Source organism: Sesamum indicum, linkage group LG4 (genome assembly GCF_000512975.1).
Source record: "Sesamum indicum cultivar Zhongzhi No. 13 linkage group LG4, S_indicum_v1.0, whole genome shotgun sequence".
Taxonomy (NCBI): Eukaryota; Viridiplantae; Streptophyta; class Magnoliopsida; order Lamiales; family Pedaliaceae; genus Sesamum; species Sesamum indicum.
In genome coordinates, this window is record NC_026148.1 from 12,021,877 (window position 1) to 12,093,965 (window position 72,089).

The 72,089-nt window shown below is 31.7% G+C and overlaps 7 protein-coding genes across 10 annotated transcripts in view; 2 read left to right on the forward strand and 5 right to left on the reverse strand.

Annotated features, from left to right (window-relative positions):
* LOC105160803 (alpha-galactosidase 3-like) overlaps positions 1-6,047 on the reverse strand; it is a 6,475-nt gene extending 428 nt beyond the window's left edge. The window contains exons 1-15 of the mRNA XM_011078293.2: positions 5,407-6,047; positions 4,884-4,942; positions 3,827-3,883; positions 3,717-3,751; positions 3,302-3,405; positions 3,107-3,179; positions 2,686-2,744; positions 2,550-2,615; positions 2,344-2,427; positions 1,742-1,806; positions 1,570-1,652; positions 1,276-1,366; positions 1,038-1,096; positions 556-696; positions 1-94 (exon numbers count right to left, since the gene is read on the reverse strand). The exon at positions 1-94 is cut by the window's left edge and continues 428 nt beyond it. Coding sequence (XP_011076595.1) covers positions 1-94; positions 556-696; positions 1,038-1,096; positions 1,276-1,366; positions 1,570-1,652; positions 1,742-1,806; positions 2,344-2,427; positions 2,550-2,615; positions 2,686-2,744; positions 3,107-3,179; positions 3,302-3,405; positions 3,717-3,751; positions 3,827-3,883; positions 4,884-4,942; positions 5,407-5,597 — 1,261 coding nt within the window. The 5' untranslated portion in view covers positions 5,598-6,047. The remainder of the gene's footprint in view (positions 95-555; positions 697-1,037; positions 1,097-1,275; positions 1,367-1,569; positions 1,653-1,741; positions 1,807-2,343; positions 2,428-2,549; positions 2,616-2,685; positions 2,745-3,106; positions 3,180-3,301; positions 3,406-3,716; positions 3,752-3,826; positions 3,884-4,883; positions 4,943-5,406) is intronic.
* Positions 11,943-17,878, reverse strand: LOC105160805 (alpha-galactosidase 3-like). The gene is made up of 15 exons (XM_011078294.2): positions 17,522-17,878; positions 16,712-16,770; positions 15,908-15,964; positions 15,790-15,824; positions 15,238-15,341; positions 15,027-15,099; positions 14,735-14,793; positions 14,596-14,661; positions 14,394-14,477; positions 13,993-14,057; positions 13,831-13,913; positions 13,520-13,610; positions 13,294-13,352; positions 12,994-13,134; positions 11,943-12,476 (listed from the first exon to the last, which is right to left on the reverse strand). The coding sequence occupies exons 1-15, from the start codon at positions 17,719-17,721 to the stop codon at positions 12,366-12,368; spliced, it is 1,287 nt and encodes a 428-aa protein (XP_011076596.1). The 5' UTR covers positions 17,722-17,878; the 3' UTR covers positions 11,943-12,365.
* Positions 29,623-31,000, forward strand: LOC105160806. The gene is made up of 3 exons (XM_011078295.2): positions 29,623-30,007; positions 30,129-30,192; positions 30,630-31,000. The coding sequence occupies exons 1-3, from the start codon at positions 29,708-29,710 to the stop codon at positions 30,806-30,808; spliced, it is 543 nt and encodes a 180-aa protein (XP_011076597.1). The 5' UTR covers positions 29,623-29,707; the 3' UTR covers positions 30,809-31,000.
* On the forward strand, positions 32,397-40,153 carry LOC105160807. Its single transcript, XM_020693367.1, has 13 exons — positions 32,397-32,652; positions 32,740-32,904; positions 34,785-34,883; positions 34,968-35,102; positions 35,219-35,287; positions 35,498-35,594; positions 35,671-35,780; positions 36,904-37,086; positions 38,305-38,418; positions 38,797-38,928; positions 39,107-39,187; positions 39,511-39,627; positions 39,755-40,153. Exons 1-13 carry the CDS (start codon positions 32,548-32,550, stop codon positions 39,854-39,856), a joined length of 1,509 nt encoding a protein of 502 aa, XP_020549026.1. The 5' UTR covers positions 32,397-32,547; the 3' UTR covers positions 39,857-40,153.
* Positions 40,267-43,351, reverse strand: LOC105160808 (phosphoglucan phosphatase LSF2, chloroplastic). Of its 4 annotated transcripts, none has more exons than XM_011078300.2 (5): positions 42,965-43,351; positions 42,026-42,231; positions 41,286-41,456; positions 40,942-41,153; positions 40,267-40,447 (listed from the first exon to the last, which is right to left on the reverse strand). In XM_011078300.2, the coding sequence occupies exons 1-4, from the start codon at positions 43,251-43,253 to the stop codon at positions 40,956-40,958; spliced, it is 864 nt and encodes a 287-aa protein (XP_011076602.1). In that variant the 5' UTR covers positions 43,254-43,351; the 3' UTR covers positions 40,267-40,447; positions 40,942-40,955. The 4 variants fall into 4 exon arrangements, with proteins under 4 accessions (XP_011076602.1, XP_011076600.1, XP_011076601.1 ...); XM_011078298.2 differs by having other exon boundaries at positions 40,267-40,452; XM_011078299.2 differs by lacking the exon at positions 40,267-40,447 and adding an exon at positions 40,507-40,788.
* LOC105160809 (adenine/guanine permease AZG1) lies at positions 52,195-54,198 on the reverse strand. The gene has a single exon (XM_011078301.2). The coding sequence runs from the start codon at positions 54,060-54,062 to the stop codon at positions 52,335-52,337; it is 1,728 nt and encodes a 575-aa protein (XP_011076603.1). The 5' UTR covers positions 54,063-54,198; the 3' UTR covers positions 52,195-52,334.
* Positions 69,529-72,089, reverse strand: part of LOC105160810 (CBL-interacting protein kinase 2) — a 2,682-nt gene continuing 121 nt past the window's right edge. The window contains exons 1-2 of the mRNA XM_020693224.1: positions 72,064-72,089; positions 69,529-71,383 (exon numbers count right to left, since the gene is read on the reverse strand). The exon at positions 72,064-72,089 is cut by the window's right edge and continues 121 nt beyond it. Of these exons, the coding sequence (XP_020548883.1) occupies positions 69,724-71,058 (1,335 nt within the window). The 5' untranslated portion in view covers positions 71,059-71,383; positions 72,064-72,089 and the 3' untranslated portion in view covers positions 69,529-69,723. The remainder of the gene's footprint in view (positions 71,384-72,063) is intronic.

The following is a 72,089-nucleotide window of genomic DNA, read 5'->3' on the forward strand; positions in this document are numbered from 1 at the left end:
CAACGGCTAATGGAGAGAATATGTACATCTCACAGGCATGAGGATCAACTCGAGCACTGAATGAGGCCACTTTGTTCTCTGTCACACATTTGTGCTGCAATAAACATGATAAGAAGTACTATCAGCATGAGGTTTATGAGGTCACAAATTCAGTATGATTATTTAGAGAAGCGATATCAAATGAGAAGCCATTGCAACCCAGCTGCAAAAGTACTCAAAATCAGATGAATTCTCATTAATGCGGTGTTTTTACATTGTAAAATCCAGAGTTTCACAAACTTATGGAAAAGCATAAGATACTCAAAAGGGGTCATAAAAAGCCGCAGACAGTAGCAAGAAAGAATTTCGATCAAGGGCCCCAACAAATTTGAAATCATTCACGTTCAAGGATAGAGAACTCTAATTGATGAGAATTGAAACCATGTACAATGTTTAAACCCTTTTTCTCTAGAGATAATGACATTCCTACATACCAGAAAAAATTTGAAACATTGAAATGAGCAAATGTCAACACGAAATGCTCTACTTACGCCCTATTAGAGAGTATCTACTTACCTTCCACAAATCCTTAATGGAGACACTGGTGGAAGACTCGATTCCAAGTGAAGCCCATTTAGCCGTTATGGTGGCAGGTTTAGAGCCTCTGTTCCAAAGAACAACAGCCAAACGTTGGCCAGAAAGTGGGCCTGCCCAAACCTGAAACAAATTTGAAAGTCAGAATATGTACCAGTCCAAGAAAGCCAAATTATCCGGTGAAAAGCAACTCAAAACATTACAATGTTAAGTAGATAGAATTAAGATTTGAAGCCTTCTTCATTCATTAAATTTCAGTAACTAAGAAAAATATTGAAGAAATCAAAAGTAACAAGTCCTTGTAAAAGACAATTAATTGTGCTGTCTGTTTCGATGAGCATATGACGTTGGAGGCTGTAGTGAAAGATTAAAATGTAAGAAGGAATACATAGCCTACTCTTCCAGCTTAAAAGCTAAAGTGGATAACAAAAAAGAAGTCTAACAGAGGATCCAGAATCACATACTTGATAACAACCATCAGGGCCATAGGAATAGACTTTCCTTCCTTGAACTCCAAGTGGATCTGCAAGCAGAGTAGTGTGTCACTTGCTATGCCAAAGAAAGGGGACGAAATTATATTTCAATGATGTAAATGGAGATAAAAATGCAAAGCATAGATAAGAACAACTAAAAATCCAGATCCACATGCATTCATATCATGTCCGCCAGAGAGAGCTGCGGAGGAATAATAAAGTAGCTTACCTTGGTTTACAGCAATAACCTCCTCATTGCTAAGAATTTCAAATGTTTCTTGAGTCATATTTCTAACATCACAACCAATTAAAAGTGGAGCCTGAAACACAAAGAAAAATATAAGTTCATAATGACCAGAAAAAGCTTATATTCTTTTGTGCATATGGTCACAGGATTGCGTCTAACGGATAATATTTTCAGGAAAAAGAAACAAAAAAGGAAAATTAAAATTGGGAGGAAATGTTAGAGCCTAGGAACTAAATGTGAAATCAAAATTCATTGACAGAGTATAAAAAAGAGCACCTTCATCAGAGCCCAAATGCTGAAATGTGCTCGATACTCATGGTAGCTCATGCCACCATTTCCAACTTCTAACATATCGGGGTCTGCCAAAAAGCATCAAAGTTCATCAGGAAAATTTTTTACCAAGAGAATCTTTAGACTGAGTTCTACATCACAAAGATTGTATTCCTACCATTCCATCCACCAGGGCCTGCAAAGGCTGCCCACTTATCGTTGAGATCAGCAATTGTCGTCATGCTAAACCAAAAGGTTAACAGCAGCACATTAGTACAACATTTTGTATTCAATATGCCAATGTGGTATTTGGTAATATAACTTAACCTTAAACAATAAATGAGGAAGCATCAAACCCCCAGTGTCTCCATGTATCTTTCACATTTTTTTTTCCCCTCATCTTGTTAATTTTTCCTCAATGTTCTATCTTAAATTGTTTGCAAGATATAGGTGAACAGTAACCATTGAGAAAAGCTGCAGAAAGATGAAGGCTACATGTTATTGCAGTGATACCAGGAATCTGTTCACATGATCTTTTATCCGCGGATTATAACCTTCATGGCTTACAGGAGTTTAAGTTCAGTACTAGAGTTATAGACGCATCATTCAGGTGATCCTGGGTTGAACATGAGACATGCACATTCGGGCAATGGTGGTTATTAGTTTGTTTAGGGGAGAAGAATATGTTTTTCAGTGAGTAAAAACAGAATAGTTAGTTTTAGACACACTGGTGGACAACTTTTATTCCATGTAAGCCCAACGTAAGAGCTCAGGTCAAACCTTGCCCATGAATCATTAATGTCATCTGTCGTTCGCCAGCTGTTTCCAACTTTGCCTGCCCATAAGGCCGGGTCATGCACACCCCTGCCAATTTTATTAACACAGCCAAGGTGCACATTTAGTATGGCAATTAAGACTTCAAGATAGGAAATCTGGAGGGGGATCGTTGAAAGAAAATAGGGGGTTTCAAAGTATGTAGAGTATACCATTCACAAAGTGAATAGAATATGGTACGCCCAGTTGCATTCAGGGCATCGCGCATTGGAGGATACCTAAAATCATGCATCCACAGTTAGACCAAGATATTGATACCAAGACACTAAATTAAATTTAGATACTCACCTTGTCTCTGGGTCAATGCCCAAATTGAAACAATTGTCATACTTCAAGTAATCAACTCCCTAGATGAACAAAAATATTTATGAAACATGGTATAAAGAGGACTTGAGCAACAAATACGAATTGACAAAAAAGACAACAACATGAAATTTATGAAGCACAAAACGATTTTATTTGTTAATAAGCCAAATCTAGACAAAATTCCACTAAAAAAATTCACAAAGAAAGTCTATTTGAAATGAAGTGCACCAGTAACTTGCTCTTTTGTAGAGACCCCAAGTTAAACATAAATTGAGCTAAAGGTAACAATGCAATAGCACCCCCCTCAACTACAGCATAACAAATTAACAAATGAAATGATAAAACACGAGTTGACACCGACAAGTAGACAACAAAATTTATTAAAGACAAAACACCAACTCACCCAAGATGCGAAGAGTTCTGCATCATCAGATTCATGAAAAAGTGATCCAGGTCGAACTTGGCAAGTGAAAGCCCTGTGAAAATTTTTTTAATTTATGAATCAGATAGGAGAAGAAAGAATAGAAACATCACCACCTAATGGAATAAAGTGTAGCCAATGCTTAATTGGATCCAGATGTTAATGAGTTTCTCCTACCCTGCGTCTGAGTATATTCCTAGCTTTAGGCCCTTTGAATGCACATAATCAGCAAGAGCCTTAATTCCCGATGGAAAAGTTTGTGGATCAGGAACAAGTTGACCCTGCATATTGCCAGATTTTAAGTATGAATAAGCATAATGGAAAACTCAAAACTTGCATCACATATGATATACAGATGGCAAGCCAATTTTTTTCAGGGGATGCTGTACAATTGTTTTCATAAATTGTTGAGAGACATATACTCCTTCAACAATTCCTCATTAATAGAATGGTAATAAGAGTAATAAATTCTAAAATCAGAACTTTTACATTCAAGATAAAGCTTTCTCATTGTAGACAGGTCATGGTAATTAACATGACCAAGTATAGAAAGCACTACAAGAACCAGAGAGTTTTCGCGATGTTTATTTACCTTCGGATCCCGTTGCGGTTCAGACCAGCAGTCATCTGCATTTCACGACATTGAGTTAATAAGAGCGGGACAAACAACTAACACAAACCAGTAACATAATAGTTGATTACCGATATTCACGTAAATATAGCCTAACTTGGCCAAGCCAGTAGAAACAAGTGCATCAGCTGTTAAGAAGTGCAAAGAAAGGTCAGAATATTCATTGGAAACCTCAGAAGCGTTAGCTTTTAAGTAGGAAACAAAAACATCAAACAGAATAGGCTACAGTTTCAAGGGCAGGAAATATGCAGCAAAACTAAATAACACTAAATGATACAACAGGGTATTAACTAATATGTGAGACAACTATAATTCAGCAACTAGCTGTCGCTTCTAAGCAGGTTAGATGGAAGGTGAATCACACATGAACTTTTCGAGAAGGTATTGCTGGCACATGGATGTATTACCATCAATTTCCATATTCTAATACGAATAAGTTAACTGGTTACCCTTGTGGAATTCTTACCATTTCTTAATATAATCTTGAATTGTAAAATTAAAAATAAGACTTATAGGCTATCTCCCATATGGTTGATCTGTTCTTACAGTATCTTCACTTTTTCGTTATCCGGATTATTTACTAAGTCTGGTTCACTTTAGCTTCATCAAGATCTGCATCCTATTCAGTATTCATCAGTGAAGATCTTAGGAGTAAAGTGTTCCAAGTAGGCAATAAAGGGCATCCGGGGATTACCCCAGGCATGAGAATCATCATGTTATGGCGCTCGCTGATGCATGCCTACCCCACTTGTGTAAAAGCAATCTCTAGTAAGGATACAGCATTTTGTAAAAGCATTGTTTTTACAGTTATTAGAAGCAGAAGGTAAAAGTATCTCCGACGACATGTTATTTTTGGTAACTAGCCCAAAGTACACCTAGATCAGGTCCAAAGTTTCAAGAGAGTTGAGACATAGAACCTATGCTCAAGAGAGATAAATTTCACCTTGTCCATTAGAACCCGTTTTAAACAAAAGTCCTTGTAAAATTCATTCCTCAGACAGAAAATTAAACATACTCTAATCTTTTTCAAGAATTTCGACTTCGGATAAAGATTGCTTATATAACAGAAACATAGTACAGCAAATTCCGCAACTTAGAAGATGAACTGAAACAAAGGGGAAGCGCTACCTGTTTCCTTGATAACATCTTCACTGATATCACAGGCAAAAAAGTTCCAGCTATTCCATCTGCTCCACAAGACAATCAAATAAGCCATTCATAAGTGAAACATGAACTATCGAAGCAAGAATGATCTGAACTCCAACTAATCAACATAATGAAAAATCAAATATGCATGTCGAGAATCTGAAAGCCAACTGAAAACGAATATGCTTCAAAACAGTCCCCCAATTTTCAGTTAACTAAAGATACCATTCTTGACTACAATCTGATTTCTTTTCCCAGTCCAGAAGACAAAATTGCCTTAAAAGATAAAATAAAAACAAAAATAGTGCCAGAATCAGAACCCGGAAACGAGAACAGGAAAACTCAAGCCCCTTTTCCTACTCCACAAGCAATCAGATAGAAGTCAAGAACTTTGTTGGACTCAACATCACCAAGCAGGAGAAAACCCACAACAAAGAATTCAAAAAACAGAAGAACTCAAAAACAGCAGAAAGCGAAGGGCAAGAAAAAGGTAAAATCTTGTTACCCCATCTGAGGAGTTTTTGCCAACCCATTGCCCAGCTGCAAAATTCCATATTTTGAAGTATCAAAGATATTGGTAATGGGTGTTTCTTGGCTGTTCAAGTAAGGATGCAACGGCAGCACCCTAGCAGTGACCACCACTGAAATAACGTGTACATAAAGAATTCCTATAAGCATATTGCTAATCTTCGCCATTACTGAAGTAAACCAAACTTTCTCTCTCCTCAGTTTTCTCTAATTAGAGATAGAAGCCCAAGAATTTGAGTAAATATTGTTGCTCAAGGGAGAAGAAGAGGGATGGGTCAAGAAAAGTGCAGGGTAATACTTCTTTATAGCAATTAACAAAGCATTCTTTTCCCTGTGCAGAATTGTTGGACCCCATTTCTTACTCAGACGCACAATATTCAATTGGTTGTTGTTGCTGCCCTTGATCAAATGCCTTTTGGTGGGGTGAATTGGGGATTTTCTTGGCCGAATAATCCAGTTTTGGAGTGATTGTTGGACCCCAGTTCTTACTCAGTAGCGGAATATTTGATTGGATCTTGCCACCTTCATTTGCATCGAACTGCACAGGATTCTGCCAACGCATGCATGTTCTTGGCTCTCTTTACCAACGACGAGCCAATGCTTGGTATAAGGTATCTCAAATTGAATTCTCTATTCTAATTTCTGTTATATTTATTTGTTTCCATTTCCAAATTATTTTCGAAACAAGTCAATACATACCCAATATTTATCATCGTTCAAACTGTTTTAGCATAAATACATACATATATATACACACATATACATAAATATATATAAAAAGACATGATTTGATAATAAATAGTATTTTTTTGTCTCTCAAAACACAACATTAAACATATAATACTTATTTCTTAAATTATCTCCGAAAATAAATCCAAACATACATACTATTTCTAACACATACTTATTTATCTTTGTTTTTTTCTCTCTATCTTCACAAAACACAACAAAATACTTAGAAAACGAATCCAAACATTATAATTGTGTTTATAGAAATTATATTGTCAATTTTATTTTAAATAAATTTTGTTTATATATACATAATTGTTAAATATTTTTTAATTCAAAACAATCATTTCATTATTTTTTTGTATTATATTAGTGCTTCTACTCAATTTACGGATAAAATTATCGTTAATCTTCTTGTGATATGAATTTTCTTTTGTATTATTTGTGACATAAAATTTTCATAAAATTTAATTTTTTTTGAATTTTTAGTTTTTAGTTATTTTTGTTTAGTTCATTCAATTGAACAATTAAAATTATCTTTACTAATATAATATTATTCTCTTACCTATTTATTAAAAAAAGATTTTGGCAAAAAGTTTTATTTTTTTGAATATTTTGGAAAACAAATTATTTAGTAGAAACAATTCTTTTTTTTCAGTTGAATGAACTAAACAAAGATGAATAATTTCAGAAATTAGATTTTTTACAACAAAATAAAAAATAAATATAATTTAAAGAAAACTAATTTTGAAATTGAATATCAATAAGTCAAAGAACTCATGATGGAAAAAAAATAGTATTGATAATTTCATCCAAAAGCATAGTAAAAATTAATTATTGGATCTTTTGGAATTAAATATTGATGTAATTGGTGTTTTAAAGTTTTGATAAACTTGAATTTGAAAAAATAATTAAAAAAAATCAAAATAAAAACCTATTAATATTTAACAAAACACAATGCAATTAAAATGAAATCATTTGAAAAAAAAATCTTTAAATTTGGAATCAACCAAACAAGTGGGCCTGTTTGTTTTTCTTGTTTTCATTTTCAATTTTTAGTAAAAAGTATAATTCTCAATTTTGTATAGGTTTTCGGGCAAAATAAAAATATATTTGAATTAATTAACGATATTATATTTTTATATTGAGGTGTAAAAAAATATATTTGTAATAAAAATACATATAAATAAGTATATTTTTATTTTAATTATTGTGTCAAAATTTGAAAATTAAAAATAAAAAAATACAAACAACCAAGATTTTGTCTGGAAGTTTGATTCAAGTGGTAAAATTTTATTTTTGTTCATTGGATCATGTCATCAAAAGTACGAGTATTTAACTAATTATAATAAAAACAATTTTATTATTTTATATAAAAAGTTAAGATATAAAATAATTTGCATATATGGAGACTGATTGCCGCAGTTGGTGTGCAGATATTTTTGGGAATCTGACGAGGATATTTTTGTCTGCTCCCCAAGATCGAGGTGGAGGTTGATAAACATGAATCTTGCTGATTCACTCCCCCGCCAATAATGCAATTAAATACAGACTAAATTATATTTTACTATTCAAATTATACGTATTTTTATATTTTATTATTAAATTTTTTTATGTCAATTTACCATCTTAATTTTGTGAAATTTATAATTTTTTATATATGACCCTTTTTTTATTTGATTTTTTGGCCCAAAAAAATTACATATTGTGCATATGTAAAAAATATCACATCATATAATTCTTAAATATTACATATACATTGCATTTGATGTGTTTTGACAAAAAAAACTTAGTTGAAAAATAATTATAAATGACAAAGTGTAAAATTTTATAAAGTTGAAATAGTAAATTAACAAAAAAAAAAATTAGATGTCAAAATATAAAAATTGTCATAATTCAGATGACAAAATATAATTGACACTTAAATAAAATCATGGGTGTTTTACTTTTTTGGATCAATAATAAAATCAGGCCAATATTGGCCATTTATGGGAGTCAAAATGTGGTGTGGGGTTTAGATGCTCATAAATCATAATGTGCTTAAATTACAATCATGTTGTGGTTTACTATCCTTCCAATTTAAATAATTAATCTTTAATCACATCATTATATATATACACATATGTGGTTAAATTACAATCATGTCGGGATTTATTATTATTACAATTTGATTTATTAATTTTTGATGTGAGTTATGATTCGATTGGTGTTTCGTCACATAAGGTATTGTTTGCTGTGATTTTACAGAAGCCTCGTGAATTTGACATGAAAGGGCACCTCATTAGGGAGAGGACGCCTTGAAGTGTATAAGTTGTTCAAACTTCTCGTCTGTCATCAAAAAAGATGTTTGCCAACATCATTAGTCCTCCATACTATGGGCTTGAGATGGACACATGACCTCATTCCATAGCGATGGTGTGATAATTTGAGCAGTGGAATGAACAAAAAAATTATCCTCCACACAACTAATACTTCTAAATTTTGTTTTCTAGACAGAAAATTACTGAAACGGATTGTTGTATATGTAGTCTTGTAAATGGATAGTGACATAGTGTTAAAAAATAATATTTAATATACCTATGGAGTTGGGAGTTTTAATGTGTCGTAAATAAGTCAGGAAAATTAGTGGAACGTCAATTTATAAGAAAAAAAAAAAATACTACGATCAAGTCAATATCGATGTATTTTAATTTGATTTTTATAAAATTTCGTCCGATGCCATTAATTTAATAATGGCACTTTTGTTGATATTTAATTGGATTTTAATAAAAATTCTAGTGATGCTGATACAAGCCATTAATTAAAAAAAATGGCACTTTTTGTTGATATGTTATTGGAGTCTTATACAATTTCTAGCGATAATAAGACTACTCATTTTTTTTTTTTTTTTCGCGACAAATGCGGATTATAATTGTCTATTATATTATAATAAAATGATAAATAAAATACAGTTCATACAAATATTCGTTATAATTCATATTAAATAAAATAAATATTACATATTTTCTGAAATTTAAAGTCATGATTTTAAATTTATTTGAAACATGTCATTAATGATTAAATAATGGGAGTGAAAACGAAATAGGAATCCATATCCAGAGAGTATTATGAGTCGGTTTGCGTAGACGAAATGGTGTTTCCAAATTCTGGGACTGCTGACAGCTATACTACATAGGAGGATGTGCAATTATTTGATCTTGCAATCGGACTGTGTAATAAAATGAAATAAAAATACAATTTGTTGTATTTATCTTAATCTTTTACTTATTTAATATGGTTGAGTGGGTTAAAAAAAAATCAATTATATTCTAATTTGATGTTATTGATTATATATGTTTTATATGGATTACAGATGAAAAATTCAAGTATTTTATAAGTCTTTATACTTTTTATTTTTAATAGAAATAAGACGGCACTCCATCGCACGAATCTTCTATTTATTACAATGAAGACTAACCCCCCCCCCCCCCCTGATGCGTCTTTTCAAGAAGCATATATGTAGCCACATAATCGCCTTCTCTCTAACAATTTTTTTTAAGCACAAATTCATAAGGCTCCAATCAAATCGAAGAATATCTCACACATTAAAAATTGATTGATCCCATAATTCGGCGGATCATAAATATATAAATATCCCACAATTATATTTATCTTTTTGTTGTATCTTGAATTTTATCTTCACTGAAAAAGAAAAAAAAATACAAGAAAAGTAAAAGGGTTTGGTAGGTAGGGCATGTACGTGGCTACATATATAATTAAATAATTATCTTAGCTGCACTTTTCACTAATTAATAATTATTAGCTGTGTTAAGTGTCAAGAATCAAATTTGATAAGCAAACAAACCTTCTAACTCATCGTTTACAAGTAAAATAAGTATCTTTGAACCAATACAAAACCCCCATTTATACTTTGAATCGTGTATGGAACTCTATCCTCTACATGATTAAGAACACATCAAATTAAAAGATAAATATAAACCAAAGGCCTTACAAAAATATTATTTATATTTTCCTTTCAATTACTAATAATTGTATATTTTTACATTTAGCATTCTTGAAAGATATACATTGTGGCGAACACGTCCTGATGTTTAATATGTATAGAAAATGCCCGCTTGATTGTTGTAGTTTTTATGACTGTTGTAAATATTCTTTGGAATTTTTTTAGATATTTGCACGAGGTATTGTCCGTTTCGACTTTATATGAGCTCATGATTTAATTGAAAAGGCGCATTATTAGGAAAATGAGACTTTGGAACTTATAAACCGCTCAAATTAAACGTGTGCGATTAATATGGGAAACATTGTTATATCATCGAATGATAATAAGTGTAATATACTCTTTTTTATATTTTCTCTATAGATGCCCACTTCCTAATAATTGAGTCGAGTAGGTATCATATCATATGTGCATTAGTTTAATTAAATTTCGACCCATAAACGTTAAATAATATTTACGTGGAAATAATATTATTTCTTTTTTAAGTGGAGAAATTAATTATATCTAAAGGGGTCATTATGTCATATATTAATTAAGAAGGGATCATTACACTTTATTCTCATGTTACTTTGGCTAATTGCACAAACATCCTATCTTAATTGAGAAATTACCATGTCTTCCCTTTTTAATTATCTCTTATCAATAATTAACCATTTTCAATAGGCAATTCAAATTTGTGAATAATGTTGCCAGTCATGTGATTAGTATTCCATAGCATAAAGTATTATTTGTTTTGATCGAAGTTTCACATTTTTGTCCTTAAAAGGATATTTTGCGTTTTATGTGGGTTCGTTCCAGAAATATCCCATATAATTCTTTAAATTTGAGAAAAAATTATTATTAAGAATTTGAAATCCTCAAATCCTTGTATTCAAATGCACCTAAGTATCTTTCAATCAGAACTATAATCATCTACATGATAAGAACAAAATAAAGATAAGCCCAAGGTCCCTAGAAAAAGATATATATATTAAGGTAAACTACAGTCATTTTTTTAAAAAAAAATTGACATAATTATAAATATCTTGTCGTTATTTAAAAAAATTATAAATATTTTTTCTAATTTTAATTTTAGTTTAATAACGAGCTTATTCTGTTAAATTTTTATTTTAATTTGTGATAAACCGCCTAAATTGTCCTTTTAAATAATAAATTATAGTTTTATATACTTTTTAAAATTTTATAAAATATTTTTATGAACTAGTATTCTCTAGGAATTATTATTTTACTCACCCTGAAATTTTTTTTTATCTTTTTCCAAATATTTTATTTTTTTAAAAAAATAAAAATAAGAGTAAAGTAGTAATTTCTAGCTCACCGTCTAACAATACATAATTATTTTTCATTTGAGGGAGGGTATTTTTATAATTTTTCAAATAAAAAAAATATAATCGTAAGCATGGCAGACCTCAGGAGGGGTAATTGTAATTCACCCTATATTTTAATATTTCTTTTGGAATTAATAATTATAGAGGTATTTTTATATTTATTGTGTAGAATTAGATGCCCACTTACTAATAATTGAGTCAAGTAGCTATCATTATCGTCTATGCTTTAACTTAATGTTGCTTTTCCACCAATAAACATTGATAAAGATTTAAAAATAATTATAATATTTCTTTTTTAGGTAAAGAATAATAATATCAAGATTTCATTATATCATGTCTATAATATTCTGTTGTTAGGTAAGTGGAAGGGATCTACAATAATTAATAACACCTGTTTTCTTTTTAAAATTAAATGAAAATATCAGTAGATTTAAGTAGAAAATTTGGACCTTCGAATTTAAAATCAATTTTTATCCCTCATTTGTGTAATTAACCCAGAAAAGCCCAACTAAAGAGAGTAGTTTGACATTACAATGTTCAACTCTCCAACAATGCAAACACTTGTTACAATGCTTAACTCAGCCAAATCAGACACAGTACAATGTTCAACTGATACACATCACACAATACTGTAAGAAGCTAAGCTCATACACAAACTTCTGCACTTGCAGAAATACTAAGGCTAGTTGCTTACGCCGACGACTAACCATCTGCTAAACTCCCATAAAAGCTTGAGATAGCAAACATGACCGACGTAATTCAACTTCAATGCCAGCAACCGTTGAGTATCTAATAATCTTATTGTTTATATATCTACTCTGACCAATACTAATTGATATCAACCATTTAAAAAGGTTGTACGGTGCTATAGACGTCTTATTAAGCTGCAGCACGAACCGAGGCGACCGGGGCCAAAATGTACATTTCACAGGCATGAGCGTCAATTTGAGCACTGAATGAGGTCCTGGAATTAAGAGAAGCGTACTCGTGCTGCAGTAACGATAAGAAAAGCATAAGATCCCACAAGCAGTAAGTGTTAGATTCATTACGTTGTAAATTAGGGGGATCTGATGCCACCCTATGCCCAGTTCACTTGAAAACAATTGTACTGTAGTATGATGATCTAACATCGACATGTATGATATAATGGTTTGTAGGAGAGTTGGGAGCGTCAAATTAGCCCACAAAAGGTAAAGTCTAGTCATAGGGAGGAAGGCAGAATAAGATGCCACTACCCCTCAGACTAGGTGTCAGTACATGCATAAAGCTCCACTGTACAAGTTGTTTAGATAGTGTAGGAGGCATAAAGAGGGATAGGACAAGTTGTATGAATAAACACACAGAAGAAAGGAGTTTTGAACAAGGACCAGAGCAAAATTCTAGTGTGAAAACACCAGAAGAAATTTCCTAGTCGGCATAACAGGAGAACTAACAGGCAAGACGCTGTTGAGCTGGACTCAGTCCACAGATTCTTGAGATATTTGATTATATGAAGTAGCCTGCTTACCTTCCACAAATCTCTAACAGAGTAACTGGCAGAAGATTCAAGTCCGATTGCAGCCCATTCGGCTGTAATAGTGGCAGGTTTTGAACATCGGTTCCATAGAGCAACGACGTAGCGCTGCCCAGTAAGCGGACCAGCCCAAACCTGATAAAACATAATTACGGGTGTATGAGTTTTGAGGTCATTTGCCAACTACAGAAATGAATATGTTTTGCTAGAACAGTAAGTAGCTTGGAACTAAAAATCACATGCTCAAAAATCTTTTAGAAAAAGGAAAATGAAGAAAGATCAGGATTTCCATACTTGGTAGCAACCATCAGGGCCATATGTGTGAACTTTCCTTCCTTGGACACCAAGTGGATCTGATGAAATTCAAAATGCAAATACAACAAGAACGCAATAAGAAGAATGAGTCACTCAGCGGAAGTAAATGGAGAAAACACAAGCATGAACACCACTAACATCCATTGTATTGATTACACCATCAACACGGGGGGTGAGTAACAGAGAAGCAATAGAATTATTTTACCTTGATCAACGCCAATAACCTCCTCGTTAGTAAGAATTTCATACGTCTCTGGAGTCATATTTCTTACATCACAGCCAATCAATAGTGGCGCCTACAAATTCCGGCAAGGAAAGATAATTGATCAAAATAATTCAGAGACTGAGACCGGCAGATCAATCGTACAAGTGGTAGCAGAGCACGTACAAGTTTCACAATTAAAAAAAGAAAACAGACATGCCACTTGAACTTTTTAACCGAAAAGGTGAGTATATGATAGCCTCGTGTTGACAGCTGCAAAATAAAATTGATGGTCATAGTATAAGAAAGAAAACCTTCATTAAAGCCCAAATGCTGAAATGTGCTCGGTACTCCTGGTAAGTCATGCCCCCGTTTCCAACTTCTAACATATCCGGATCTGTCATAGAGTGTCAAAGATATTACACCACAAGTTAAAGCTATATCTGCACCTGACACTGGAGTGAAGATATTCTTACCGTTCCATCCACCAGGCCCCGCGTAGGCTGCCCATTTGTCGTTGATATCAGCAATTGCAGTCATGCTAAACCATAATGGGAAAGAAGCAACGTTAATACATCACCATTTTTCCTAACATGGAAGGGGTCAAATTTTGTCTTACGGTCTACAAAAACATAAACTGCTGAATGAAAAACTCATAATCGTCGTGTCTTAAAAGAGAAACAAAGTTGTGCCAAACAGAGAGATGAACCCATTAATCAGGTCTTCATAATAGGAAACAGCAAACATGGTGTACATTCTAGCAAAATTGCAATTCTTTGGTTGAAAGGGAAATGATATTGTATTTTATAGAATATCAAATGTACAAATCAAAACAGACATACTTGAAAACTAAGAGTAAGGTATAGGAGTTTCAAACCTTTCCCATGTATCTTCAATGTCATCTGTAGTGCGCCAACTGTTACCGATTCTGCCTGCCCATAACGCTGGGTCATTCACACCCCTAGCAAAGTCATAACAAAGTCAAAGAATATCATTAGAATGCCAAGGCTAATAGCCAGATATTAAACAGGGAATAAATGAATAAAGAAAATATAAGCATTGGAAGTGATAGAAGCTACCATTCACAAAGGGAATAGAATATTGTCCTTCCAGTTGCGTTCAGGGCATCACGCATCGGCGGGTACCTGGAACATGTGGTTCCACGATAAGACTGACATATTGATGCCAAGACATGAAATTATAAACCGAGACGCTTACCTTTCCTCTGGTTCAATTCCCAAATTGAAGCAATTGTCATACTTCAAGTAATCAATACCCTAAGCAACAACAAAGTTAAGGGTTCATATGCCAGGGTAAACGAAGATTCTTTGGTGACCACAGCAGAAAAGTTAGCCAAGAAACCTGAATCAGGTGAAGCTTCCACCCGAATATTTTCAAATGAAGGGTTTGAATTTGAGATAAACTGAACAACATTTTAGCTTCTTGGAAGACGAAAGCTAAACATAAAATAAGCACCTTGAAACTAAAGATAAAAATAAAAAGAACTAACCCAAGATGCAAAGAGTGTTGCATCATCATATTCATGTTTAAGTGAGCCAGGACGAACTTGACATGTAAAAAGCCTGTGGAAATCCAATCCATGAATGAGCAAGAAGAAAGGATGCAATCAACAGTTTTCTGCTTAACCAAATAAGAATAACGAGCCAATGTATGTTTGATTGGACTATTCTGGCTATAAGTTAGGAAAAAATTTGTCCTACCCTGCATCTGAATAGATACCAAGTTTCAGTCCCTTCGAGTGCACATAGTCGGCAAGAGCTTTAATTCCTGATGGAAATGCTTTAGAATCAGGAACCATTTTACCCTGCACCATTATCTGCGCTTTAGTATATTCGTGCGAGCAATCATAATGTAAGACCTTAAACTTAATACAGTCTCGGGTTTTCGAACAGAGCCAGCAGCCTAAGATCTTTTCGAATGGCATCACTATTTAGCAGCTGTGATTATGATGGAATAGCACTGCATGTTTGCTTTATCATGAAACAAATGAAACATGGGGAAATTAGCCGCAAAAGCTTCTCAATTTAAAAAAAAAAAAAAAAAAGGAGGCATGCTAACTAAAGTTTTTCTTTTTCTTAGTTGGTAGAAAGAATAAAATTGAACAAAATTTAATATAGGAGACATATACTCATGAATGAAAAATATTAGAGACTTACATGCTATGAAGCTCAAAATTTAAGGACCACTAGTGGCAATTTGCCTCAGTAAAAATCATTACAATGAGCTACTGGTTGCATGACATGCTTATTTACCTCTGAATTCCGTGTTGGTTCAGACCAGCAATCATCTGCATTTCATGATATTCATAACATATAAGAATAGGCCAGGACATAAAGTAAACCATATCAGGAAACTATGCCAGTTGATTACCTATGTTCACATAGTTGTAGCCCAACTTCGCCAAGCCCGTAGTAATAAGTGCATCAGCTGTCAAAAATTCAAACAAGCATTAGTGAAAGAGAAAAGAAAATTGCTAACAAAGAACTCATGTCAAGAGTGAGCGCTCTAGATTTTCTTTTTTTACCAATGGTGCAAATAACAATGAGCTGTACTGCATATTTGTGCATTCCGACGAATTAATAAACCAACAATGGTTACAAAGATAGCCATAGAAGCTATAGCATGCCAAAGCATACGAGCAGATGCATTATAAGGACAAGAGGTTCAAAATTCTGAGAGACACTTGATATAACCCTTGATGATAAATTGAGATGTCAATCAATAAAAGAGAAACTACTTTAGAAGCTACATGTTGCTTCTAGTAACGGGGAATCATACTTCAATTTCTTAAAAAATTGTAAGTTTCCAACCCATTATGTAAATATGGTTTAAGCTTTTAGCACCCATCCTAATGATTCGCTGGGAAAAGAAATTGGCATGTCTTAGCATTCCTGATTTTTGCACCATTTTAAAATGTAAGATCATGCAAGATTCTGAAATTACAGTAAAACATTTGATATCTTAGACAAGACATATGTCTTGTTTTAGATTCTGGCTAGAACGATAATGACCTGTTCTAAATAGCAGGACCTTGAAACAATCATCCATTCAAAAGAACATGGAATTTAAAATGTTACATTGTATTTATATTTCAAAAGTACCCTCAACAAAGAAATTTATAAACACCAATTTCCACATTTAATCAGATCAATAGCAGCAAAGGTAAAGAGCTACCTGTTTCCTTGATAACATCTTCGTGGATATCACATTTAAAGAAATTCCAGCTATTCCATCTGTCCAGAACACAGATAAACTTCCATATATTAGCAAATGTGACATCTGACCATTAAAATGATCCGAATAAAATTAACCATATGACATAGAATTTAAGGGGCGAAACCATAGCACTGCCTCGTCCAAAACCATCAGTGTAGTACACATTAATAGCCCTATACTAAAAAGCCTTTTTTTCAAACTCATATGCAACTCCAACACCCCTTATTTTCACTAAAAACACCCTCATATATGAATGTAAAGTGGGGGGTTGAAATTTGTAATTTGTCTTTCCAATACTAAAGATTTTATAACTTAATTGTGAAATAAGGAACTGGCTTGGCCAGATTCTCACATCAACATGACAAAAAGAGTAACTAACCAAAACCAAGCCAATTTTAACAGGATCAAGAACCAGCGATTGAGAAACATAGGATTTTCCATTTTCCTCACTGAAACTCAAAGTTCAGATCTGGACATGCATCATTTAGATATTGATCAAATCCCAGTTACCAAAATTCCATTCTTACAACCATGGTCTCTCCCATTGAACACTGAAAATTGAATAAAAGTTCAGTTCTTTCTTCTTCACAAACGCATATACAGCAACTAGACATAAGTATAGCACATGATCAGTCTTTTTCCTTTCAATTCCAGCATGCGGATCAAACCCACAAACAAAGAAGTCAAAAAGAAACAGAAGCTAAACCAAAACATCAACAACTGAGGAAAAAAAAAAAAAAAGAAAGAAAAAAGATAGAATTTTGATACCCCATCTGAGGAGTTGTGGCGAGCCCATTTCCCAGCTGCAAAATTCCATACTTGGAAGTATCATAAATTTTAGCAATAGGCTTTTCTTGGACATTCAAGTAAGGCTGCAGAGGCAGCAATCTTCCACTCACTGCCACTGCCGTCACATATACATACAGAATGACTGTAAGTCTACACGCTTTAACATAATAAGCTGCCATTAATCAACTTACTAATCTTTTTTTCTTTTCCAGGAGAGAAAGATTAACAAGAAAGTAAAAACTTAATCTTGTTTGGTAAAGTTGCAAGAGTGAAGAAAGTGTTTGGAAGGTAACTGAGATATTTATAAAGCAATTAAGACACTGTAATCATCAACCAACAATTATTTTATTACAAACAGTATTTTTTATTTGGATGAGATTTATGTAAATTTGTGGGTGGTTTTGTATGTGTCTTCTGCCCACCAAAAGAGTTCAAACTGTCTGCAGATAATTTGGTCATTAGGCCGGCATTAACATGGTTAATCCCATACTAATACGGTTCTTGGTTCATAATCATTTCTTAAGTTGTCATATCAGCAATTGCTAAAGGTAGGTTAGTTGCATTTTTTTCCCTATAGATAGGTAATAATTCAATTTTAGTCCTTAAAAATTTCAAATTTTGCAAAAATGGTCCGATCATTAGTTTGGCCATCTAAATTAACAGGATCCTCACATAAAATGCATGTAAAACCAATTTTCGAAGGGAAAATTTGTCATCTTTTCCGCTTACTTGAGCGGTGAAAAGTTATAAAAATGTGGAAAAGTTTCGTAATCTTTGGATTCGTTTTCTAAGTGTTTTGTTGTGTTTTATGGAGATAGAAAGAGAAAAACAAAGATAAATAAGTGTGTGTTAGAGATAGTATGTATGTTTGGATTTGTTTTTTAAAATAATTTAAAATAAGTATTGTATGTTTAATGTTGTGTTTTGGGAGATAAAAATTACTATTCATTGTCAATTCATAGTCAAATCATGTCTTTTTTTATATATATTTATGTATATGTATGTGTATATATATATGTATTTATGTTAAAATAGTTTAAAACACCTAAATAAGGTGTTTTTGAATGATGGCAAACATTGGGTATGTTTTGACTCGTTTCGGAGATAATTTAAAAATGAAAACAAACATAGCTTTTGTTTCTTCATTTTCTTGGAATTTTTTTTTTATTTTGGTGCATTTTGATTGGGCAAAAAAACAAAATAAAAGAGTCAACCTATTCCATCAAGTCTCTTGACTTTCATAATTTTGTATTTAAGCACTTTTAACTTGTTTTACAGTGACGGTTTTGTTTCTTATTTTATAAAAGGAAGCTGTAATTTAAAAGAAATCATGAATAAAATTTGATTAGTGACAGCACACCTTTTTCTAATAATAAATCTCCTTTTTCTAATAAAATCCATTAGTTACATTATTTAATATATTAAAAATATTAAAGATTGATTAAAACGCATTAATAAGCTCAAAAACACAATAAAACCTAAAACAAAATCATAAATACAGGTGTAAGAACTACTATAAAAGTATAAAATCACTACTATACATGAGACTGAAACCTAAAACCTTGCATGGGATAAAATGGGATGAGATAGGATATGGAGGGTGGATAAAATTAGCTTAGGATTAATAATCCATAATAAGTTATTGAAAAAATTGCAGTTTTTAATTTAAGGGTGTTGTACTTTTGATTCCACAATATATGGATTTAATCCATTTGAGCCCATATGATAAAAAGTTATTGTATTTTTGTCCCATAGATTAAAAAATTATTTTGGTCCCTAATGCTATAATTTTTAGCTTATGGGACCAAATATGCTAAGTTTGCAAACTGCAGGACAAAAATGCAACACCCTCTTTTTTATGGGACTAAAAGTATAATTTTCTCTAAGCTACTTGCTAGTAGTATTGTGAATGAGACAAGGACATTCATGTCATTTCGCAGACAATGGGCTTAGGGGGATTGGATTGGGATAACTTATCTCGTCCCAAGATAAACTATTCAAAGTAATTCTAATTTTATATCAGACAGATCGAATTATACTGAACCAACTAAATTTATTGTAAACATTGAATTAGGTTGAATTGGGCCATTTATCTGACTCAATTCAAGATAATAAATGGAGTCAAAAAATTTTTGAGAACTCAACCGTACCGTACCATATTAGCGTAATTGAAGTGTGATTTAAGTTCTTGAAAAATAAAAAATTCTCAAATGGCGGCTTTTGTTCTCTTTTCATGACCAATATAAGTGCAATGAAAAAGGTTGGTACCAAGTGGTGGTAGATTGTAGAATATTAGGTTAGGACATATGGCCATATGCCTTTCTTTTCCACACCATCCATCAACAATCTCTTTTCTTTCTTTTTCCTTCACTTGTTTTCCCACATCATAACAAAATGAAGAATAAGATATGGATCGTGACTAACGATTTTTGGGTTCCGTGATTAAAATTAAGGTCTCATAAATATATTTGAAATTATGAATTTGAGTTTCACTGAACGTGTGAATATTTATCTTACTTTATATAATTTTATTAGAACTTATCTCAGAGTTTTTAGTCATATTAATGTATTTATAACCTTGCAGCGAAACCCCCCCCCCCCTTTTTTTTAAATAGAGTCCCTCTTATTTGGTCTGGTGCTGGTATTATACTAAACGTCCACTTCGTTTAAAAGTTTAAGTTATTTAATATTCTTGAACTTATATTAATTAAGAAAAATAAAATACTTTTGAATGAAAAATTGAAATAAATGAAACTTTTATGGGTGGCTAACTAGGAAAATAATTTAGAAATTAAAAGGTAATTGCAACGTGGTCCATGCAATCTTCATTAATTATGAATCCATCACTAATTAAGGGACGGGCATGCACATATATTGATTTCTAACGTCTTTATAACACGTATTGACGTGCATAAAATAAAATAATTTACCTTCATATATAAGGAGGTAAATTGTTCAATTTTAAAAAACGCAGGGGGATAAATTATTGCATTTGAAGAAATAGAATAAGACAATTAGTATTTTTTTTTTTCACAGGGGAATATCACATTGGGATTGCTTGTATTTTTCCAAGCGAATTTATCATTGTAAATCAATGCAAAAATTTAAATTTTGATCTCGATTAATTAATATTTGCTATGATTTTAACTATGATCAAATTATTTACTATCATTTTTAACTATGGTTAATATTTTAACATTGTCGTCAGAAACAACAATTGAGTCCCATTAATATATAATTATTAATATTTTAATAATAATTATTGATCTATACTCTATTGTAATAATAATTGTTTTTAATGATACATATATAATATTAATAATTGATGAATATTAATTATGAATTAAAATTTATGATATATTCGTAATTGATTTATTTTAATAATAATAATAATGAATACTTAACAAATGTGAAGGCTTATTTCTAGAGCCCAAATTTAGAGGCCCATTTACACCCAATCTTGAAGACTTAACAAATGTGAAGGCTTACGTATATATTTGATCATGTAATTTTAATATCTTAGTGTTTTTTATGTTTTATTTTTTAAAAAATTATAAAATAATTCTGTAATTTTCCGATATTTTGCAAGTTTTGTCCTTTTAATATTGAACTTTGCAAAAGTTGTTGAAATAAATAATGCGCCCCTCACAATTTTGAGTTTTTTTTATCCTTTATCTTTCTAGGAGTTGCAAAAGAATCCTATAATTTTTTGACATTTTGCAATTTTAATCATTTCAGTATCGAGTTTTGCAAAAATTGCTGAAATAAATCATGAGCACCTCACATATATTTAAACAAGATTAGAAATTAACATACTATTGTAAATATATACATATATTCATATTCGTGGAACTCGAACTCACAATATTTCTATTGTGTAACCAATCAAACAAGGTCTTGTCGGCCCTATTAAAGAAAAAAAAACTAGAATAATTAATCATTGATTTCGATTCTATATATCTACTTAAGTGTATTATAGTTTATTTAATTTTATAGCAAGATGTCATTCACCTACCATAAATAAATGTATAGAAATTGTTTTTCTTTGACCAAGAAAAATAAGATTTAATTATGGGAAAAAGAAAAAAAAAGGTTTTGTCAATTGTCAATTATGCCGGCCAAAATTCATACTCGTCCAAATTTTTTTTTACTAATAATCGTAAATAAATTTTATAGCAACTTATATCGATAAATTGTAAATACTTTAATTTAGCAAAAATAATAAATTAACTATAATAATTCACATAAAATGAGACAAATATCTAAGCATTCGATAGAACTCAAACTTATAATTTCGAAATTATTAATGGGACATCAACCTCAGCCTTAGCCATTAAGCTAAAACATCATTGGTCATATTCATATAATTTGCCAAATAACATATTTGGTTTTCAATTTTAATTTTACGTATATTCTATATATAAACAGTGTATAAAAACTATAGTATTTATTATATTTGAAAACTAAAATTATAGATACACAACGTGTACGTTTTAAATGAATAAAACATGCAATTAATGTATAAGAATTGAAAATTAAAAATTCAATTCGATCAAACCAGATCATGACATGACCAAATTCATTATTAAAAATAAATTTGATTACTCACTAGCTACATTATAAATCAATACAACATAAATATCGATCATGGCAAATTAATATAATCTACAACGATGAAATAAAACAATTTGAAAACTTAAATTTTGACCACAGTTACTCCCATAGTCCTACCTATATATGCCAAAAACAATTTTCATAATTATTAATTATAAATAATATTTTAACCTTGTTTATAGAAACAACGAGTAATAACAAAATATTATAAAAAATATGATTTTTTTTTTGTGGTTAATTATTATAGCCAAAGAAAAAAAATCATGGCAAATATAAATCAATAGGCTTCACAACTGTCATTAGCCGTTGTCTCTGCAGGCGTGACCAAAACATTAGCCATGGCCCAAATCATGACAAATGTTTAGTCGTGGCCCAAAAACACGACGTGGTAAAAATTTAAGTTTTTGCTTTGATTTTATTTAATTATGTTAATAGTATTGATTTACCATAATTTTTAAATCGTAGTCATTTATAATACAGTGAAAACTCAATTACTTTTTATCTAATGTATGTATATATTATAGGACAGATGAATTATGTCACATAGCCCTACAAATAAACGCCGGTCATTGGCGTTCACAAATATTGACTTCTTAGGCAAGGAAAAAGTTTAATGTCACATATATATATATATATATATATATATATATATGCTCCTACGACTACCTGATGAGTTGAATACAATATATATATATATAAAAGTCGTTGTTTGACAAGTTCATATTGTTTAAGGTTAATAGCACATGTTTTAGGTTGTTTTCTTGGACTTAAATGTGTATCATGATTAGTTTAAATACTATTTATAGCTCATGTTGAGAGAGACACAACTATTTATAAACTAAATTTTATGCATTTAATAATTAAAGGATATGCGATTGTGATTGCTTGTGTTTTCATCTTGTCTCGTTTTATGTAATTTTATGATTAGTTTTTGGCGTTCCGACTCAATTGACTATATATACCAACAAATTTGAATTGGGATCACGAGTTAGGTGACGATGTGGGTAACAAAACAAGCATTTATTTCATTTTTCTTTTATGAGTTCGGAATAATATCATATATTGACCACTTGATTCTGATTAAATAGGCGTTTGATGGAATTTATTTCAATATCTTATATAACGTATATCTGATAAGATATTTTTAGACCTTATAATTTCAAAAATAACTTTTGAAAAAATTTAAATAAAATAAAATCATAAAACTTATAAGATATTAATAATGTCAATTTAAGTTATAATTAACATAAACAATATTCAAGCAACTTACTAACATTTTCAAAAAAAATTAGAAACTCCTCGATACTTTTTTTTTTTCCCCTAAAGGATCTCATAAGTTCATAATATATTTTTCTAAAGTTTGCAACGAAAAATCATTACTAGAAGAAATATAATACTTAATTATAGCTGATAATTGTCATGATTAAAAAAGAAATAATCGCGCGTAATAAATAGTCATTCACTAAAGTCCGCGATAGTTGTTGCTCGTAATTTTTGTAAATGTAGCAAAAATATCTGTCATGGCTCATAGTAATGACAAAAATACTTTCGACGATAGATTAAATAACAAGAAGAAAAAAACAAATACTACTAACAAAAATGGGTGAAATACTATGAATCAGAAGCATAGATTCCGGACCATTATTATTGTCTTTACCTCAAAAGCATAACGCAGATGATTGTTTGGGATGAGAAGAAGTTGATTCACCCATAAATTTTTGTGTCCCTTTGCATAACTAAAAGTTGGCGACAATTATTACACCGGCGCCTGCTAAGGTTTGGTGACCCAAAATATTACACGACTATGTCAGATAGAGAAATTTTTAGTTCGAATTCGACTCAATCGAATCTGAACCAGGTATTCTGAAAAGAAGAAGTCTGGAACTCCGTATGCTTCAGCAAAGTATTCTGGTTTTAATTGACGCCGTTTGAATTAATTAAAGACTAGAAATTAATTCAGCAAGTTTAAGAAAAACAAATAACTAAATTACACTATATTAACAATAATCTTGATTCATATAGCACATGCTAGTACTTAATTTAGGTAGGTCGAAGGCACATAATTAATTAATGACATATATAGAGATTAATTCAACTCTACCATGTTGATTGCGATCATAAACTAGCATACATTTATATATATCTATATATTTACATTTTCCTATCTAATAATAATAAAAAAAAAGAATAAACTAATACCGAAAACATCAAAAAAAGGATGGATAAAAATGAAGAACCCTTGACTTTCTTGGTTGCTAGGCAGCTAGTTGTTAGCGCCGTTGATCCTTCTACTCGGGCCGGATGCCGGAATTCTCCCTTTAGGCAGCATGCTCATTAGTGAAGGTCCGTACGCTATTCCGAGCTTCCTATTACTAACGTTAAAGTACTCACTCTCAACTTCATGTTTTTCATCCGTTTTATTGCGCGTTGTAATTTTGAAAGACTTCTCCGATAAATTCCTCTGATTCTTCTTTTCAAGAGAGACTTTAATCGGCAGAATCCGGGCCGAAGCGATGTCGAGAATGAGGAGGGAGAGGAAGAAGAAAGTAGAGAAGGTGTGGAGGAGGGATTTGGTTTTGGCCATTGATGTGAGGGGGATTTGAGAGAAGTATGATTTTGCAATGATTTCTTTGCAAGAAACTCAAGTTCAAGAAATGAGTTTGGGAATAGGCTTTTTAGAGAGGTGAGGGGTGGGGTGGGTGTGGGGGTGGTGGGGAGTGTTGAATTTAGAAAAGGTCAGCGTAGGAATGAGAAGAAAGTCGTAAGTGTGAAAACAAAAATACAGACAAAAAGGTCCAAATTATTACAACGCAGGAAAGGGCAAAAGTCCACGCGCTTGTACCACCCACGCGTTGATCAGTGTCTTGTTTGGCTGATTGGTTTGGGTTCATGAGGTTCATTAAGCTAAATGCAGTTGAATTGCTTATTTGCGGTTTAATGTGGATGTGAATATTGTTTTCATAGTAATTGTCTTCCTGATTTTACGACGGACTAATTAATGAAACCACAGTACAAAAAATTAAATATGTCATTCTCAAATTTTAAAAATAAAATCTAAAGATTTTTATATGAAATTTGCCCAAAATAAAAAAATGCTGCAAGAATTGTCCAGAGTGTGATAAAGCATTGGGGCCAAAATATAATTATAAATAAACATTAAAAATAAATGAAGACGGAAAAAAAGACATTGAAAAAAAACAGAAAATCCCAAAAGTAGCCAAAATAATATGACGAAGGGTGGCCCCTCAACTTAAGTGCGGGGGTTAACTTTGTCATGAATGAGGAATCACACGCAACAAAAATTTATGGAGAATCACGCGCAATGACAGATCGTGGAGAATCACACACAACGAAAGTTTGTGGAGAATCACGCGCAATGACAAATCGTGGAGAATCACACGCAACGAAAATTTATGGAGAATCACGCGCAATGATAGATCGTGGAGAATCACATGCAACGAAAGTTTGTGGAGAATCACACACAATGACAGATCGTGGAGAATCACACGCAACGAAAGTTTGTGGAGAATCATGTGCAATGACAGATCGTGGAGAATCACACGCAACGAAAGTTTATGGAGAATCACGCGCAATGACAGATCGTGGAGAATCACACGCAATAACAAATCGTAGAGAACCACACACAATGACAAATTATGGAGTATCAACAGTTACGTGTCAAACTATACAATTCGATTACTGTGATCTAAATTCTTGTAATTCAAGCGCTTTCGAAATATATACGGGTCTTGTTTCTACAGTATATGTATTGAAAATTCGAGTTTTATGGTAAAGATATTGAATACTAATATATATATATATAGAAATTAAGGTAATTTTGCTTAGTTTGATTCCGTAATTTTTACAATATGTAGAACTCAAAATATATTGTCAACTTTGTGAAACACACCAAAAGGTAAAAGAAAATAACCAAACGAAGCTAAAAACTGTGCAATTTGGAGGTGAGAGGTAAGGTAATTTAGTTTGATTCCGTAATTTTTACAATATGTAGAACTCAAAATATATTGTCAACTTTGTGAAACACACCAAAAGGTAAAAGAAAAGAACCAAACGAAGCTAAAAACTGTGCAATTTGGAGGTGAGAGGTAATAATTTTGATTGTGTGGCACGCGCTGAACAACAGCATGTGTGGAAATTATAAGCGGAAAGACAGGGGGTTGAGGACGTCACGGCGTGGGTACACCGCCACTGAAGAGCCTCCACCTGGAGTTTTCGTGGAAATTAATCCACTACGTGACGGTGCATCGTTAATCCAACCAATGTTGGGGCTTCATTGGTCAAGACTTGCCATGCAAGTCATCTACACTCCAGCTACCTGTCTCTCTATGTGCTATGTGGTCCGATTTCCTACAGGCCTGTTGGTTTCATATGGAGATTCACATATTGTATTATTTTTACAAAAAAAAGAAAGAAAAGTTGAATATATATATATATATATATAAAATAATTACACTTTTCTTCTCATAAAATTTAGTGTAATTACATATAAATCTTATTTTATTTGAAAAATTACATTTAACACCCATGATGTTATTCTGTTTAACAAATAAGCTCTTACATTAATCAAAATTTACTTAATTTGTTGATATTAATAAAAAAAACTTAAACAAAAATTAATTTTACCCTTAGTTGACTTGTTACTGACTTATTGCAAGTCAAATAATATTTTTTCAAACTAAACTATCTTTATTACTGTGAAAATATATATCCGCATATACATTAACGATGAAGACATATGAGGGTACTTTGATTATAAAAAAATTTATTTGACCGACAAGTAAATCGGTAATAAGTCAATCGAAGGTACATATAGATTTCTTTAATTTTTCTTTTGTTAATAGTAGCAATTTTAGTAAATTTTGACTACTGGGAGATTATTTATTAGACGAGAGCAAACATTAGGGGTGCTAAATGTAATATTTTAAATTATGAAAAATTTACGTGAAATTACACCAAATTTCAGTAGAGAGGAAGAGAGTGTAATTATATATATATATATATATATATTCATATAGAACTTATATTAATAAAAAATTTGTAAGTATTTCTATAAGAGACCTTTTACTTAATTGGGTTGTTAAGGGTGCACGGATTTGTATTGTTATCCACTTATAACACGAGTTTATTTTTATGCCGAGTGGGTTTTGATTGTCTGGGAGGTGGCGTTGGCGGCGGCGGTGGTGGTGGTGGCAGGGCAGCTTTTCGGGATAGGGTGGCAGACGTCACCGGAATATCAGCCTTAACACATGCTGGCTTGCACAAGTTAAATCCTTCATGCAAATTTGGGGGTTTCTTCTTCATTTAGAAATTAATCAACAACATAAATATATATATTCGCTCCCATTTATTTGAATTTATGATTAAGATTTAATTCGAATAAAATATTGGAGCTGATAAAAACCTCTACTAAATAAATATCAGTAATGAATATTTTTTAGGATAAATTACAATATTTTTTCTTAATTATAAATTCTCGCCCGTTGTTTGAAATATTACAAATACCCTATGATATTTGATGAAATTTATGTAATCATTGAATGAAGATATGAATTGTCAACTTTGCATTTACTGTATTTTTTATTTTTTTAAAAATTAAAAAAAAAATAAAAATATCAAGCAGGGTGGAATGAAAAATTTAAATTATAAAAAATTATCCACTTAGTCCATTAAAAAAATAAATAAAATTATAAATTTTAATCCGCAATGTCATTTTGGTCAATAATTCACTATAAAAAAATGGACGAAAACCTTATTAATTGGGCTAATTGTTATATAACCCTTAAGATTAGGGAGGTATTGATAATTTTTCAAACAACGAAAGGATATAATTTAACGAAAGAATATAATTTATAATTATGTCAAATTTCAAAAAAATAATTTACCTTATTTTTTATACCCAAGTAGTTATCTGACTAGAGTCGCATGGCTCAAAGATGTCCTCCTTCACATTTGCTTTGAGCTCCAAGTTATTGTAGTTGTTGAATTTGTTATCTATAATGCACGGACTCGAATAAAGTGATACAAAATATTTAAAAAAATTAGGGCACGATACAATACTAACGCTGCTATATATAATATATTTTTTTATTTAATATAAATTATCAATTTCTCATAAAATTAAAATATTAAGATAAAATATAAAATAAGCATGTCCTATATTTAAAATTTTAATAAAATGTAGCTTACTCCCATTTTAAAGAAAAGTATATCTAAATCCGATGAAAAATCATCACTTGTCGTCAGCCATACTCCCTTTTTATTGTTTATTCTTAAAATTATAAATATTTACACTTTTTACTTAAATTATTTATTATTATTATTATACAAATTTGTATTATTTTTATATCATGAAAAGAAATTCTATCAGTTTAGTCCTCTTTCTAAACTTGAAATTTTTAATCTAAATTATTATGTTCTTTTTAAAAGATGTCACAATATTATATATATATATATATATATATATTCCATTCAAGTGCTCTTTTTTGGTTATCAAATATTAAATATTTATATCTTACAATAAATATGTTTTAGTAACTTGATACGTATATTATAACAATAATATAATTTAAATAATCATATGAATACATCATAATAAATCAAATAACTACCCAAAATTAATCTTGGACTGCAGCAACCAAGGCCCATATTGGGATAACAATATAATTTAACATTCTTGTCCTTAGCGACCTGCTGACCCTATATTATTATTATTATTATATATATATTTTCTTTGTACAAGATAAGTATGTACATATAACAATCCTACCAAGTTATTTTGCAAATTTTGAAAACATAAATAGCCGCAATAGATGAAGGCTCATAGGACACAAGCAATTTATGTCTAATTTGCTCAACAATGAGCGAAGCTAACGCTAACGAACTACTTATGGTTGTGTTGAAATGTTATCAAATTTCTTTTTTACTGGACATGATACACAAGTGAAGCCAAGTATACTTAATTTGGTGCTTGCATTGAGTTCTCCAATGTTTTGCAGCCAAATTAGATAGCCCTTCATTGCATTGTTGCCGAGGCCATGTCTATTGAACAAATCTTCAAATGTGTCTAATACAATCAATAGAGTACATGCATTAGAAGAACAAATGTTGATGCGTTTTTGCCGGCTCCCCACACAAAATACACGAGGCACCCAAGTGATGCATCCATTGGACTTTAAATACATTCCCGGACCCATCAATTTTTGAGCCGGACCCAATCCCACGTAATAAATAGGGTCTAAAATTAGTTTAATTAATTTTCACTCCTTCAACTCCTCCAAAATTCCTAATATTATTGTATTTGACAAATTGAGATATCTGCGTTGCAATTGTAGTAGGCAGGGCAAAGGCCACGTCTTCTCCTCTTAACCATCACCCATCCTGTGTGGTACCCATGCAATCCTCCACACTTATTTCCTTGCAACCTCATATTTTCTCTTCTTCCCAACCCCCCACCCCCGACATATATACACACACTGGCACACTGGTATTCAACTCTACATATCTGCCAAGACTTGTGAGCAATAAACAAACATGGGACTAAGGGCACTCCCTTTGTCACCCTCACAGAAGGGCTTTCTTCCTCCCACTCCCACTGCACACAAACACTACTCTCATCAGTGTTTCAAGAACCCATCAAGAGTAGTAACCTGTGCGAAGAAAGAGAATGGCGGCGCCGAGGAATCAGAACCGAAGATTAAACGGAAGCAATCCCTGTTCTCGAGCGTGGCGGAAGCTCTGGATTTCTCACAGGTCAGATCAGCCAAGGACGCGGAGCTGCTCGAGGAAGCTCGGGAGGCCACCAGGTCCGGAGAGAGGATGTCCCGCGAACAGGTGACGGCTTCTACTCGTCTTCCCTTTTCTCTTTTTGTTTCATGTTTTCCAAGAGCTAGCTAATTGGATTTATGTATATTTATGTGGGTAATTATTGAAACACGATTTTGGTTTGTTGCAGTATGGTGCTTTGAGGAGGAAGATTGGGGGGACATACAAGGATTTCTTCAAATCATATGTTGATGGTAATTTTCTTGCTACTATGTATTGATTGGTTGCTTTCATTGTACTACTTTTTTTTTTTTTTTTTAATATCGGTAAATTATAACGAGATTTTTTAAGTTGTTTGAAAAAAATAAAATTAGTATAGAATAAGATTAAAATTATACTTCCATAACTAAAACTATAGCATAAGATTATCGAAATGAATTCGTATAGAATTAAAATTATACTTCCATAACTAAAACTGCAATTTTCCCGCATCACATCATTAAAAATTTTAAATTATTTATTCTTTTCAAAAATAAAATAGAAGCGATAAATGTTTTACAGTGGGAACTACAAATATGAAATATATATATATATATATGAATAATTCCAAGATTACAAAAAGAGTATAATAACCATGAAAATAGAAGTGGTAATAACCAAGTGATGATTGAGTGTGTGGTGTAACATGCAGTGGATGGAGAGTATGTGGAAGAGGGATGGGTGGACAAGACTTGCAAAGTGTGCAAGAAAGACACCAAAGGAGAGGCAAGACAAGTAGACAAGCTTGGGCGATACGTTCATGTTGCCTGCTTGCAACAACAAACCTCCTCTTCCGGCAACTTCTTTACAAGGCTCTTCTCCCGCGGCTAATTACTCGTTCATCAATGTCCTAATAAATAATATATATCAATCACATCATACGTATATTGTCCTTTTTGCTGCCGTCTGTATGCTTTTTGCAATACAGGTTTTTTTTTAACAATAATTGATGGCCACAAGTCATCGTTCAAGGGTTAGATATACATTCCTATTATAGGCTGAAATCTATTCTTAATTCTATAATTTTGACACTGTGATATTTTTATTTTTTTGTCTTTCTATGATTGTAGAATAGTTTTTTAAGTTTGTGATATTTTGTAATTTTGGTCATTCTGATGTCGAATTTTGCAAAAGTTGTCAGAATAAATATGTGTTCGATTTTGGCATTTTTATCTTTTATCTTTCTAACAGTTACAAATGAGTCCTGTAATTTTTTGATATTTTACAATCTTAGTTTTTTTGGTATCGGATTTTGCAAAAATTGTCGGAATAAATCATGTGCCATGTAATTTTTTATTAATTTTTTTTTATTTATGTTGGTGAAAGTGAACCACGTCATATATATATATTTTAATTTTTCGTCCATGTTAGCAAAAGTGAACCATGTGAGATGCACATAATTTATTCCAACGACTTTTGCAGAATCCAGCACTGAAAAGACTAAAACTGCGAAATGTCGAAAAGTTACAGGAATTTTTTCAATCCTAAAAAGATAAAGAATAAAAATATCAAAATGTCAAAATTACAGAATCAAAAATATATTTAAGCCCTAATATATGACTATGTTTTGGTTAGTTTTCTATGTACAATGTGCACAAAAAAATTATATGCACACATAGGGTAAATTACAATTGATTTTTCCGAAATTTATCTTAATTACAAATACCCATTCATTATTTGAAAAACTACAAATACCACTCTTAAATTACAAATCTTCTAATAAATATCCCTTATGACATCTCATTGGAGTGGAGTATTTATTAGGGTATTTGTCATTTCATGAAAGTAATTATAATTTTTTAAATAATAAGAGGTGTTTATAATTAAAAGAAATCTCAAAACCCTTCAAATTTACCCTAAATTATATTGGATTAGTATAATATAACGAGTGTAAAGTCTCTCATTTAATTGGTTTGAGCTGCAACATATATAGTTCCCATCATAATTTTCGGACCCTCAAATTGAATTTTTTTTATTTGATTTGTAGATGAGTATTTTAATAATATGGGGTACATAAGAAGAAAGATGACTGTTATTAAAATGAATTATTATGATTTAAAGTAAAAGAATACCGTAAATATATACTAATTAATGATAATTATGCAAACGACTATTAACTGTTATTTATGCACACGACACGAGTACTAAAATTGACGATAATTAAAAAATATGGTAGGTAATAACAAAAATAGTAGTAAAGATATTGTGATTTTATTATTATATGAAAGTTTGATTTTTTCAAAGATTAAAAACAAGCAAATGGTATTTATGCAATTAAATTTAACATCAGAAGGTATTAGTAGTTTTTTTTTGTTTAAGATTACAATTTTTACAAAGTCAGATTATAAATTAGCACAAATTCAAGGACCAAAACGCAAATAAACATTTCCGTTGCTCTTCTTGACTTCCACCTTCCATTTCCAAAGGTTGAAGATTCATTATTTGTTCTTACAGACACCTAACCTCGAAATATCTCCCTCTTCTTCTCCATGCAATTCCATTTCTCCTTCAAAAAATTCCAATTACCCAATTTCTGAATTACGGAATTCAGAAGACACGCCGGAGTTACAATGATAATTGATAAATCTCGGGTAGAATCGGTCATATCAATATTTGTTACAGTTTATCCCCACGAAACCTCTGCATTGATCTATTCCACCTCTTCCTTTTTCTTTGTAAGCCCGCTTTTAATCTTATACAACGCTCCAGAATTGAGAGAATCTGTTTTGCCGATTGGTGTTTTACGAGGTTACTTTGTGCAGATTTTGAGTGCGTATTTCGTGGTACTTCCATTGCGGGATGAAGGTGCAATTTCCTTGGGATTAGGGAAACTTCCGGGCCTTTTCGTAGGATCTTTGCTGCTCACATTGGTTGCTGCCCCCGTTTCGACTCTCATTTTCTCATTGCCGAATCTTTCCAAAGGGAAGGTATGAATAGTTTGGTAATTTGAGTTTTCCATACCGCGTGGATTAGTTTGGATATGTTGAAGATGTCGTTTTTTTTACCTGATTTTGTGGGGAAATGTTTTTACTCTTATTGATTAATTTTGGGTTGCATTTTCTTTTTAATATGGTAAATTTGGGTTGCATTTGTTATACGTTTTTAGATAGAATAAACTTGTTATTCTTCAGCGAAACTTCATAATATGACACCTTGAATTATTGTGAGACCCCAGCAAGATAATGTCCACCAGAACGATCAATGTAGGGGGTTGGGGAGTCCAACACCTCCTAAGACTGATCCGGGAGCTGGGATCTCCAATCTCACTGAGGACAACTATGCGTTCGTTCAGGCATTTTTAGTTCTAGCTGAGTGGTTGGATTTATTAATGAGCAAGTCAGGGATTTGACTTGTGGAGAAAATTTGAGTTCTGAAGATGGAAAGATCGATTAGCTATACGCGAGCTGTGTTATGATTCTAAAAATTTAATCTTTATTATTATATAAAATGAATTTCAGCTATCAGTTTATATTTGACTTTCTATTCTATGTATGTTATGCTTTTTCAAACTAACATCCATCAAACTTAATTGAGCTGAATATAATAATGACAAAAGTGGCTGCTTGTATGATTAGTTTTACAATGGCCACAAACTAGAAGCTTTTCTTTTACATCTTTATTGAAGTGTTACAATCTTCAAGGTCTTAAATTTGTGTTTGTGAAGCGGAATGAAAAATGTTAAATGTCAAATGTTCAGTGTCGGTGTTCAAAAGAAGAATGAGAAATTAAATGTTAATGTTATCAAACTGGCTAGTCACTTTCATAGCACAGTGATGATTGCTCTCAATTTGCTTACATTGAACTTGTAGGAAATTTCTTGATGTATCATTTTTAGATAAATAAAGATTCGATATCCTGAAATTATGTGTTGGGAGTAATGTGAGTCTCTCATTGTGAATAATTTGATCAGATTTCTTATTAAATTTTGCTGGCATCCTGCCGTATCAGCTTGTGATTGAAATAAGCAATACACCATCAGAATGTTTCATGCTTGATGAACACAAATTACCTGAAATGGTCTTAGGCATGTGAATTCATTATTCCACTATGTAGGTGCATGTTTGATACTATACAAGCTATTTTTCAATAAAGAGGTAAAAAAATTTCTTGTCAGTTTGAAGCCCTCTAGTTGCTCCTTGTGGATCTCTTCTAATAAGTCATCATGTATATGCTTATAATTCAACATCAAGGTGTTAGGTCTCCTACTGACAACAATTTTAACAACTCTCATTGCATTTGATGGAACGAATACTTTAACCCAATCTAAGCTTTTCATGCCAGCTTCGCTTTTCAAGTTACACCTGAGCTTTTCAATTTTGCTGGCATCCTGCCGTATCAGCTTGTGATTGAAATAAGCAATACACCATCAGAACGTTTCATGCTTGATGAACACAAATTACCTGAAATGGTCTTAGGCATGTGAATTCATTATTCCACTATGTAGGTGCATGTTTGATACTGTACAAGCTATTTTTCAATAAAGAGGTAAAAAAATTTCTTGTCAGTTTGAAGCCCTCTAGTTGCTCCTTGTGGATCTCTTCTAATAAGTCATCATGTATATGCTTATAATTCAACATCAAGGTGTTAGGTCTCCTACTGACAACAATTTTAACAACTCTCATTGCATTTGATGGAACGAATACTTTAACCCAATCTAAGCTTTTCATGCCAGCTTAGCTTTTCAAGTTACACCTGAGCTTTCTCTTCCATCTTTAACTTGTAAATTCATATCTTCTGACTGATCTCTTGCCCCAAGTACTTCTGACTGGTGTGCCACTAACATCTGGAAATTTTGCTCCTTCTCCAGGCACTTGTCTTGATACACCGGTTTTTTAGCTTGTCTCTTGTTATATTCTTTGTTCTATGGCTTTTTTCTACACCCGGAAGTTCACCTGTTAATATCAAGGCAAGTGAATGATTGTCTCATTCTTCACCCGTTTGGTTTTACAACATCTCTTATGGAGTTATGCTGGAATATCTGTTTATGTAGGAAATGCTTCCAGTGAACTCCACTATAAAAGAGGAGCTAAAGGTTGCAGTTAATCAAATAATTCCAGCTAATTCTGATGTCTGGGAAAACCATGGGTGGTTTTACATTGTAGTGAGAGTTGCCATGTTCCTCTGGGTAGAATGTTTTTCGCTTTACTTCAACAAAATTGACATTGCTGGCCAGTTGAAATCTCTATCATTTTTCCCAAATAATCTCCTAACTATTTCCTTTTTGCACTTGATTATCTACAGGTTGCTCTGCTTAATCTTATCACTATCTCCTCAACATGGGCAAGAGTAATTGACGTGATGGATAGTGAGGTCGGTGTGCTACATTTTCTGTTGGAATCTAGTGTAATAATTGTGAACTATTGAGCAGAAGTATTAAGTGAGGCCGAGAGTTCTTAAAGTAACGCAACTGTTTGGTGCACTCTTTCTTTTAGTCACTTGGGAGAATAGTGGTTTTCTGCTTATTTAATCTTGTTCTAAGGGATTAGTTGATTGTATGCACCAATAACTTCTTGAATTCAGTCAGGTTCAAGATTGTTTGGGTTTGTTGGTGCTGGGGCCACACTGGGGCAGCTCTTTGGTTCACTGTTTGCAACAGGAATGGCTTGGCTAGGACCATGTATGTCTCCTCTTTGTCGATCTCTCTCTCCTTTTTTCCTTGCATTTCTTTTGTGACATTGGTTCGGTTCATTTAGATCTGCTCCTTTTTGCTGCACTCTTGTTGGAATTTGCTGCGCAGTCCTCAAAAGGAATTAAAAAGGACATTTCCCAGCATCCAGAAGAACTTTCTCCCATCAGGTCTTATGCCTTTATCTTACTGCTTGATGCCTCACAGTCCTCACCATATCATAATCTTTTTCTTAGAAGTACCTATAACACCCTCTTGGGGTGTCAAATTACAAGAATGACCTTCTCCCACTCCCTACAAAGTACCATATGCATTTCACAAAAAATATTAATAAATATAATATTACTTGCTAAGACTTCTGTTTCATTTAACAGTTCCAGCGGGATCTCTCTCTGGCATTTAGATAACTGTCCTACACATGTATTTGGAAGTGGAAGTTGATGAAACTCTTATTTTTCATTCATCTTTCTGTCCCAGAAAACTGTTTTAGTAGCTTTTGCATCTTTTCACTTTGGTTCTTCTCGTTTTCCCCCGTTTCCTTCTTTTAGCGTCATAAAGTTATAAATTTTTAGCATATTGTTTTATTCCAGGGAATTATTCATGGGTTCATTTTCATTGCCTTTGAACTATCTTCTAATTGGATCTGAATACAAATTAATTAGGAGTTCTTTTATTTGGATAAAGACTTTGAGTTAGTGAAAAGTCCTTTGTCTCATCTAGAGGTGAGTCAGAATGAAGTTACAAAACAATGCCAGAAAAAATAGGTTTGGGGATTGGGAGATTCTTTTTGTGCTTTCATTTGCAAGAGATTAGTTTGATGCATCTATATTGAGGATATAAGTGTTGGAAACAAAAGCTAATGCTCCATTGTCTCGTCGCATTTTAAATAAGTAATTCAGAAACTTCTTCTTACGATGCTTTTTTAATTATGTCCTCCCAAAGTTTATTAGATTCAATTAGATATTTGACCTTTTTTTTAACTGGACTATATGAAGAACATTTTTCATCAATAATTTAAACGTAAAAGGATCTGATTTCATTTCAGTCCAATACTCAACAAAGAGACTTTAATATAGAAGCTGGACATTGGAATTAAATGAAATTGGAAAAACAGATTTTCAAGTGTCACCTTATTAGTTCCCAAGAAACAAAATATCCAATCTATTTAGAAATTTAATGCTTTCGTGTTGAAATATCCTCATCACTATGTGTTAGGCTTTAGAATACTTAACATATGTTTGGATCTCATAAATCATATATATATATATATATATGTACTGCCTACTGGAAATTGAATAAGACCAATGAACAAAGTGAACTTGCTCAGAGAGCTGCTTCTCCTAGAACTTCTTCATCCATGGAAAAACCTCAAATGTGGGCTATACTGGAGGGGTTGCAGCTTATATTGTCATCAACTTATTTATTGCAAGTTGCGCTTTTCTTATGGCTTAGTGCAGTAGTATCCTCTTTCTTCTACTTCCAGGTGAGTAAAGATTTTATCGTCGAACACTACTATTATTTGTCCGCAGATGTTCTGGATTACTTTTTTGCTTATGAATGCTGAGATTCTCAACAAATCATCCTTGCGTCTCATGTTGCTTAGTGCCGGGAAGAGTTTTTGATGTATGACCGTAAGTTCAAAGCCATGCAAACTTGACAATCAACAACAATTATGACTAGGATCTAGATGTATTCATTTATCAGACTCCATTTCCTCTACGTTAAGGATAAATATAACAGCCCATCACAATTCTTGTAGGCCCATCTCTTATGCAGATGAATATTAGCAATAGAAACTGGTAACAACCAAGCTACAATTATGTACGTGAGAAAGTTAATTCAAAGGGAGAACCTATCTACGTCCTGTGTAGCTCTAAAGAAGTACATTCGGTTAAGGGTATCCTAGTATTTTTAGTTTCTGAAGTCATTTTTATTGCAAATACTTAGCTAGGATTTCTGGAGTTATATTTGGAGCCCCTTGTCTTACTTGGCTAATGGTTTCTGCTTGCAGTCTAAATCCTTTTCTGACCAGGGGCGGTCTTTAAACCGTATAGATGCTTTTATAATCTTCTTATTTAATCAGAATTGAACATTAATCATTTTTTTTTCAACATGCTTTTAAGCTTCTTTTGGACTGTATGGCACACCTGCATCCTTGGTGTGATGCCTGAGAATTCCAGGTGCCATACCTAGGTTTTGTTTCTCTTATTCTTTGAATACTTACAAGTGCTTTTACTCCATTCACAAACACTATAAACTACTGATCCACATGTCTCCTGATTCTATAAATAACTAAACAGCCTTGGAAAGGTAAGTATTGACAACAGCCCTAAGTGACTCCCGATTTTCCCTACCTGTAGATCTTCACGGCTGGGTAACATTTACCTGATTTACCTCCAAACTACACTTACCAGCATGTTACGTAATTTGTTGGAATAAATATTTTCAGACTGCCAATAGTATGTGCTGAAGCAAGTGTTATGAAGTACAGCAGACTTGATTATTTGCTTCTGCTTAGCTGTCGGCTTTAAGAGACAAGTTGAGATCTTAAATGATCCTCACTAATGGTGTTTGGGAAACGATAATTAACATTTTTAGGCGTCTAATATGTTAATCAATCCTTGGCATTTTGGTTTAAGATTCTTAACTGTTGATTGGTTTTACTACTTATTTGTGCTACCTTCTCTGTGTACAACTGCAGAAAGTAACTGTTATTGCCAGTACGGTTGCAAGTCCTGTTGGTAGAAGAAGATTGTTTGCAGAAATCAATAGCTTTATTGCTGTTTTTATCCTTGGTGGACAACTTACCTTAACGGTATGGATATTTTTTATGATTTTCTATGTGAGTGTCGAGAGGGGGGCCTGAAGTCTATAAGTGATTTGTAAATAGAGAAAACAATTGCTCTATTTCCTGTTCTCCTCTTCCATTCTTTGCTTTCTATTATTTGCTTTTAAGGATCTCCAGGACTCGTGTTTTCGTGCATCTGAGCTCCATCTCCTACTGGATAATCATTTTAATCAACTTTTTCCATAAGTTCTCTTATGGTGAACTCTTTGACTAAAACTTGCTACCGTTTTTCCTTTTATATTAATGATACGTCTTATTTAGTTGTGGCATGTATGTATCCTTTTTCAACTGTCCTGCTGGTTAATATAATCACTTTCAAATTCATCTCATTTATGTTTCTCACAGGGGCGTATACTTACTACTGCTGGAGTTACTATAGCTATTTGCTCTGCACCATTTTTTGGGTTCATAAATCTAATTGCTTTAGCTGCATTGCCATCATGGAGTACAGTTGCCATCAGTGAAACTCTACGGAAGGTGTACTTTTCAATTGCCTGGGCGCTCTTCAATTTTATCCTTTTCTCACCCAAATTTCTGGCAGCCTCCACATAAAATCCTTATCCTCTTCCTATTTAAGAGCCAAAAGGATTTGTGTAATCTTTTCATACACATGTGAAAGAAGTTAACATATCTCTCTCTCCTTTTGTCTCTTCAGGTGGTTATGTACGTTGTTGCTAGGCCTGGAAGAGAGCTACTTTTCACTGTTGTTACAAAAGATGAGAAGTACAAAGCAAAGGTGCAAAAAAAACATGCACAATTGTCTTTTTTGGTAGTAGCAACGTAATTTAGTGGTAAAAGAAGTTGTTTAGTATTACAATAAACATGCGTAACATGACTCAGAAAGTACCTAGATTACCACACCCTGAATATTAAAAAGGTAGCAACATCCTTTACGACACTGGAAATTTGAAGAGCCCTGAAGTTAAGTATGAGTTTAATTTATCAACAGAAAATCAGAAACACTCACATTGAGAAATTATCTAGTTGCATTCATCTCAATTTCACGAGGCAGAATGGGATTTCAGTGATGTATTCTTAACAGAAAACATGACATCACAGGTGTGCTTAGATGTTATTGTTCAAAGGCTTGGAGACGCCACTGCAGCTGGGATGTATAAGCTGCTTTTCAGCACTTTAAACGGCAATGTCTCCAACGTCCCTCTTTATGCATTGCCTGTATGTATTGCTTCTATCAATATAAACCAGCTGTTACTCATTTTGTTGTCCAACAAAAACTCATTTGTATTCTGAGTCGGGTTTTCTCAAGAAAGAAGATTAATTTCACTTTCGCCTTATTTATCAGGTGTGTTTCCTGTGGATAGTGACAGCATTTAACTTAGGACGCCGGCAAACTCAACTTGCCAAGTTCAGAACATCTCAACGACAGGATACTCAATCAAGATGATGTTTTGTAGGTTCTTATAGACACACGCATAGTCGAACAAGGAGAATTTTCGTTACTTTGTAAGAAATCGTCTACCCCTCTTTATGTAACTCTGATTCTTCATTTCTGAGAAATAGCTTCAATGCAAAATATGCAAAATGATTTCTTAATTTCTACTTTTCCCCCTATACTGGGTGAAATTCTTCGGTATTGCCAAAGAATGGATAGTTTGTCTGTGTAATCTTAGTTCTCAAGAGTATAGGTACCTTGTGCTTGGCCAAATGGAGAAAAAAACAGTGCACAAGAAAATTTGCTTCATTTGTTGTCTTACGTTTTCACCTTGTGACAAAATTGAAACCACATGTTTGGTTACCATGTTTTCATATTAAGAACCACCAACTAGACATTAAAGTAATGAAACTAAAAGCTCATCTCTAAATTTGAAAATGTAATAAAACTGCTCCCTTATTTCTTTTGTGTCTACAAAATAGTGGTTTTATTAGCTTGTGCCAAATGAATGATTCACATGTCGCTCGATCGACCCTTCACTGGTCACCTTGGATTAATTAAGCCGCTGGAATCTGCAGTACTTCAGTAGCTAGCAGTACTTCACTGATCTGGACAAAATTGTATCAGATTAAACCAGTGTATAGACGATTATGGTACTCGACTTGAAACAAGAGCAGAAATAAATCATGCTGCTGGTAATTCATATATATAACAGAGTATCAGATGAAAGACAAGAAATTTAGTGAGAATTAGGTCTTTATTACGAAAAGTGAAGGGGTCGCACTCTAACATAGAGCACTTATTTCTCTATCTATAACCTGAATATATCATCGGTAGACACCAAACACACTGTTAGGTTCTAAAATATGATATTGATTAGATGTACAAGATTCTAATTTTATTTCCTATCTGTAAACCGGTGCGGTTGTGTCCAAATTCAGCTCCTGTAAAGAAATCGAATGACATCCCTCCTTAGATCAAGCTGACTATCTTCAATACAAACCTTGAGAATATAGGAAAAAACATCTATAATCCTATAAACTCTAGTTGAGCATCTGCTGAAATTAAATGCACCTAAATTATGAGAAATGTATTACCTCAGGTCTTATGTTCAACGAAGGGCGCGGACACGATCCTGGATAAGTTTTCTTTCCCAGTCTGCTACATCCTCAAAAGCGTGTTCTGGTAAGCATTCAAAAGGCTCCTTCCAAGGGTCATTCTTAGCCAAATCATATGTCGCTCCACGGATTGCTCTTTTGTTAGGCCCACAAGGTCTCTTTGAAATTAACGCGTTATATGCCTTATTCAGCTGCTCCAGAGGCAAATGAGCAATCAGACAGTACAGATATTATAGTTGATGATACAATCATTTGCCAAGAGTTTGAAGCAGTTTAGGTTGATCTCACAAAGCGAGTATAACTATATAGGATGATTTTCTTACATTCATATCACAGAACCAGAACATGTAGGCAATTGCAACAGCCGGTGCCCTCCCAAGACCGGCAGTGCAGTGAACATAAACTCTTCCATTCCCCTCCGAGATTGCCCATTCTAATGAGGAAACGGCTCTCGGTAATCCACTTCTCAAGGAATCTGGATCGAAATCTCTTGCCTGAGTTTTGTAGTATAGCATTTAGTTGTTGAAATAACTTCAGTTTATTGATTCAGTGTGACACCAACCTTATTTCATCCAGTCATAGCCGAATAACGCTATCAAGAATCTAAAACATGGTAACGGAAAATTTGCATTTTTATCTAATTCAACACAGTATGGAATCATATAGTTTCAGGATTTCAGAATTGGGTTCCCTTCAAGAAGATAAACCTGGACAAGATATATTCTTCTAAGTTTCATAATGAGTTCTCTATGCATTTCAGAAAGATTTCAAAATGGTTGATGGATAATGTTTCTTGAGAAAGCCACGTTTCAAATTGAACATCAAAGAAACAATGGTGGAAATACAAAACTTTTTCCCTCATGTTCTACTGTGCCGCATGTTTACAGAATTGACAAATGCAGAAGATACGATGTTGAACTAAAGCTTTGAAGTAAGAACTAATGCATTTCCGTTTGTGCATGCCATGGGATAAAATTGATTTATAAAACAATGGATTCGACAAACACATTACATCTAGCTATTAACAAATGAAACACAATTGAAATGAACAGGATTAGCTTACAGGCCTTCTCATGTGACAGATTCCCAGTTCTCCACATCTCATTATAATAGATTTCAGGTCTATACCCCAGTATTCAACATCTTTGTCCTGCTGTAAGTTGAGAATATAGCCCACATTCAGTTCCATCTTAAGATGATCGATGTCTTCGGCTTTCTGAGGTTGGGAGCCAACAACTAAATCTTCAGTTATCAATGTATAGTTCATGCCTGAAGCCACTACGTTCTTGTTAGATCCCATATTAAAACCTCAAGACTATCAAATTATAGCAACACAACAAGCCAAGTCCTCGCATGTTTAACATCGGTCATAGTTACAAAAACTTACGGCAATTTTCTGACTCTTAAACAACAAATTGTATTTGACCTCCAAAGCTAAATGAATCTAATTCTGTTTCTGGACCTCATTCATTACCGTCCATTATCATCTTTTAATATGTCATATGCCTAAAAGAACAGTTCGGATCTTTCTAGGTTCTCCTAAAAGCACAAATACATATAATTGACTGTAAAAACTTGTAGCATGAAGTCGAATTCAGCCCACGTGAACAGACATTGAAAGAGTAAAAGAACTAGGACCAGATCCACTTTTCCAGAAGGGATCATCCGTTACTTCCCACTACATTACTCAACAAAATAAAGCACAATGAATCATTCGAAGTAAAAGACAGCATCACTCGTTTATACCCACAACTCTGCCATCACCCAAGAACTGAACATTCTTAATACACAAATATTCAAACCTTATTAACCTTCACGAACATTCTGGTAAACAAAAAGATCTAAATTAATGTAGTACAACAACAAAATCCCACCAGCACAAACACGCAGAGAACCCACGAAAACCCATTCAAGATTTCTAATTTTCAAGAACTTCCATATCCTTCAAAACCCCATGATCCCAACCCAGAAAAACAAAAATTAAAAAAGAAGAGAACCTGACCGAGATCATGATGGTATTCATAAGGGTTCCTCATCATCTTCTTCATGGCTATATTATACTCTTCCATTTTGCTCCTTGACTCGTTGATTGAAACAGAACGGTTCCGCTCAGTCTCACTCTCCTGAAGCTTGCAAGAAATCTTGGCAAATCTGAAGGCCCTGATGGGGTTGGGCAGAGATGCAGAGCTCTTCTGCTTTGAGGAAGAGAACAAGAGAGAATTCCTTTGGAGTGGAGATGCAAGCAGTGGAGCAGAGGAGGAGGAGAAACAGAGGTTGGCAATACCTTCCATCGCTTTAGATTTCTTATTCTGAGTGATTTTTGTCTCTCAGTCTCAGAGCTCTGATTTTGAGTGTTGTGTCATATTGTCAGATTTTTCTTTCTGTGGTTGCACGAAGCTTTGTATATTTATGGAAGATTCTAATGAGATCGCATTAGTCGGTTTCCTTAATTGTACAATAAATTTAATATATTTATTCTGCAATTAATTTTTATTTTTATAAAAAAAATAATTACCATACATTTGCTCCGTACTTTATTTATTTTGATCAAAATCAAACTCAATAAGAATTTTTCCTTATTTATTATAACTTGGCTTTTTGTTTCTCCCTCCTAAGACTAAAGTAGCAATATCAAATTAATAATTATTTTTTAGAAAAAATATTGAAATTTTAAAATTAATATTTAAATAAGTTGAACTTAATTATTTTATATGTATTTTATTATTCTTTTTACTAATTCAGAATCACAATAAAACATTGTTACAAATAATTAAGAAATTAATAGATCAAGATACAAAAATTAATGTAAAAGTTTAACATTTGCATATCGATTTGATAAATATACTAATGATCACACTGCAAATTATTTTTCTTACTGATCAAATTCGGATATTATTACACATTTATAAATCACGTTAAAATAAATTTTGGCTTATTAATTCATTTGGAATATAAAAAATTTGATATTGATTAATTGTAATAAATTTGTTCAAAATAATAATAATAGTAATAGATTTCGCCTTCACTTTAAAAATAAACAAATATCCATATTTATACCCAATTTAAATCTTGTTATTATCATGATTATATTAAGATATCGATTCTTGGATCACTATGAATTAATATCCATTAACGACTAATGTCGACAATATGATTACATATATAAAGGAGCTTAGATCTGGTGTTGTAGATGCTATTTTCGGTGTGCAATATATATTGGATAGTTGACCGTAATAAGATCTTATTTTACTAATAGTGCTAAAATTTCATAATTAAAAATTTATGAGTTTGAATTTTATAAATATGAATATATATTTAATTTTATAATAGCTTCTTGTTTCTTACTGCTTATGAATGCCACTTTTGCATGTAGCTCTGCCCAAATTATTGCATCAAAATATATTTGTTCATCCCCAATTAATATGTATAAGATTGAGGGATGAGATTATATCCCTACCTTCTTTAGGTTACATTATATTCTGACTGCACATAAATTTGAATTATTTATTTTATTTATCCTTCACATACTTTTAAAAAATAAAATAAAATAACTCAATAAGGAAGAAAAAGAGGAAGTGGGCATAGGACGAAATATTGGTAGGATAAATTATAACGCGTTTTTTTGAGATTTTGTTATAGTTATAAATATTTTATTATTATTTAAAAATTATAAATACTCTCTTAAAATTAATTAATGGTTAGATAACAAATATTCACTTAAGTTGTCACAAGAGGATATTTGTTAGACGATCGTATTTTAGGGGTATTTGTTAGACGAAAGTTATCTAGAGAGTATTTGTAATTTCTTAAACAATAAAATAATATTTTTAATTATAATAAATATCAGGAGAGCCTGTTGTAGTTTATCAATAATATATGATGATGCGCTTGCGACTCTATTGGTGCCTTGTTGAGCTAGGTATTATCTGTTCTTATTTCGTATGAACCTTAAGGTTTGCAACCAATATCAGATGCTTGCCTACATTATCAGTTCCCAAATGATGGGCTTGGGAAGGGCATATAGCCTCGTTCCCACATATGATGCTAAATGATACAACTTGCGGTTCGATGGGTGCCTTATTGCATGAGGTATTGTCTGCTCTAACTTCTTATGAGTTTCATAGTTTTTGTCTGAAAAGACGCCTGCTAAGAAGAGGAGATCTTGGGCCTTATAAGTCATTCAAACTTCTCGTTTACAATCAATGTGGAGTGTTTACCTACATTATTAAAAAAAAAACATTTATCTTTTTAAATCTCCTCCTTTTCTTCTCCTCATGAATCAAATGCTTACTCCATTTGTATGGGGAATTTTAGTGAGGAAAAAAAAAACGTGAAGAATATGTCTGGTTTCATCTTATTCTTTTGGCAAGATGAACATGAATATATACTGTAATAGTTACTTTTCATTAAGAAAAAATAAAAAAGATAAAATTTATAACCCAATAAATATCTCCCCCGATTAATTATGTTCATTCAAATATACATATAAATGTGTGTGATTTTGCGTCTTCCAAGGTTCACATAAAACTAAAACTAAATTAATGATTCGACAAAGTTGTATTTTTTGTACCATAATGCAGAAAATCTATACTTTTAGTTCATCGCTTTATAAGAACTTTAAAATGCTTTGAAAATTAAATTTTTTCCACACATTTAGTCTCAATTCTTGAATTTTTTAAAAAATTAAACAGACAAATCATATGATCGTTATGTTAGAACCAAAAGTGTAGACAACCCTATCATGTGAGGCCAAAAATGTAATTTTTTTTATTAATTCCTTACTCTTTTATTTAATTGTTAAAGGAAGCAAGTTTTATATTTAATCATCAAATGGCAGTCGCAACGAATATAATCTTAAAAAAAAATATTAATCCCTGTATATGTAACTCTTTTGAAAGTCGCATTAGCCTTATTCCACAAATAGTGGTACATTCATCTAGTAAAATGGAACTATTTTTAGTCTCAACATCACAATGATGCAATTTTTCCATCTATTTTATGGAAGTTAGACACTAAACTTAAAAGTATTGATGAATTTTAATTTTAAATTTCTCAAAATTCACGTAAAATGAAGGATAAAAAGTGTAAATTTTCCTAATTTATGGGGGACGAAAAATGCAATTTTGTCAAATGAAAGCTAAAGGTCTCCTTCCTCCCTCTCTCATCATTGTAAGAGGAACCCTGCTTTAGGAGTTACTTTTTGTTGAGGAAGGACTTGCATCAAAAGTAGTGAATGTCAGCATCGAAAAGGGCTCGACGTTCCATCCAACCATAAGTTGTATTGGTAATTGCCAATTTCGATCACAACCGATTTTTAAAATTTTGATCAATAAGATCTAATTTAGTTGATAAAATTAAGATATTGTGACCAAATGTAGCATGTTGTAACGTTAGTTATAGTTATTAATTGACGTATATTAATTATTGATGGTTGAAATTTATAGTATAAATATAATCAATTTTTTGGGAAAAAAAAAAACATGAAAAAGAGTGGGGAGAGTGAATGACACATGCACCAATTATATGTAAATCAAGTAGGCAAGAATTTATTCCCACAGCCTTTAGGAATGAAGCGCATCATGGGAATATGGGAATAAGTCACAACCAGGTATATGTCGTGTTTCCAAACACTCGTACGTGGACCACAAAACACGAGCTTTCGAATGTTGTCATAATCTCTGGAATCTACATGTCTCTTACTACGTTTAGATTAAATTTGATTGAATTAAATTAATTATAAATATGTATAATATACTTATTATGTAATTGATCTTTTTTTATAAATTATATATCAATTACACCGTAAGTATAATATATTTATTATATAATTAGTTCAAATCCTACTAAACTTGATTCGGATTAAAATTTTTCTTGATATAAAATAAATAATCTTAAAAAAAGAAAGAAAGAAACAAAATTCTTGTTAATCTCTTACATGTATAATCAAATCAAATAAATAAATAAGTAAAAACACGCTTTGATTCTGGTTCGGGAGTATCACACATCTTTGTATTAAATACGTTTTATCCAATTCCAAATCATGTCATGTACCCCAGCACAAGTGTTGAGCTGAGAATTTAGGCAGACAGGTGTGTGGTTGGAAACACGCTTTTCTGATTCCCACTAATCAAGAAAAAGGAAAAAGATACAACGCCTTTTGGTGTACGAGTACGTTTATTAGTGTAGTAATCGATTAGCTACTGATTGTTGTGTTGATTTTCTTGGATCCCGGAATGCAGAATGGCCAACTCCGCCAATAAACGTGTTGCGATATTGGTCACCCGAAGCACGATTCTCCTTAATTATCCGTAGGATATTTAATTAAATATATTATGCCTGCAGGATGATCATGAAATTACAATAAATTAATATGTGATGATGTATCCAGACAGGCGACATCTATTTAAATTATCTATTAATATTTATATATATACATAGACTTTATTGTAATTCGAAAAATTAGTGAAAAGAAAAATTAAAAATATTCGGGTTAAATGAATTGAAAAATTAGGTGTAGCTGATAAAATACTATTTAAATCCATATATTAAAATTAGGAATAATTATATTTACACCCTTAATTTATAATCTCTTTACACAAATTATTTATGCCTTTTTAAAAATTATACATACTATCTATCAGAAATGTCAATATTATTTACGCAAATCATCTTTATTTTTAAAAAATTATACATACATTCACTAAAAACGACAAATCATCCTTTTTTTTTTTTTTGCACCTAGGGATGGATTCTGTAATAATACAAATGATATGAATAATTTGTGTAAATAAATTATATATTTCAGAGTGTAATATAATTATTCCTAATAACTACTCATGTAATTCTAACAAGAGAAAAATAATAAAAAATCATATTAGATTTATTTATAAAAAAGCTAAAATTAGTGGAACATTAGTAAATTAGACATTCAATTCTATTAATAATGTTATTTTAATGATATAAATGAAAAATATTTAAAAAAGATTAAATATGAGATATACTAATTATTTTTTTTTTACTTTGAGAAAAAATAGTTATTATTATTATAAAAAGACTTGTGTAGATATAAAGTGAAAATAGTATTTCTTTAATTACTGCACATTTGTTACTCTACTACAACTTTTAACTTTTAACTTTTGTTATAAAAATCACTTCTTTAAGAACAATTTTTTTCGCAAACACTCTCTAATAGGAGAGGACTTAAGCTTATAAGCCGTTCAAACTTTTGATCTACAAACAACGATGAAATGTGTGTTTACATCATTAACCGACAAACGGCGGGTCTAGGGACAACATATGACCTCATTCTCATAAACAACTTTAAATGATGCGGTGTGCGTTATAATTTTGTCTTATCACATAAAGTATTATCGACTATAATTTTATACAAACGGTCTTTAAAAAAATATATTATAAAAAATTAAAAAATATTAAATTTTATAAATCACCCAAACTTCTCATATCAATTAACGTAAAACAACTGGCAGCAGGAGATATAATTGGCAATTTCGGTTAATAAGACAGGCATAAGTAGAATGTTAGCCAACAGGGCAGCAGAGGGAAGATATATATACGTTGTTAATTTTGTAGTTGGGCACTTTCTCTGAAAAAAGCAGACAGTTGGCGACTTCCACTTTGAATTTATGAATCTCACGAGATCCACTTGACAAACATGACATGGAGAAAAGCGTGTGAGTAAAGTCTATTGATAATTGCGATCTACCTCCTCCAAAATAATATACTTGATCAACCAAAAACCGTTAAATCGCTCACATTTATATTATTATAAAAGAAAATATTTTATCTTATTAATTTTTAAATACTCAAATTTATCCTTTATTTTATTTCTATCTTTTAAATAAATTTGGTCAAATTAATAATTTTTATATTTTATAATAATATCATAATTATATATATATTTTTCTCTTAACTATCCACTACCCACAATTTTATCACCTTATTTCTCAATATTTATTATAATTTATTTTTTTCACAATTTTTTTATCACCTCATACCAAAATTCTTTTTATATATTCGTTGGAATCGCGTACGACGATAACTAGTACTTTTAAAAGAAAGCATTTACCCTCCTCCATGCCCACTCTTGCGTGGTGCAAGTGGTTGGTGTTTGGCCTTTTATTTTATATTTTGGTCTTGCTTGTAAAAATAATGGTCGTGGATAGTTATTTTGCAACTATAGTTATTACTATTTATTTTGATTTTTAATCTTTTTAATATAATAACTAATTATGATAAAGAAATTATATTATTTTTTAGTGCATAATTGACCTGTCTGGGGTTTGTGATGAGAGAAGGATGAAGTTTAGATGAAGGATGAAAGAGAAATTGGAGAAGAAAAAAAAAGGGTGAAAGAAAAGGAATAAAATAATATTGAAAATACATGGTTGTAGTAGGGGCATTTTAGTATCTTAAAAATAATATCATATTGAATTTTTTATTTAAATTTTAAGAACAATTACATTGTCCTCCCGTGAAGTTGGATAACACGTAGATTATCTGGTAGTTTGAGAAGTTACATTTAATACCATTCAGTTTGTTTTTGCTTAATAAATAGATTCATTCGTTAATTAAAATTCACGAAATTTGTTGATATTAGCAAAAAAGTTAAATAAAATCCCATATTTAATTTTGACCAAACTACCCTTATAAGGGTGAAGAGCATCTTCTCACATGCATTAAATTGTGGAAATATATAGGGTAGTTTAGTCAGAAAAAAAATTATATAACTTGCAATTAGTCAATATAAGTTAATCAAGAGTAGATATGGATTTTTATTCAACTTTTTTTTTGCTAATATCAACAAATTCGATGAGTTTTAACTTACGGATAAATATATTTGTTAAACAGAAACAAACATCATAGATACTAGATGTAATTTTTCAAAATACATGAGGATTTATGTGTAATTACACCAAACTTCAGAAAAAAAACGCCGTAATTATCCCTAAATTTTATTGCATCTATTATTTCATTTAATATATACTCGTTATGTGTACAATTATCATGTTATTTATTTTATTTAAAATTAATTATACACACAATAACGTGTACACATACCAAATAAAACATATAAAAGATACAACAACATTTAATTAAAAAAGAAAATCCAATCCACTTATAACATATATACTTGAAAAGGAAGCCAAGGAATTAAATTAGGGAAAGCAGAATAGTTTTCTTTTCTTTGAATTTTTCCTTGTTTTAAAATGGGAAATAAATAAATTAATATTTGGTTCTAAGATGATAATGATTGAAGCAGCACAAAGTAGGTGAATATTAAATATCTTGCCACCAATCCAATATTAAATGCCATTCACTTTTTCTATTATTTTCCTATTATTTGTATATTTGACACCTCTCATCATTTCGGCTTGCAAGTTGAGTAGTTCAATTATGATTAACGATATTTTAATTTAGTGGTTAAAACTAAATTCTCGTAAGTATATAAAAATTTGAGTTCATGAATTCAAGTTTCGCCAGACGTATAAATATTTGTTTCAATTTATATTAATTTATTTAATTATTTTTAGTTGTGTTGATTGGATTCACGTATTGGTCAAATTTTATGATAATGTCAATGTAGTCATTATGGGGGGATGAAATTAATATCCAATGACACAAAAGAATTATGAACATAAGTATGCCATTAATCATGTGGAACATGTAAATTATATTCAAAACATGTCTGGTTAATTTTATTTAAAAGATTTTATAAATTTATACATGACATAAAATGTTTTTTTTATGAAATTTTAAGATGTTAGTTCTTGAATTGTTTTAATTAATATAATTAAAATTAAAAATATCATGTTTACGCGATACACAATATAACGTGTAATATAACTAATTCTAGATCGCATTCAAATATGTGATGGAAGCACATTAAATGTGCACCGCAGGAGAGACGTCGAGGACTAACCAACTATAACTATACTTGACTCCATGACATGTTTGGACATGACGTGTTCAAACAAAGAAAACGACTTGTATTTATCTGACTTTCAGTTGAACTTAATACATATCAATCACATGCTAAGTATATTTAATTATTAAAAAAACATAACAAATATAGTCAATTATCATAAGGTTTTTCGATCAAATTCCTTGACCAATAGGTGGAGGTGGGGTGGGGGAGAGTTCAATCATGAATGCTCTTTTATTCGAAGTGGTAATTATATTATAATCTTTAATATACGAATATTTCAATATGTTTCTTAATAATGTTTGAATTATATAAATAATAAATTTTAAATTTGTGTAAAGTAAAAATAAATATAAAAAAATTGGAAATTTATATTCATGATCAGTTTAAACTTATTTATAAAAAAAATAATTTTAATTATTAGACTAAAACGTTATTGGGACATGATAGATGTGAATGTTGTTGTTCTTGGGGGTATCTCATTCTTCTAGTCTTGGGCAATTAAGATTAGGGCAATGAGTGAATTGCTTCCCCTTGGCATTTCCTTCATTTCGCTTTCCTCTTGCACAAGAAAATTTTCCTACTTATATGGGACAAACTCCTAATGCTCTTTCATAAGGATATGGGCGTGCCAAAGGGGGTGTTTCACTTAACTTATTTATATAATTTTACAATTTCATAACATATTTATTAAACTTTATTATTATGGGGTAAGATGTTTAGTGTGAGATTGTGATTATGTTGCACAAAGAATGCCTCAGCTTTTTCTGAAACAAAGCTTATATAACAGGACACCGTTAGAACTATACTGGGAAGATTTCACTAAAAAAATTTCAATGCTAAAGTCAGATAGATTGAATGGGAGAAGTATTTTAAGGTCATACAAAATGCTAGAGGAACAAAAGTTGAGGGATGGAAAGCAATTATTTTTTATATATTCTCCCCAATTGTACACTCCATCAGAACCACAGACTCGAAAATCATCTGATGGCCATAGTGAGTCCGACATATTAGGATTTTGGATGTGCTGGAACAAGATCATATCAACCCTAATTAATGACAATGTAAGCGTAAAGCTAGCCACAGTTGGATAACAAAAGAATTAGGGGTAAGGTCTTAATACGATCTTTATAAGATTACCCCAATATCATTTATATAAAAATATTGATTTTTTTTTATTTTTTCTTCTAAAAAAAGACTATTGAAACACTTGAGTAAAACAAAATCACGAAACTTGCAATATATTATTAATTTAAAAAAAATTAATTACAACTGCACAACAAACAAAATTGTAGGACCATTTCAAAATTAATATACTATAGATCTCAAAGTTGAATTTACAAACTAAAACTAAGAAAATAGAAGAATAGAAAATTAAATGAAAATACCAAAAAGGGTAGAGGAGAAACGTTTACCCTAAATTGTTAAACTATAATTCTTCCTTAGCTCCGCCATTTACTACCACGCTATTGTTTCTACCAGTTACCCCATATTTTCTAAGTAATTCCTCCCCCCAATCCCACAGATGCAGAACAATGTAAGTCCCAATCCCACCTATCAGACCGTAAGCAATGGAATAGGTCAACGGCATCAAGATCATTGTCATGAACGCCGGAATCGCCTGCCGCATATCACCCCACTCCACCTCCACCACCGCCTTCATCATCAGCACCCCCACCAGTACCAGCGGCGGCCCCACCGCCCATGACGGGATCGATGCCAACAACGGCGTGAAGAAGAACGCCAGCATAAAGTACCCTGCTACCGTCAAAGCTGTTAACCCGGTTCTCCCTCCCTCCCTTATCCCCGTCGAGGACTCGATGAACGCCGTCACCGGCGACGTCCCGAGTAAAGCACCCACCACGATGGATGAAGCGTCCGACATGAAGGCGAAATACTGGCCCTCGAAGTCGCCGTTGGAGTCCATAAATCCGGCGAAACGCGCCATGGAATACAGAGTTCCGGTGGTGTCCAGTATGTCCACGTATAGAAAAGTTACCAGAGCTTCCCAGAAATAGCCTTTTCCGATGGTCTTGAAGCTCAGAGCTCCGGCGGTGCTCTCGATTTTGTGAACGTCAACTACTTTCTTGAAGTACTCGTACGCAGAATCCCCTGCCGGGGTGTTTGGAAAGGCGGTTACCTTGGTGTTTCTGAACCACGAAACGGCCGTAACGAAAACGATCCCGTAAATCATCGCTCCCTTGATGTTTTTGACCAAGCAATAAGCAATAATGACAAACCCCACTACGCCAAGCCAGAGCGTGGCGCTCTCCATGCGTCCATGCAAACAGAGTATGTCGCCGGAAACCGTTCCGCCGGGGATTAGAACGGTGCCGTTGGCAGAAGTCATCACCGGCGCCACCGCTGCCCGGGCTGAGCTCGGGCAACCGCCGAGCGTGACCAGCGTGGAGGAACTGTAACCAATGAGGCCAACCCCTTGATTGTTTTGCAACCCAATAAACGCCAAGAACAGTCCAATCCCTGCAGAGGAAGAAATCCTGACAGGCTTCGGCACCAATTTTGCGAGCTTAGCGCGCAAACCAACTGCGGAAATCAGTAGAAAGATTAATCCTTCGATGAAAACGGCGGCTAATGCGCTTTGATACGACACATTTCCTGAGCCATGGAATCCCACAACCGTGTAAGCAAAATATGCATTAGTCCCCATTCCCGGAGCTAGTCCCAAAGGTAGGTTAGCTAAAACGCCCATGATGACGCAGCCGATGAGGGAGGCGGCGACGGTGGCGACGATCAAATCTTTCCGGGTTTTCTCCAAACAGGCAGCGTAGCCGGGGTTGACGGGCTCGAATTTGCAGGAGACGTCGGGGGGGACAAGGCGGAGGTTGGGGCGGTTAACGCAATCGGCGGGGGAAACGGAGGGGTCCGAGCAGAGCGGGATGCAGTCGGAGACAGAACAAGTGCCGCCGGAATCTGACAGTATAGAGGCGTTGACGGCGAGGATGTAGGCCATTGTGAGGAACGTGGCGGTGCCAGCCCGGAGCTCGGTGGTGAAAGTGGTGTTGCGTTCCGTGATCTTGAAGCGTCTTCCGACACGGCTTTTGGCGACGTAGGAGTTGAGGCGGGTGATTGCGGAGTGTGTGGTGGATGACGGCGGAGGCGATGGTGGAAGTGGTGGTGGGCCGGACTCGACGTCCATTGCGGTTCGAGGAGTTGAGTGGAGTTATTGGGGACTAAATATTTTGAAGGGCAATGGAGCTCTTTTTATATTGTTTGTGTGATGCTATTTTTTAGCTTCACACATTAATATTTTATTATTCTACTATTTAATTTACAATTGTATATACCTTTTGGTTTTTAAATTTAAATTTTGCTCTTTTACAATTAAAGGGATTTTTTTTCTTCTTTAAAATAAGCATTAATTAGATCATTTTTTTAAAAAAATATTAATCATTATACCAATACTTCATTAACAAAATTCAAATCACAATTAATAACAAAATTATGAATTACATCGATTTTACATAAAGTAAAATAAATCCCCACACTTTTTTTTTTTTATAAACTTGAATTTATAATTTTATATTTATTCATAAAATCTCAATCTCAACCATCAAAGCAGACCTTACTAGTCAACGGGATGATGCATTCGGTCCCACTTTAGATAGAAATTTAAATTTTTTTTTTCACACTCAATCAATTTTTCCAAAATAAAATGCTCAAACGCATCACCATTTAGATATTTCTCTTAAAGTATATTCCTAAAAAACTTTATCTTAAAAAAATGAAAAGTTTTATGTTATATTTGCATCTGTACATGAAAATTTGTCATTTGTGGGCTTTGAATTGTCAATAATCATCTTAATATAAAAGCAATAAAAAATGTTGAAAGATAATGTAAAATGCATTTAAAAATTTAAAAAAGCTTTTACTTATCACAATCATAATTTTCATAATTTTAATAGTAAAAAATAATATGTCGAAATTATCAGTATCAATAGTTAATCACAGAAACGCAATAAAAAACACATATAGTTACAATAAATATATATAATCATCATTATATTTCTGGAAAAAAATATTAAATTACTATCCCTTGAAATAGTCCTAGTAAAAATTTCAAATCATCACTCAGTATTTTATCATTAATGCTATTTATTATAATAATCACTTAAAATTAATAATAAAATAAATAAAAGGAAAGTGATTGAAAATAATTTGGTTGACCAATAGAATGTGAAGGAGATTCCATGTGGAGGGACGGTATCTTTGTACAGATACAATACAGCTAGACAAGATACTGTTCACTCAATTTTAGGTTTCAAATCCGCTGAAAATATGGGAACAAGAAAAGTGTGGCGAGTATGAAAATATGGGAACAAGAAAACTGCGACGGATTTTAATATAGTGACTTCTTTTATATGATAATTACATCCACATTTTAATAATATATCGATTCAATCAATACACTAATATTAACAAATTCATGCACATAAAATTGGATATGCGTGCTCTGGTGGGACTCTTGGATCTTTTGGTAAAATTTATTTTAGTCCCTGATATTTGTGTAAAATTTCAAAATAGTTCTTATTTTTTTTAATTAACTTGAAATTTCAAAAAATTCGTTAAACTCACAATAATTATGTTCATATGTTATTGTTCAAATTACTATGTAAATAATTGCCCAATAGTAAAGCTTTTCAATCAAAATAATTATATTTTTCTACACTTATGAGGGAGGGACAAATTTACAATTTGAATAGGAAAAGTGAGGGATTAAACTGATTTGTTTTGTAAAAAGAAAAATTATTATATGAGTAATATGGAAAGAAATCAGCCACTCAAAAAAATAATTATAGTAAGTTGAAAACACATACTTTATTTTAAAGTTGAAATTAAATATGGAAGATTCAGATGAATTAGACTGAGATTTAATAGTTAAAGTCTACAAATGTGAAGTCAAATTATTAGTGTAAATACAATTGCATTACGGCTGTATTCTTAATTGGCCAAAAATGGAGACGGTTTGACCACAATAAGTGACGGAATAGCGTTCACACTGGTTTGGCCTTATCTCAAGTTTGATTCTCTTACTTGTTCAATATAGCCATTATTGGGAAAATAAAAAATAAAAAATAAAAAAGAACCCTATGGTTGGAGACTCATTTTGTTGGTTAGGGAGTAATATTTTTATTAAAAAAAAGTTATTTTTAGATGTTACATCAATGGATATGTGGAAAATAAGATTTTTTTTTTTTTTGGTTTCCTTTAGGTTAAATATTAGAAATAATAGTGTTTTTTTTCCCAAAAAGGGATGATTTCATTTTTCGTACTCCAAATGTAGCTATTCTTCACGTTTGGTCCTCTAAGTATACGCCTCGTCAAATTGAGTTCTTAATCACTATAAATTTCATTTCAAAGTGGGTTCTATTGTTGGTCAATCGTTAAGGAAACTGACAACAATGGTTGGATGGATTTTGGTGGGAATTTGCATAAAACAACAGTTTCTTATTTTCGTCACCCTATAAAGGAAAAGAGGGGAATAAACGTCACGGATTCAAGTTTAAAACATCCAAAACGCATGATCAAGGAATAATATAAGTCATATTTATAAAGATTAGGGTAAATTATCGGCCATTTTTTAATATTTGGTATAATTATAAATATCTTTTATTATTTGAAAAATTACAAAATACTCCTCTGATTTTAACGTTCCCCTAACAACGAGTCCACATTTTATTAGATTTTCATCCAATTTTTGTGGTGAACTCTCCAAATACCCTTTGGAATTATGAATTATAATCTTTTGTACTTTTTCAAAATTTTATAAAATATTTTATGAACTAATATTCTTAATAGATTATTTACTTTACCAATCCTCAAATTCTTTTATATATTTTTTATATTTTTTTAAAAAATATAGACAGGGTTAAAGTAGAATTTTTTTTACCTCACCGTCTAAGAACAAGATAATTATTTTATATTTAAAGGGAAATATTTATAATTTTTAAACAAGAAAAAAAAATTATAACTATAACAAACCTCGGAAAAGTAGCCATAATTTACCCTAAAAACTATAGCATTTCAGTAAAAAAAAAAAATTGTGTACAGTGAATAAGGTATAGAGCTCCGTTTAAGAATGTTTCAGAATCCCCAATTCTTTTTTGCTTTCAAATTTTAATTTTTCAAAAATTTATGAATTCTGCATAAATATAATGCTCATTTTCAATTTTTAGTTTTTGAAACAATAATTAAGTGAAAAGATATTAATCTATATGTATTTTTATTAAAAATATATTGATTTGATATTATAATTCAATATAAAGCACAATTTCATTAATTAATTCAAACGTATTCTCAATTTATATAAAATTGAAACACATATTTGACAGTGAGAACATAAAAAATTTTACAACTCCGAGTAATCGAGAAAATTGTAATTTTGATCCCAAAATATAGAGTAATTTACAATATTAGTCACATACTTCTTGAAATAATCAATATTAGTTTCACATTTTAAAAAAATATTACAAAATTAGTCCCACATAAAAAAATTTGCAACTTTTGAATTAACGTTGCAATATTTTGTTAAAATGTGGGACTAATATTGCAACAGTGAAACTAACTTTATAATATTTTTCTAAAATATAGAATTAATATTAATTATTTAAAAAAATATGAGACTAATATTATAAATGGTGGAATATTTTTGGATGGAAATTGTAATTTGTTGGTGAGTACTCCTATTCCATCACCTTTTCCATTCCTCCTCTTTGAGAAATTTGAGGAGTGTACCAAAGGTATGGCTAATGTACACATCTTTTTAGGCCTCCAGAAGCATTAAAGCTTTTTGCAGGTATATGAGAGACATTTTTGCTTTTCAATTTGCTGTTCTAACTCACATTTTTTACAGCATAAAATAAAGGAATAATTACATTTACATCCTTTTATCTGTTATTTTTTTACATAAATTATTCCTGTCTTATAAAAAATTTTAAAAATCACTCCTAACAGTCTTTAAAATCTAAAAATGTCCCTATTGATTAGGTCAACTTTTAAAATATTTTTTTAAGGATAAAAATGGCCTTGGGGGTGTTTATGTAATTATCAATATGTAGAAGGGGTGTCAAAGTGATATTTATGATGATGAGTAATATGAACCCATATATTTTTTTAATTATTTATACCAATTTTTAATTTGAATATAAATTATTGTATTAACTTTTTTTATTGAATCTCTATATAAAATTGCACTTTTTAATAATTAAAATATTATATAAATTATCCCTTAATAAAATTATTAAAATTAAAAGATTATTTATCCTCTATTTTTATTTATTACTAAAATTTAATTTTAAAAACAATTTATGTATTTTATATAAATTATATTAGAATTAATAAAATAAATAATTTATTTATTAACAAAATATATTAAATTATTAAATTATTTATTTTCTTCTTCCCCAACCGCACCACCATGCCAACCCTAACTCCCATTTTATTAGAATATTTTTTTAATTATAAATTAATTAATTTTATTAATTCTAATTAGATTTATATAAAATACATAAATTATTTTTAATTTTTATTTTAGTAAAACTTAGTTATAAATAAAAATAGAGGATAACTTATCTTTTAATTTTAATACTTCCAAATAATTTATATAAGTGATAATTTTTTGATTTAATTTATAATCTATTAACTAATTCTATTTATATATCAATTGAATAATTGAATATTTTAATTATTAAAATGTGCATTTTATATAGAGATTCAATTAAAAAAAGTTAATAACATAATTTAAATTTAAATTAAAAATTAGTATAAATAATAAATATATATATATATATATATGGGGTCATATTACATAAATATTACTAATTTGACACCCCTCTACCTTTTGATAATTACAAAACACTCCTAAGGGCATTTCTGTCCTCAAAAAATTATTTTTTAAAGATTGACCTAGTTAACAGGAATTATTTTTAGGTTTTAAAGGCTATCAAGGATGGTTTCTTGTAATTTTTCAAAAGACATAGGTGGTTTGTAAAAAGACAATAAATAAGGGGGTGTAAATATTATTATACCTAAAATAAAATAGGTCACTATCCCAACACCTACCAGTCTGTATTTTATCTGCACAAATCATTTTTTTCTATTGTATAATTGAACGTACACCTAATAGAATCATCAACTTGTTTATTTGTTCGAACCATATCTTCTTTTTTTCATAATTACACATACACCTTAAATAATTGTCAACATCGTTACACTAACATCAATTTTCATATTTTGTCGACTTGAAAAAAGCTAATGTCAATGAAAAAAAAAGGAAGGATAAATTACAATGGGCTCCCCTGAGGTAGTTGCATAATTACAAATACACCATTATTTTTTTAAAAATTAACAATACTTCATGATTCGCAATAATTAATTATTATCTTTTAAAAAAAAATTATAGTGAATACAAATTAATAACAGTTTTGTAATGGATATTAGTCGTTGTTTTTCCAAGTGAGGCAAAACATTATCTATAACTAAATTACGGTATCTTGATCATAACTAAAGACCATGACAAATATTAATTATTTATAATAATAATTTTAAATTTTTAATTTAATGTTATTTAATTATAATTAATAATATTAATTTATTATAATTTTTAAATGGAAGTGATTTATAATATACTCAATCTCTCCACAGCGAGTAATACTGTAGCTATTGCGAAGAATCTGAGCAGCAACACGTGCTGGATTTTGCTCTCTAGAATTTGGTAAAAAGTGGAAACTTAGATAGTATCTGCGCGTATTGTCTGCATATACATGTGGTTTCATTTGACTTATCCTTATTTGACATCTCAAATTTCAAATTCAAGGAAAATTTTAATTCAAAACGATCGAACTTAAATTAATTATATGATAAAGCAATAAATTTATTATGTAATTAGTGTACGATTCAAAAAAAGTAACATGACAAGTGTATTACACTTGCTCTGTGATTAATTTAATTCGATCGAACTTGATTTGAATATGCAGTGTTTCTTTGTTTTCTCCTAATTTATGGCATATGTCTGAATTTGATTCTACATATTCTTTCTAATTATATTAGGATAAATTACATAGACACCCTTAAAAAGTACAAGTACATTATTTTACATAAACACCTCTTGAAATATGTTGCACTACCACCCCTCGAAAATATACCTATAATTTTATAAATAGTAAGAAGTATTTATGTAATTTTTGACATGTACGAAAAGAAAAAAGAAAACAATATAGATCAATTCCAACTTTTTTTTTTTTCTTAAAGTAAAAGCGATGAACTGTTATTTATTGAATAAATCTTTTACAATTATAAATGTCAAAACTAACAACAACAGTAACTATAACAATCATATATTAGTCATCAATGTCATAAAATTATATATAATCAACACTTACTATTAAAGTAGAATAATATTCTAATATGATGGAATTTGAACCCATAACTTTAAAATCAGTGACTTGAATTTTGCCAATTAAACTGAGCCTCGTTGACTATCGACTCCAACTCCAGCCCATAATTTTTGACCTAATTAAGTTACATGCATGCAACTTGAAGGTATGGCAATCAGACTATGAAATCAAAATTTAGGTGAACAAATTTTGTGATTGCCAAAAAATCAAAGAAGGTAGCTTCCGCCGACTAACCTAAATAATTAAATTAAGATTTCAATGACCAAATTACGAAATCGAACTCAATTTGCTACGTGGGGAGTTGGGTGTCAATAATTTGACTTGCAACTTCAGTTGTTAATTTCTGATAATTTTCCCTTAACATTTATAATTTTTCAAATAACAAGTGACATTTATAATTATGTCAAATCTTAAGGGAGGTCGTTATAATTTACGCTTTATTTAATTGAAAGGTGGGAAGGTGCACCAATTTTACAAATCAAATAATTATCCCATTGCTTAAATACATAATTTTAAAATATTATGTGCCAACACATCACGTGCAAAATTTCATAAAGTTGAAATGGTAAATTGACAAAAAAAGGTTTGAATGGCAAAGTGCAAAAAGGGTCATAATTACTTTCTTTTATTAGTTTTGACCATTTATTCATTTTATCTTTTATCATTTGAGTGAACAAACATAATAAAAAATTTAAATGTGCACATGCATCGAGTGTACTCCGACTGCTAATCAGAATTCAAGCAGCAAGGTATTGTATTTCCTAGAAACCTTGTATGAGTACAAGGATTATGATTATAGAGCAATATAAATTATACTATTTATGATATGATACTCCTAAAATAACAGTCTTAATTAATAAATATATGTGGAAACTAAAATGTCCTTCACTATTTTTTTTTATTGTTTTATAAAACAATCATCTCTTAATTTTACAATAAATATTTATTTAGGCACGTCCGAAAGTTAACGTGTTCTATCATTTTTATCTCTTCTTTGTTTCATATTCTTCCTTTTATTTTATTAAGCAAATATAATTCAAAATTTAAAATAAGCATACACATCGTACGTGCTTCAATGACTAATTGGCCATTAATTCTTTCAAGAAGTAGATACACTACTCATATAAATACGAATTTGCCCCTCGTACTAATCATATTTACACAATTTGACATACGACCTACACACTTTTTACTTGAAAATGACAATTGAGGCAAGTATATTGAGACCACAATTACATAAAAAAATTCAATATTAACAACTATTACAATAACCAAAAAAAAAAAAAAAAAAACACTACTACTAAAATAAGTCAAATATATATACATATATATAGGTGAGATTTAAACTTCACAATCATAAAATCTCAATCCCCACCAATTAAATTAGAACTCGTTAGCTGTAGAACGTTTTTTCGTTGGAACGCTAATTTACTTTCCGTTGTTATGATGCAGCCTGAAAAAATCATACTTTAGGCTATACTTAAGTGTAACACTAATCATGCATCCTCTTATGCTTGAAAATCTGTTTTGAGAGGTACTTTCACTTTTTAAGCATCTTTGTCCCAAAAGTTAATCCAATATATGTGGCCAAGAGCGAAAAGAAAAGAAAACAGCACTGTGTCCAGTAAGCACTTAGAAGTTTGTCACGCAAAATATATCCACACAAGACATATTTCTTTCAAGCTAAGTTACTTCTTGTCTATTAACTTCAACAAGATTTTGGGTTTTTTCTTCATTTGTTTGCTTCGCCCCAATTTGCAGCAAACCTATCAAATCAATGGAGTTTGGTTACGGAAAAATGTCATTTTGGTCCTATAATTAATTATACGAAGGTGCCATTTTTTGTCCTTTACGATTTCGAATGTGTAATTAAGATCTATAATTAAAGAAAAAAATAGCAGATTTAGTCTAGATGAGGCTGAAAAATACTAAATTCACAAGAAGTCAATTTCGGAATTTATTCTTGTTGATGTAGTGGTTTTGTCCTAGTGACATTTGGACTAAATGTGTCATCCCCAAATTGAGTATATCACGCGCAAGGCATGTGATAATTTTCAGTCAATTTAATTTTTCTCGACGATATTTGAATTAAATGTGCTATTTTTTACAAGTACAGTGCTCTGTTGCAATTCTCAAATAGGACAAAACTGAAAATATCGTTACATTACAATCAGTGGATCAAAATTACAGTTTTTCCAAAATAATTAATTAAATTTACTCCCTAGGGTTTTCAGTTTTGCTATTAATTACCCTATGTAGTAACTACCACTAGAAAACTTATTAAATGTCGTAGGATAGTTGACATGAAATTTTTAGTATATGCATTTTCCGTTTACTAATTATTCTATTTATCCTATCTACTTCTTACTTGTATTTTTTCATTCAGTAATTAACAAAGTCGTTAGAATTTTTCGTCCAATAAATAACGAAGCCGTCAAAATTTTTCGTGCATTTTCTGTTGATTATTAGTCGAAAAATGAACGTGATTACTAATATTGACATTTTTTTCAACTTATGAGATACAATATAAAAAAAAATATAATAAATTGAACTAAATTAAATTAAACTATAATATATGGGACCAAAAATACGATTTTCACGAGCTTTTATAGCAACTGGATGGAAACTTTTTTTGTGTCTTTATTTAGGTAAACTTCCTAATCACCTTTTACTTTGTTTCTTTATGAGAGTTGAGACAAAACGTAACTAGTGAAAAAAGATCTACTTTCATTACCAAACAAGACAAAAGGCATAAATAAACGGCTTAACTTTCATAAAAGCCATAAATAATGTACTTTCATTTTGACGTTATTATACAGTTAAACACGCTTTTATCTGTTTTCTCTACAAACAATTACATAATTTCCTATGTTATACACTACAAGAGCTTAAAAATTCATATTATTTACCATAATCAAATAAAAATAATATAACAATTTAAATTTTGGCCACATTTAATTAACATTCGCTATAATTTTATATATTATATCCAAAATAATTATTATAATGTTGTAGTTAATTTTCTCAATTTCCCACTTAATTATTATTTTTTATTTTGGCACAACACACGTTCCAAAATGAGATTATATTTTAAATGAATCATTTTTATTAAAAAATATTATTTTATCAACTCAAATGATGATATTACTAGCTTTCGATCAACATATTTGAGAGCGTAAGTATGCAAAAATATTTCTTTGAACACTTACTTAAAATTTAGGGGTAATTTACATTGACTTCCCCTGAAATGATACAATAACAAGACATTTTATTATTATTTAATAAATTAGTAATAATTATTAATATTTGACATAATTATATAATTCTTAAACGGTTTGATGGAAACATAAATTTTACTCATAAATGTGAGTTCCTCCGAACAATACACTTTTCCTTAGTGCCAAGTGGCCACCATTTTAAGACGGAAAGTGTAGTCAAGAAGACCAATCACACAATGTAAGGACAATTAATATTCATATTGTTCTAATTAAAAAAGTAAAAGGGAATTCTATTAATTAATTAAGTCGCCAACTTATTATTAGATACATTGAATTACGAGTTTCGGAAGTCTTATCAGATCGAAACTTTAATCCATTAATTATTAGGCAAGCAAGTGGGATCACTTCAATTACATGAAATAATCTTTTATTTTTTTTTATTCTAATTAGGCTATAAATAATTCGAGTTGGCTTGAATGTACTATTTTCAAACTTATTATTAAGTTTTAAAAATTATTTTTGAATTTAGTTTGATTAATAATTTAATTAAGGTCAAATAAAGCTTTAATTGATTAAGTATGAGTTGAACTCGAATAGTTTGATATGTTTAAGTATATATTTTATTTTTGGAGTAATTAAATCAAGTTTCAGTTAAGCTTGAAAATTTATCAAAGAAAAAATTTTGTTCAATTTTTTAATTTATTTATACTATATAAAATAGAAAACCTCATTTTTACTCACAAATTGTTACTTATATTGCGACACCAAATTTTAAATTATCAAAAAATATCCTTATGTATTTACGGGGCTTAGAGGAGGAGGGTCGGCGATGGGAGCGGGGAAAGGGGAGGGTGGGCGCGACTGGGGAAATTATAAGGGGATGGTGGGCAGCGCTGGGCGCGGCTTGGGGAAGGGGGACGGTGGGCGGAAACAGGCGGTGAGGAGGGCAACGACTAGGAAGGAGTGAAGAGGGATGGTGCAGGATGGTGGCGCAGGAGACGGAGGAGGTGGTGGCGTGGGACGAAAAAGGTGGTTGTGCAAGCGAAGGGGGTGGAGCTCGGAGGCGGCGATGGTGGTGAAGGTTGGAGGTGGCGACGGGGTTGGGGCGACTGTGCCGGAGCCGGTGGGGGGGGGTTGTTTTTTTTAATTAATAAAATTATTTTTTAAATATTTTATTATTAACAAAATATATATAATATTATATATATTAGATATGAGAGAATGACAAAAATGTAAAAAAAAATGTACTTTCATAGCCAATTCGCAGTCAAAGTGCGTGTAGTACCAATTTCTGTAAAGAGGGGGTTTCTTGAACTTTGTTTTATATCACATGGGAGTATTTAATACTTTAATTTTTATATGGGGTTTTTTGAACATTTCTATTATCACAGGGGGAGACTCTGAATTTTTTCCTATATATAACTATACATTTATATAAATATACATAGACATATGTTTATATAACTATAATATATAAATACATATTTAACTGTAATATATAAAATAATTTTAAATCTGAATCGTCCATTTTGAACTATTGATGATCAATGGCTATCATAATAAGGATATAGCAATCAACTTCTTGAAAATTTTAACGCCGTTAACTTTGACTTCCGGGAGGGAAGGATGTGCATAATTTAAAAAATATAGGGGGGTTTCGCTTATAAAATTAACACATGAGATTTTTAGCTAAAAAAATTAAAACATAGGGGGTGTTATGCAATTTACCTATATATATATATATATTTTGTTGTCGGCACTTTCAAAAGAAAAAAATAAGAATATTATAAAAATAAATATATACCAATATTCATTCAGATCTAAACTAACTATTATTTTAGTAGTAATGCTATAAAGTTATGAATGAAGAAGTGAATTAGCCTGAGAGGCGCGCAGAAAATGCTAAAAATAAAAAATTAAAATGATTAAAGCATGTAAAACCCAATCAAGGAGTGTACCCTTGATTTTTTCTTGATTCAAGATCACGATGTTGAGACCCTCCAAACACATCCACGCTCCCGCTATATGAATATGATTATCTCATGCTAGCAACAATAATTATAGAAGCACAAAAGATAAAAATACGTTATTGATTAACGTATGATCCTTGTTTACATCTCTTTTGATCTCTAAGATCTACAGAGAATATGGAAAGGGAGAAAGGTGGAAACGAGAGAGATGAGAGTGTGTGATGCTTAGTGTGGACGGCTAGGGTTATAGAGAATTTATATAAGACCTAACAAGACTCCAGACTAACCACCTCATCCAAAAACCACTAAGTGGCCGAGTTTGATGTCTCTCTAGGCCACCTACTCGGCGACACCTTGATCTAAGGAGTGAAGCACCTTCTTAATTTAATCAAGGTCTACTTAAGGTCTTGAGCTTGTATTTTAATAGATCGAGTTTAATTAATTAAAATTAAATTAAATTAAATTTATATCTTATAAATTTTAATTAAATTTAATTTAATTGCAGTGAGGATGATGTAAACGTATATTTAGGGAATATAAACTTTAACTTATATAACAAGATATCCTCAATTCTTGATTCTCATTATACAAGAAATTTCAATAGTAAGTGGGATCATCCCCATAACTTAGTACACAAATTAGGTAAAAGAAACCAATTAATTAGTTAAATTATCTTATGTGGGCATTAATTACATGAATTAAGAATTTAATTTTGTAATGGTTGATGAAGAATTTGTGATTAGTCAGATTTAGCGATTGCTAATTGTTGCAGGGGTAACATTAAAATCAAGGTGGAAAACTTTAGTTGAAAAGGTGGAAGCATAAATGTGTATATTTGATTTAAAACTGAAATGTGATGAGGAGATGGATATTGTGGCAGACATGTTGTCCACCTTATTTCTTTCATTAATCATTTGCCTCGGATCTTCTGCTAACTTATGTCCATTTGATGCTTTGGATTTTTGTGCTTCAATAATTTTATTTAAGAAAATGTCATCTTATGCTTTTCATATGTCCAGGTTCAACTCTTTTTCTACCTCCCAACCCCAACCCAAAAAGGTACTACTTTTTTCTTTTTCCCTTTTGTTTTGGTGGGGGTGGGGGTGGGGGTGGGGGTTAAAGAATAACGTTACCATTTAATTTGAGTTGAGGTTGTTGATGATCTAGTTTCGGTAAATTAAAAATTGGCATGCAACACCGAGTTAGTATTGTTAAGGTGGCATTCAGCTAAAACGTTTTAATGCAATAAGGTGATGTATGTTTTAGGTAAAATGAAATTTGGAGCTAGATCTCAAAGTAATTTAGTGCATATTCTTTCAAATGATGCAAACAGAATGTATAGGGATAAAATATCTTGAATCGTACGAATCCACAGATCTACATTTGGACCCTCGATTGGAGAATGCATCATTGGTTATCATTTTGAGTTGGTCAATCGGGTTAGGAAAAACCACTTAAATTTTAGTCCCGTTAAATAATTTTAGTCTTTTTCAGGAGTAAGATGATCTCTTTTCAAATAAAAGAATTACGAAATAATCCCCATAACCATTCTTTTTTCATTATTTGTGGACGTCTTATTGTGATTTTACCATTAAATTTGCGAGATCTTATTGTGAGTTTATCATTCAATTTGATTTATTTATTATTTCTTTCAATGATCATACTTTTATTGTTCTTGTTTTAGTTAAAATTCGACTATGTCTAACCAGCGTTTTAGTCTCGATCCGTGCCCATTTATTAATAGAATTAAATAAAAGTATTTTACAATTGACGAAACCTCGAAAATAATGAATAATATATAATAAAATCTAAAGTATTCAATGATTATTCGTTGCTACGTCAGTGTATGTCAATGTGTGGTGTTTGTATGTGCATTTTGTATGGCATGAATGCGAGATAAAATTAAAATTGGCTAAATTCCATTTTATCCTCCTGTATTTTATTAAATTAGCAAAAAAATTTCTTGTGTTTTCAGAATAGGTAAAAAAACTCTTCTGTTTTCAAAACCTCTTCAAAAAATTTCATTCTGTTAACAATTGACGGAATGTGGCATGCACGCGCGGGTAGTGTGATTGGTTGTCGATTTTTGTTGTTTATTTTAGGTCATTTTAGACTAAAATACCATTTATATGTTTATATAAGATACTAAGGCCTTTTCAGCTTGTTTTGTGAGTATTTTTTTTTTCTATTATGACTAAAATATGAAATAAATTATATTTAAATTTGTTATTGTATTATTTTTTATTTCAAAAACTTTTAAAAATACCAAAAGATAAAAATATATTTTTATACATTATTTTCTTATTTCAAATTTTTAAAAAATATATTTATATTAAATGTAAAATACCAAAAAATAAAAATAATTACATTATAAAAAATAATATACTTAATCTTATTTTCTCAATTTAGGTTAAATATTTTCAATGGGCGTATTTAAAAGAAAAAAGAATATTTTAAATAATATACTAAATTTTATAAAAATATTTTTATGTACTAATTATAAAAATATTTTAAATAATATATTAAGCTTAAATTATTATTTAGGTTAAATATTTTATTAATTATATTACTTTTTATAAATAATATTTATATTTAAATTAGTATTGTATATATTTAAAAGAAAAAAGAGATTCAATATATATCAAACAAAATAATAGTCAAATTATAATAATTAAGTCAATTAAAAAATTAAAATTAAATATAATTAAGTTAAATAAGAAAATTAAAACTAACTATATCTAATAATATAATTAATTAAAACTAACTATAATTAAATTAATTAAATTAAAAAGAAAAAAATGGGGGGGGCATCGCCCCCGCACATGCCATCGGCCTCTTTATCTTGTTTGCGACTTTGTCATCACCCAAATCTGATCTGGGCGACGGCGATATCGCCAGATCTAGGGGCAATGACTGTCGTCGTCGCCCTCTTTATTTTTTATGGGCGACGTTGCCATCGCATTTGGGCGATTGGCGACGTCGCCAGATCTGGACTTGGTGGGGGCGGCGAGTGGGGATAGGGTAGGCGACGGGGGTTGGGGTCAGTGTTGGGTGCAGGGTTTGTTTTTTTGAAAAAAAAATATTTTTTATAATATAAATTTAAAATTAATATGTCTAAATCCTTAATTTTTTTATAAATTTATAATCTAACGATTAAAATTAATTGACTAGATTTGACGGTTCTCATCTAATCAATAAGGATCCAACGGTCATTAAAAAAATAATATATAATATATAAGGGCAGAACGATTATTTTATCAAAAAGTTAACGGCGTAGTCATACTTAAAGGAGAGGAGTGATTGAGTTGAAGTTTTAAAACACAAGAGGTTGTTTTGCCTATTTTTAAATCAGATGAGTGGTTTTTGATGAGTTTTTAAAACACAAGAGGATTTTATTCAATTTAGCCAATCAAAATTTATATAATTTTTTTTTTGTTAACATCAATATTTTTGTTCAAATTCTTGTATGGTTAGTATTATTGTAAACAAAAATTTTTTAAATAGGTGTAGGTATAATTTTAAAAGAATTTTTAAGAAAATGGTAAACTTTTTATTTTTGGAAGAGGTTATAATTAATTTCCATTAAACCAACCTATTTATGATGTTTTATGAAGTTAAACTTTATCCATTTTATTTGGGTAATTTACAACAACTTCCTCTCAGTTTAACATAATTAGGAATAATGACTCGTCATTTAAAAAATTAATCTCAGGGTCGTTGTGATTTACCCTTTCTGTTTTACGAGATGCTAATGCAATTCTTTATCATAAATTATCGAGTCTATTAATTTAGTATTTTATGAATTTACCAACAAAATACGAGTTTCAGGAACCATGAGTGTTTGTCCGAAAATATTTTTACTTTAATTACTGCTTAAGAAATCGAAAACACAAACAAACAGGCCTGTCAACTCAACTGGTTCCAAGGAAAGAACACTGAAGCTATCACCAAACCATATGCTTAAACTGATGTAGCTTCAAATTTCAATCAGGTTCATGAATATATTAATGTCAATCAGATGATATGAAAACCATTCAAATGGTACTACGAAGAAGAGAAATTAACTCAGGATATAGTCTCCGAAGGTAAATTCAAGAAACTGTCAGAGAAGTTACAACGCGAAGTGAATGGTAGGAACAGCAAATTCTAATGAAATGCGCCAAGAACTAACAGATTAGGCAGAAGTTGAAGTCAGCAGCTTTTTCTACGGATACTTTCTAACTAGTTGTGTGTTGTTGCTCTCCTTGCCAAGCCCAGACAATTTCCCTAAGGGCCGGTCTTATTTTCTGTCTCAACAAGCGCTGATAATCTATGGAATCGCCACTGGACTTTGTCAGCTCGACTAAATAGAATGACGGAGATATTTCAAAAATTGTCACATCAACCGACAAAGTTGCGTTCCTACTGTCATTAGACCCCTCTATTCTCATAGACCCTTGATCCTTCTTCGTAAGTTCGAACCTTAAGAGACGAGCAATATCCTCAAGCTTCGACATGATAAAAGAAGCTGACTTTGTTGATGTGAACTGAACTTCGTCCTTCTGATCATTGCTAACGAACAAGCCAGACAAGTCGAATCCTGTGGAGAGAGATATGATATCAAATGCGTTCAGATTAGTAGGCTTTGCCAACTCTGGCTTTGTTGGGGCAATGTTATCACAGTCAGAAGGTTTCAGAACAGCATCAATGTCAATTGGACGCTTCTCGATATCTCCTGCACTGGTCCCTGTATCTTTGGAATCCAAACCTTTTCGGAACCAGGATTTTTCCATAATTTTGGCTATGGAAATCCTAGAGTTCGGGTTTGGATCAAGGATCCTCATAAATAGTCTTCGAACTTCAGGTGGGAACCAATTAGGGCATTTATATTCGGCCCTCGATATCTTCCTATACATCTCCATAAGATTTGCGTCATAAAATGGAAGATAACCTGCAAGTAGAACAAATAGTATGACCCCACACGACCAGACGTCAGCCTTAGCCCCGTCATAACCTTTTCTGCTAATAACCTCAGGAGCAACATATGCCGGGGTTCCACATGTTGTGTGGAGTAATCCATCTTGCCGCTTGGACTCTGAGAGCGCACTCAAACCAAAATCAGACACCTTTAGATTCCCATTTTCATCAAGCAACAGGTTTTCCAGTTTCAAATCACGGTGATACACACCCCGGCTGTGGCAAAAATGAACAGCACAAATCAATTGTTGAAAGTATTTTCGAGCAATATCCTCCTTAAACTTTCCCTTGGCAACCTTGTGAAAAAGCTCCCCCCCTTTGGCATATTCCATCACGAAGTAGATCTTAGTTTTGGTGGCCATTACTTCATGGAGCTGCACTATATTTTGGTGTTTGACCATACTCATAATAGATATCTCTCGCTTCGTCTGATCAATAAGCCCAACCTTTACTACTTTTTCCTTATCAATTACCTTGATGGCCACACTCTGTCCAGTTTTGAGGTTCCTACCATAGTAAACTTTGGCGAAAGTGCCTTGTCCTAGCAATCTCCCAACTTCATATTTCTCCATCAATATGTTTCCATTAGTCTCCATTTGAAAACCTGCTATATGCTAGCACCGGTTTCGTTCTCCTTCTGTCTATGATATTTAAAATGCCCGATTCTTTATAAATAAAGAACCCGGCCGTCTAACAGAGTCGCGTTTTAACACTGGAGAAGGACGATAGATGGTATCATTGTGCTTCTGGCTGCAAAACTTGATTGTGCCATTATGTTCATGCCTGTCACCATCAAGGACAAACGAGATGGATTCAGACTGAGGCACAATCTTGCAGGCACTGAACCCGGTAGCCTCAGCGACGAAACACATCTTTCCACATTCCCAGGAACTTGGATATCAACAAACAGTTGCGGAGATTCTGAATGTGAAGGCAGATCAAAGAGTGAGAAGCACACACAACTATGATTATGAATTAGTAAGAAAATTCCATCCTATAGACAAAAGTAAGCCATCTCTTATGCTATCAAGAATCTTGGTTAAAGCACATCAAATTTAGAGCATGACAAATTGAATTGTCAGCTTAGAGTCAATCAACAAACAGTTGGGGTGCATTAAATCAGCATGTCGAATTCATTCCCTTTCTCAAATTAATCAGGGCATGCTTTCTATTAACCTACAAATCAACATCTTCCTTGCCAACATACAACTCAACATGCTAAAACAGAGAAATCAGACCATTAGGCAACACGCGGGAAACAACTTCAACTTGAAACACAAACTCATCTCAGCAGATTTAGATCTGTAAAACCCTTTGATTCAGAGACCCAAAAATCACAAATACCATACAAGCATAAATGCGTGAGCCCGACAAGAATCAAACTGAATGCTAACTAAATATGTGCACCCAAGAATTCCTGCACGCACAAAAACAAGAGAATCTAATACCAAAATTTCAACATCATGTGATTACACGCTCAGAAAAAGATCCCAGAAACAGACGCATTCACCAAATTATTTGCATCAAATCGGAACAAAACTTCAAACGGGACAATGAAAAACTTCAAAAAGTCAAATGGGTTTGTGAGAAAAGACCCATACCTCGGTGAAGGAAGGAGCTTCAGTTG

Coding starts and splice junctions, on each gene's coding strand:
- LOC105160805 (XM_011078294.2), bottom strand. CDS start 17,721: ATGGCAGCTTATTATGTTAAAGCGTGTAGACTTACAGTCATTCTGTAT. Junction 16,771..17,521: donor GCCACAACTCCTCAGATGGG/GTATCAAAATTC, acceptor TGTTCTGGACAG/ATGGAATAGCTGGAATTTCT. Junction 14,478..14,595: donor TTCTATTCCCTTTGTGAATG/GTAGCTTCTATC, acceptor TGACTTTGCTAG/GGGTGTGAATGACCCAGCGT.
- LOC105160806 (XM_011078295.2), top strand. CDS start 29,708: ATGGGACTAAGGGCACTCCCTTTGTCACCCTCACAGAAGGGCTTTCTT. Junction 30,008..30,128: donor AGAGGATGTCCCGCGAACAG/GTGACGGCTTCT, acceptor GGTTTGTTGCAG/TATGGTGCTTTGAGGAGGAA. Junction 30,193..30,629: donor CTTCAAATCATATGTTGATG/GTAATTTTCTTG, acceptor TGTAACATGCAG/TGGATGGAGAGTATGTGGAA.
- LOC105160807 (XM_020693367.1), top strand. CDS start 32,548: ATGATAATTGATAAATCTCGGGTAGAATCGGTCATATCAATATTTGTT. Junction 35,595..35,670: donor AATGGCTTGGCTAGGACCAT/GTATGTCTCCTC, acceptor CGGTTCATTTAG/ATCTGCTCCTTTTTGCTGCA. Junction 39,628..39,754: donor TCCCTCTTTATGCATTGCCT/GTATGTATTGCT, acceptor CTTATTTATCAG/GTGTGTTTCCTGTGGATAGT.
- LOC105160808 (XM_011078300.2), bottom strand. CDS start 43,253: ATGGAAGGTATTGCCAACCTCTGTTTCTCCTCCTCCTCTGCTCCACTG. Junction 42,232..42,964: donor TGAATACCATCATGATCTCG/GTCAGGTTCTCT, acceptor TAGTGGCTTCAG/GCATGAACTATACATTGATA. Junction 41,154..41,285: donor TCTGGTTCTGTGATATGAAT/GTAAGAAAATCA, acceptor CCTCTGGAGCAG/CTGAATAAGGCATATAACGC.
- LOC105160809 (XM_011078301.2), bottom strand. CDS start 54,062: ATGGACGTCGAGTCCGGCCCACCACCACTTCCACCATCGCCTCCGCCG.